The sequence below is a fragment of the Catharus ustulatus genome, chromosome 5 (assembly GCF_009819885.2).
Source record: "Catharus ustulatus isolate bCatUst1 chromosome 5, bCatUst1.pri.v2, whole genome shotgun sequence".
Classification (NCBI taxonomy): Eukaryota; Metazoa; Chordata; class Aves; order Passeriformes; family Turdidae; genus Catharus; species Catharus ustulatus.
Genome location: NC_046225.1, coordinates 13,400,934 through 13,473,022, shown reverse-complemented (window position 1 = coordinate 13,473,022; position 72,089 = coordinate 13,400,934). Strand labels below are relative to the sequence as shown.

The 72,089-nt window shown below is 40.2% G+C and overlaps 1 protein-coding gene across 1 annotated transcript; it reads left to right on the top strand.

Moving 5' to 3' along the window:
* The first annotated feature begins 23,392 nt into the window (after positions 1-23,392).
* EDNRA (endothelin receptor type A) lies at positions 23,393-56,112 on the top strand. The gene is made up of 8 exons (XM_033061221.2): positions 23,393-23,595; positions 26,369-26,870; positions 40,817-40,944; positions 46,281-46,479; positions 50,232-50,384; positions 52,165-52,298; positions 52,664-52,772; positions 54,084-56,112. Exons 2-8 carry the CDS (start codon positions 26,469-26,471, stop codon positions 54,222-54,224), a joined length of 1,266 nt encoding a protein of 421 aa, XP_032917112.1. The 5' UTR covers positions 23,393-23,595; positions 26,369-26,468; the 3' UTR covers positions 54,225-56,112.
* The last annotated feature ends 15,977 nt before the right edge of the window (positions 56,113-72,089 follow it).

The window sequence follows — 72,089 nt, the reverse complement described above, 5'->3', positions numbered from 1 at the left end:
GGATATAGCAGAGAGGGGAAAGAAATCGTTGATTGAAAATATAGAGAGAAGAAAAATCAGCATGGGAACAAGAACCTCCACAAATAAATCAGATCACAAAGTCCCTAAATTTAAAAAAAAAAAAAAAAAAGTATATATAGATATATATAACCTACTTGAGCTACTTTTTTTTGTACTGGGATGAGAAAAATCATAATTTGGGAGAAATGCACCCGACTCTGATCACTTAAATAGAGGGATCTGAAGTTGTTTTCTGTGTTTTCTCTTATCTTGTAGTGATTGTACAAAATGCATCCCTGCCTTAACATAGCAAATTGCAAAATGGAGCATGAGGGCTAAAGGGAGAAACCAGCAGATTTGAAAGTAACTGTGCACTTCAAAGCTTAATTCATTTCATATGTCCAGCCTCAGATGATTATAGACTGTTTCTATGTTTTTAATGTTTATTAGAAACAGGTAATGCAACTCTCTTTTCTGTGTTCTCCATATTTCCAGAACAAGGATAGCAAGGAATTTCAAAAGTCTGAGGAAATGTATGTGGGCTGCAGCCTGTGGATCCCACAGCCACTGTACAGATCCTTCCAGCCAGCTGGTGATTTGTGGTAGCATGAACTTTGATCATGAGTCAAAACAGTTTAATAACATGAAGTACAGCATGTCCAAGTAAGAGCAGAGAGCAAAGCATTAACTGGAGCTAACACTGACTGTCTCAGGGAAAATTCACAACTTACAATGTCCTTCCAGATGAATAAAAGAATAAAATCTGCTTTTTAATTTTCTGGTTTATCTCGAAACCTACACTATCTTATTTTTGATCTTTTAACCAGCCAAAAATTATAGAGGCTAAATCACAATCTGTTTGAAGGACTTTTCTTTTATTGTCATAAAAACAGGTAACTGAGCTAATACCACTGCATGAAATGGAAATAATATGAACTTACACTCATTTATTCTTTCAAGAGGCACAAAATCCAATATTGTGTCATGTTCTGTCTACGTGTATTGAGAGAGACAGTCTTCTTTGGGGAGAATCCCAGAAGCTAAACAGGAAAGAGGAGGAGCAATGAATGGGAAAGCACAAGAAAAGCTAGATGTTTCCCACACAGCTATAGGATTTCCCTGGGGCTTTACACAGTCTAGGCCAAATTCTCACTCAGTAACATTTGTAATACCTGACTGATTTCTGACAGCTGTGAATTCAGGGAGCGAAATTTGGCACCCTGATTTTATCACTAGGAAAATAAGAGAAAGGCACTTTAAAAAAGCAACCTAAAAGCTATATTCTTATTTTAAAAAGCAACAAGTGGCAACACACAAAAAAATGAACTGTAGCTTATGCAATTCTTCAGACATTTAAAACTTTCTTGATATAAAACCATGAGGAATCCATTTAAAAAAACTAAACCTCCCCCCCCCCAAAAAAAAAAATCCACCAAACTACTGAAATCAAGTCAAAACAAATCAGAATTCTGAAACACAAAATAGAAGTGGAAAGTACAGCTTAAAAAAAAAAAATCCACAAGGTCATGAGCATATAATGAATAAAATAAAATTCAAGCATGTGCTTCTAGGCTCACACACAGGGTATGAAATTATCCAGCCCTGACCACGCAAGACAGTTCCATCATCGTGGCTAAAGAGGGTCACATATTTCAGCAGGGTGTGCAAGTGTCACTTCTTCCACTATTCTGGATGATTCCCCCATTTCTGCATCCCTGCAGGATATGTGATACTTCTCATTCGTGATGATGAGACCATATAATGTGGTCAGACACTTCATCCACTTGAACAATATTAAATAATGTAGGACAAAGTTACTTGGCTGAAAACATGAGAAAGTCAGTTCTGCACGTATTTGGTTTTCCATTTTCCTGGGTTTCTGCTCTAAGTGAAACAAGAGGAAAAACTCCTTTGGTATGCTTGTTGTAAAAAGTAACCACCAACCCTTCACATTGAGCAGCAGTGCACAGTCCTGCCAGGACCTGCCGGCACTACAAGATGGACTGTAGGTGACAGTTCTTAATTTACCATCTTTGGAAAGGCGTAGGTGGTCTGCATACATATGGAGGAGCTTCCAGGAAATCAGAGATGGCTGAAGGCAGGGAGAAAGACCATGTTGGAGATGGGGGATTTCAATGCATTTAAAGTGCAGTTGCATTCACTTTGTTCTTTGTGTAATTCCGGGTTCATATTTCCCACTCATTAAAACTAATAAAGTTTTTTAATCACAGTCCCTCTGAACTGAACTGAACTTGGGAGCTGACATGGACCAGAAACTAAACTAGGTAGGAGCCTAAAAAGTTAATATAAGAGGCATATGATCTAAATCAAGTGTGCCTTCCCTTTGCCATCCTTCCAAGCTAATCTATCAGCCTTCCCATGCCTTGTGCCAATGCAAAAGCACAAATCTGATGACCTAAGATGTTCCTCCCACTTTGGTCACTGCTTCTCCTCCTTCCCTAACATGGAAAATGGGGGGACTTTTCTTAGTACCAACCTGCACATATAGCTTTGCTGCCAAATGATTTCCATGGCAACAGCACAAAGAAATGATCCAATTCAAAAATGGCCAATCTGTCCACAGAGACCAAGACCTAGTTTCTTTTTCAGTATCTTTAGTTATATGAACTGTTCAGACCTTCCTAACCACCCAGGACACCGCCAATTCTTACTCTTTTTCCCTAAAGAAACCCCATTCAGAAGTTGGGAACCCTGACATGATTTTATTTGTTCAAATACATCTCTGGAGAATGCAGGCAGAACATAGGTTCTCCTCTTTCCCATGCTTTTGGCCATGCACTGTACCATGTACACACAAGGGCAGGAACACACTGCTCAAAGGACTCTTGTGACCTGTGTATTTGCCAACCAGCCAAATCACTTTTCTACATGAGCAGCACCTCCAATAGGACTCCCTGAGGGCTAAGCATAGCACGTTGTTGGAGCAAAAAACTCCTGTGTGAGCAAGTCCAATGGAAAATTCACCCTTCCAGTACCTGACCTTCTGCATAACCACAGACTGGTCACCCTGCCTACATAGCACCCCTTTTACAACAGCATTGTACTTGGAATTCAACCACATCCCAGCTTCATAATGAGCAACATAAAACACAATGTCCCGACTTCTGTTTTCATCCAGAGTTCCTAATGACTTATTAGTGCTCTTATTTCAACAAAAGTTTCAACCCAGGTTTTCAGAGAACATTATGTGTGTTTAACACAGTACAAGCAAAAGTGATAGTTGGCAAATGCTGCTGAAAGCCTGTGATTTAATTTGCACTGCTGTTCTTTTTGCCATTAAATTCACAAGAAGCTGCATGGAAGAGGAAAATTCATCTTAACCTAGTTATTAAGTAAGAAAAGAAATAAAGTCTTTTCACTTCAATGCCTCCCAAACTGCAAAACCTGGGCCCAATGCTGGACACTGCTTTCCATGAAAACATTGAGAATAAATCAGCGAAGTCTCATGAGTCACTGATTCTCAAAAGCCCTTGCCAGGTATCCAGAAGAAAAGGAGATGACAGAGTTTCATTAGAAATATCCCAGTAGGTATGAAGATGTTTGTGCTGGCAAAATAATACTAAAAAAAAAAAGAGTAGCAATGTTTGGAAACTATCAGTAATCAGCCCAGTCAAATGCAGGCAGTTTTTTTCTTGAAAAAAATGTTGTTTTAAGACTAACATATATTGCCAAGGAACTAATTACTCATTCACCCTGTTCTACTTTTCCCAAAAGAGAAATTAGTTACTGCTCCTAAATGGATACTGACCATGAAGTTCCTTTTAAAGAATAAGGAATAGGGAAGAGAAAAAAAGTAGGACTGCAGAACGTCAGTTACGGAACACCAGTGAACCACAGGATTTTTGTTTTATAGATTGAGACATTACTCAATAATTCCTTTATATTATTGCCTAACAGCAATTTTATATAACATTCAAAGTTACTGTAATACAAGAGGATAAGCCTCATCTGAAAGCTGGGAAACATATTTCATGTTTTGTCATCAAAATGCAGACCCAGAATTACTATGAGTAACAGGAAGTTTAAAAAAAACAAACTTTGACTGAGGACTCAAACTTTTAACCACCAGGATGAATGGAGACTAGCAGCTCACAAGTCCAGACTGGCATTAATCCTTTATGAGTTGAGAATTCAGTGAATATATTCTGAACTGAAAGCAGTTATGAATGTTATTGTCCTTCATCCAGGCAGTATGAATATAAAGAGGCAGAAGAAGTGGCAACATAGCTGATATCAAAGTAGTAAAGGAATTTTATTCACTGGAAAAATACCAGTTAGAAAACCTCAAATATTCCAAAGATGCATTATTTCAATAATTTAAGGGATAGCAAATTTTACAAGAATATTGTTAAAAGCTGTTCTCTGTAGCCTCAGAAGAGCAATTAACTTTCGAATATGAAGTTTTATAAAAGTTATTCCTCTTTAATTTCCCTCATGTTCTTCAGCTCCATCCTTCACACCAGAAGTGTTCGTTGGCATCCAACTGCCTTAAAAGCAAACACCAAAGACCCATCTTCACATGCCCTTCAAGAATGTCTCTCTATCCCTTCTCCATTTTATCACCTCTCACTACCTGAAGCTGCTGTTTCAAGCTGTCCTTCTTCAACATGCCACATATCTTGTTCCTGCCTCTGGATCACCCCTGAGTTCAGCATTCTGAAAGACAAACAGGTAAGATACTCACATCTGGAATTCAGATACCTGAACTGAGTTTTTACCCAAGTCCAGACTGTAACAGAAGAATTTTATAAGCAGGAAAGCTACTTCATACCAGCTCTCCTTGAAAATTACAAACAAAAGCATATGTAACACACGTTTCAAAATAATATATTGTTCAGTCTGAACTGTCCCCTTTAAGAAATATGCAAAAGATGGAGTCAAAGAACCAAGAGGGGAAAAAAATGAGACAGAGATCATGAGAGAGGTTACTTTTATAGTACTTTTGATCTAGCTGACACAGAGACGTAATAAAAATTCATAAGGCAACAGTTCTTGCACAATTTCCAGGACAAAAGCATCGGGATATCTAGCCAAAGCTGACTCAGCCTTGACATCTTTTGTTCCCCAGTGCCCCATTTCTTTGTGACCAAAGGTATTTGTGAAGTTTTTACAAAAATGTACACATTTCCCAAAGGGTTTTGGTGTAGGCTGATCAGAGTAAGAATAGTAAGAACACAAAAAGCTAAAACAATCCTGGATACCAAAGCCAAACAAAAAATGCCATCCAAACCATCGCAGGAAGAATAAAACCCTTCCCATTTGTAATAAACACTTTTATACAGCTCTGCCTGCTCAATAAGCACAGCATTTGCTTTGCAGTTTCAGTATTAGAATTCTCTGATAATGTTATCAATATATAGGCAATTTTAGAAAGTGGAATTTTTGCTATACAAATGAAAGTGAGCAATGTGATATGTTTCAAACCAGACCAGCACTGTCTGGAGAAGAGGACACAGGAGGTGGGAATTTCAGAAGTGCACACATGGGACATTTGTAGTACACCTTAACTGACTGAATCTACTACACATGCCAAGCCTTTATATCTCCTGAGAAAATAAACATATGCTCCATACATACTTTATGGTCTAGAGGACACAGCTAAATAATGTCTTAAGAGCACCTGATGTAGGCACTTGTGTCACTGTAACACCCTTGGGCTGTTATTATGGAGAAAGCCCCCTTCTACTACCTGCTGTACTAATACAGTTAAAGAAATTAAATAATGACAACATCACTTTTGTAAAACAGTTACAGAAACTCTGGTGTATTTTTACAAATCAAAAGTGCTCAAAGTCCATGCTAGTGGTCAACAGTCATGTTTTGCACTGATCCATAGGGCAAAGTTTCATGGTAATTTTCTCATATGTTCTCCAAGCCAGTCTAAAAATCATAATACTATGTCCTAAGTTTTAGAGAGGTTGAGCACAGATCATTTTCACCTCCAATGTAATTCTGAGAAGTTCATCCCAGCTGAATGAGTTCATTTAATCAAGATGCCCAATATTAACTTTAAAGCTGAATTTTAACTGACCATTTCTGAAATTCTGACCTAATTCACACCAGCTTCAATTCAAATCTATTTGATATCACTGTAAATACAGAACTGCTGCTACTGACACAGTCTGCACCCATGGATTGCAACCAGAATCTGGCCTATGGATTGCTGTATATTTGGAGCTGCACTGCTCTGTTTCAGTTGCATTTCAGTTTCCACTCTTTAGCCACTGACATACATTCATACTCACTGTGTCTCATACAGCTATGGGTTCTCCTAATATTGGATTTACTCAATAAGGAAGGAAACTCAGAAAGCAATGATTTATACCAGCATTTTTAAATAGCACATCTCATAAATTCAGTGGTCATCTCATAAATTCAATGGAACTCCAAACACTACTACTGAAGTTAGAAAATGATACATCATCCAAAGTTTGTGTCGAGGACTAGAATCCATTTAATTCCAGAATTTGAATTAGGCTGTTGGACCAGCTTCCAACTAACTTGAAATCAATAATTACATGGGCAGAAGTGTGAAGCTTGCAAGCACACACATTCAGATTGGTACATTTACACTGAAGATTCCAACAGAGCTTTTACTCTTTAAAGTTGTTGTGGATGAACTAGAATACCTGTGATCATCTTGTAGAGATACACCTAAAGTGGCACTCTCCTCCAAGCACACTTAACAATATATAATCTGTGAACAGAGCATGGTGCTCAGACAAAGACAAACATTTTTACAAGTAAGCTCTGTTCACATTACCATGAAAAACCGTGGCAACGTGTGCCAATTTGAGCTCAAAGGTTGTTTTTTGTTGTGTATTTGCAATTTTTTCTCTGGAAAAATAAGCCACAAAGGGAATCTAATAAAATTCACAATATGCCTTTTAACTTTATTTTTACTGCTATGTACAGCAAGCCTGCAATTCAACTTCTTTCAAGTGTCCATATTTTCAGAGAATATTTGAAGTAGTTAACAGTTCTGTGAGGGCAAAAGGATGTCCTGGAACTGAAAAACTTCCATGGGACAACCAACTCTAGACTGATTCCTGAGGTGGATGCCAGGATCTATATCGCAGTTGTTTAAACTTGAGATGGAGGCATCTTACAGAAGCTATTACTGCCACCAGAAAGAAGGAAACAATTACATATTTCAAGCTGGTTTTTCTAGTTCTGTCAGCTTGCATTTGAGAGTTGAATACTTGAAACCCATTTTTTCAAGATCCAATAACTTAATATTTAGTAAATTACGAGAATAAGATATTTTTAATATTCCCAAGTGTGGTTATGTGGTTTTTACAGATTCAAAATACAAGATTTATGCAGTAATTAGCTGATGTTTAAAATTCCAAGCACTATTCACAACAAATTCAGTTTGAAATACAAATGCTAATGACTGTCAGAAAATACACCTGACTGTGATGTTGTCATAAGACCCTGAGCAACCAGCTCCAGGTGGCTCTGCATGAGCACAGGGTTGGACCAAATGACCTCCAGAGTTACCTTCCTACCTCAACCACTCTGTGGTTTGGCAATTCTGTGAATCTGTGTGCACAGAAGTGGATATAGATATATCATACAGATATATAGATATATTTAGTTTAAGAATTTAATATTTTGAGGAAGCCACTCTTTGAGAGTCCAAGTATTAAAGACACAAAGGGACTTCTCAGTAAATTAGAAACATTAAGATGACAGGCAGAATGTGAAAATCACACATCACTGAAATATTGCATGAGGAGTGGCAAAGTGGAAATCACTTTTTAGTACAGAGATGCAAATTATCGCAAATAAACTCTCTAATTCATATATATACACTGAAGTTTCTTTTCAAAAAAGCCCAAAGACAAAAAGAATGTATTATCAGTTAGATAAACGATCATTTCCTAGTTTCTTTATATTTAGCCTCCTCTCTCTAGAACTCTTTCAGTGTCTGATCAAGATACACTCCTATGAGGGTACTATGCAAAACATAATCTCATAAGTTAAAGCCTGGCAAACGTCCATCTATGCACATCATTTATTAACAGCTGCCTATGCCTAATTTCAGCTGCACAGTGACAAAAACTTCAAAGGTCATCTCCCTAACCATAGCAAGAGAGAGGCACTTTTAAATCTGACACTACTTCTAAGTAGGTAGCATCATATGTGTATCATTTGGTATCTCTTCCCCTTTCCTTAGAAGTTCCAAGTCTTTTGGAGCTAGGATCAGCACTCTTTATGAGTTAGTAGACACACCTAGCAAAGTCTTCTCACACCAAGTTGGCCACTGAACAAATACATTCTTAGACAAAGCAGGAATATGTTAATAAAGATGGCTGAAGGCGGAAAGGAGGGTATTCAAATCATCACACGTAGGTGCCTATGGGATTGGGTGCAGGGATTTGGGGTTTGCCTTTAGAGCAAAGAAAGATCTCTCTCCCCAGCGATTAGGAAAGATTATAGACAGATGACCCTGCTAGCTTAGGTGCTTCAATTCAGTGGGATGAGTACAGACACCTCTGTGTGTTCATTGCCAACATTTAAAGGTTGTGAAAACACTCCCTGATCATGCAAATCAGAACATTAGGTATATCATCATCATAGATATCATCTTTGAAGGAGAACAGATAACCTTTACGTACAGAGGCAAGCAAATGAAACTTAAATGCAATATGCACAGCAGGAACATGCATTCTCAAGCAGAACACATGGGATTTCACCAGAGCTTTGTAGAACTTCCCTGAATTCGTGGGAAATGCTCCTACCTGCCACTGGATCTAAATACTGCATTTTCTACACTGATCTTTAAAGTTCCATCCAACCCCAGCTATTCTGCAAGTCTGTGATCTGTTTAATATTGATGGTTTGTATTCAAATGTTGACTAGATACTGTAAATGTAAATGCAAGCTCTTTTATTTTTGTCCTGGATTACAAAAAAATTTCTAAATTCTTCAGAGGGAGGTAAGATTCTATGTGGAGAATCCAGCACCTGCTAAGAAATCCAAAAATTGTAGAAATGCAAGAACACAAATCACATACATTAGATAAACAGGGAACTACTGAAACTCTCTAATTTACAGGTAGAACAAGGTCCATGCTTTGGATTTATAAGTGTCCTCCTCAAGAAAACACTTTTTAAAAGTATTTGTGTGAATCAAACCAATTTCACTGACTCTTGACATCAGCCCTGTCTGAGATTTGCTAAGTTACATTTTTGAACGTTCAAGAAGTTTCTTTAGGCAAAGCCAAGTCTCACAGCACCAAACTGCTGTGGAGAAGACAGTCTGAAGGGTATTTCCATCAAAGAGAGAACAATTCCAAGAAACACTAATCTCCTGAGACTTCCAGACCAGTTCTGTTTACCTCGAAAGTGGGCAATACATTTTCAAGAAGCATCATCGAATCTTACAATTCTCTGGCTTTCTTGGAAGCACAGATGCTTCTCAAAAATGAAAGAAACTTCATTTTTAAACTACTTTTCAAGAATTCTCTTATTTCTGTCAAAATCTACAGCTAAACAATTAGTGTCAGTGTTGAGAGAATTGACAAAATACTCACAAAATCAGGCAATCAAATTAGTTGAAATATATGGAATTCACCAGGGTAAAAAAGAGGTTGTCTTCATATGAATGCGATCTGCAAGGCAGAGTTTTGTGACCTGAGGTCTTTACTACCAATTCTTCTGACAAGTCACACAGTATAATCTTATCTCTTCATTTAGGGCAATGCCACTACATCCTGGACCAACCTCAGATATGAATCTAGACCACTGAAAACTTTTTCATCATGGACTCAAACTGATCTTATATGACACTGGTTTTATGGCAGAGAGAAAAATTGGCTTTTTTTCTTTATCCAGTTACATTAACTTCATACACATGGGATATATGCAGTGACATAGTCATTATATGTACACATTTTAAAATTTTCAATTTAATTATCTGTTTCCTTCCTCCTAAAGGAAAGGGACAGGAGGCAAAATAAAATAGATAATGGCTGAGCCAAGAACCCAGGTATAGAGATAAAAAAACCTGTTCATCTCTATGGGGGGTTACATTTTTCCCATGCCCTATAAACATTCAACTATAAAGTTGTTCTCTGGATTACAAGCTATCATTTATTATTTAGCAGCTTTACTTACTCCAGCCATACTTATTTATGGACTATATTACTGGATACCCTCTACAGGATGTCGCTCATTGAAAGGAATTTGGACTGGGTTTATAGTAAAAAACATACTATGCTTCTTGTAGCTCTGGAAACACAAACAATTTTTCTTGGCAACACATATCCTTAGCTTTTCACCCTCTTTCTTGAGATGTCTACTATCATTTCCCTTACATCTGTGTTCTGCCCAATATTTTATCCCAGAAATGTTACAATTTACTTTCCTGGTAATAAAAAAAATATATATATATCATTTGTAACATTGACATGGTTTACATCTGTCCTGGACAAGCTACCAGTTCTGTATCCACAGAATATTCTATGCCAGACACAGAAAAGGGAAAGGGGTTTAGAACTAAAAGGCTCCAAAAGCTCCATAAAAATTGCTGAGATTTTTAAGTCCTACTGCTAGCAGGTCACTAAAGTCATCACTTTGACAGCTGTGACCTCACTAAGTGTCCCTTCCAACACGGAACTTATGTCTGCTGAATTAGTGTCAACCCCCAAAATCTTGAATGCTGTGGTGATAGTCATCAGAAAAGAAGCACAGTATTTCCAGACTATAAATGAACCAGTAGCAAATAAATGGAAGGAAAGTAATTCGCTGGAAATGCATAAATAAAGACTCATAATGTGCCCAACCCCTCCTCTGCAATAAATTTGTAAGCAGTGGTGAGAAACCCTAAATCTTCTAATGTAATGTCAGTGAAATAGGAACTCTCACTCTCCAGGAATCACAACTGTTGGACTTGCTGCTTTGTTGCAGAAAACACTCTTACTTCTCCAGAAGAAGTCTTTCTGTATAAAATCTCTGGTGCACAGTCAGAGGAGCATGAACACTCATGAGGCCTTCTGTTTCTCCGTATGCAAATGTCAAAAAAATCCATATTGCTTCTCAGACCTCTGTCACAAGGTAGAGAAGCTGAAAAGAATAATCTCTTCAATAATCTCTCAAGCAAGATACCAGTTGGAATTTATTTTAAAGTCTGAAACAGGGAAGTGGTATAAAATGGCAATCTAACCTCCTCCACAAAGCAATTTAGAATAATGTAATATTTGAGTCACTTGGGGTGAAATTCTAGCTTCAGTGAGAGACAAAAAGAATTTTCCAAGTGACTTCAAAGTGGTCAGGATTTCATTCCTTATATGCTTCAGATACTTTATTCAGAGGAGGAAGCAGCTGTTGAAATACAAAAAATAGGCTTGCTTAACTTTCAAATCCACCAAGATACTGGAAGTGTAACAAATCTTTAGTTATGAATGAAGAAGAAAACTTTGTAAAATGTCACTTAAAAGGGAAAATCCAGGCTTCTTATTAAAGGGTCTTATTTGGCAACAACAAATTGTAGCATGCATACTCCTCTTATAACTATTATTTATTGCCATTACTGAGATGTGTTCTATAATTGGATCCTGGCACAGATTAGTGGAAAGAGAAAAATCTTTCCAATCTGATTCAAAATAGGTTTTACTATGTAAAACACATATGCAAGAGTGAAATATTATCTCTTTGCTCAGCAATAGTTATTCTAATAATTTAGACATTTTAGTCTAGGCAGATGTTAAACCTTCAACTTATGAAGTTGTTTTCATAAACACCCTGTGTAATTTGGAGTTGGGGTAATTTTTTTCATATTTGTTGGTTAGCTTTCTCATCATAGATTCTTGCTGAGCAACTATTATGTTCTTTTCAAGAAATACACTTTGAATTAAATTTGCCTCCCACCAAAGAGTCACATACACCACAATCATAAACAAAACAAATACACTATTTTATAGACTGACTTAAAAGCTGAAAATCAGACATGTTGATTAGGCATGAATCTGTGGTTCTACTTCGGCACCTATTCAGAAAGCATACTGAAGGAATTAAGTAAATATAAACATAAGTGAACAGTAGTAAAATAAAAGAGAAACTACAAATAACAAGAAACAAAAAACAAAGTTAAAGCTTCTCCCTCTGTTTAGAAGTTCATCTTCCAAAGTTGAAGAACTTTTTCAACCAATTGACCACAACATAAAAGCAGCCAAGGTGAGAAGTGTCAGCACACTCATGTGGTATCAGTGAAGCAATCTGATTTGGGCTCATCAGAACAATACTCACAAGCTAATAAGAAATAAAAATATAAGGAAAAGTCAAACTGTGCAAAAGAGGAAGCAGAAAGCAGTTAATTAAAATGTCAGCTTGTGTAAACTTTTCTCTATAAAGTTTAAGCTTTAGCAACTGCCAGCACACACCAGCTAACCAGCTCTTTCCTAGAAGTACTCCACAGTCTTGGCATAAAAATAATTGAAAAATGTTCCTGCGTTTTAGAACAACCTCCAGACTCAGAGCCACAAACTGACATCCCTTTGCACAGTATTACCTGTTCTTCACTGCCCACTCTCCCAGACAGAGGGCCTCACCAAGGTTCTCTTTATTTGTTTCAGACCAACTCAGCTGTGGTGATATCATGCCTAAGTGAAAGCAGGGATTATCATCAGGAGGAGTTGGCATGAAGGTAATTAGAAATACTTATAACCTTTCTTCCTGTAAGAGAGCTTTAGGAGATGGATCTGTTCAGCTTCTGATTGATGACAAGCAACAGAGGGTAGCATCACATGAAATTTGGGTGACTACATTCAGAAGATGCCTGCTTGTGGCCTGCTTTGAACTGGGAGAGAGCAGCTATTTTACTTCAAAGTAGAGAGCACATTCTGTATACTGGTTCCTTCTACCAAAACCCCAGAAGAATACCACAGGCTTGCAGAAGTGTTCTAATTTCTCTGCAAAGATTTTTTTTCCCCTAGTGCCAACCATTTGTTTTCCTAGTACCAGCTTGTTTTCTTCAAGTGGTTGAAAACATTTGACTCAATCATTTTGAAATCATAAAATCCTAAAATCCTTTATTTCTTAAAAAAACCCACTGGACTGCCACAGAGAATTTCACATGCATCTACAGTGATATTACATACAAAGAGTGTGTTTTTAAAAAATATTGATAGTTTGATTTCCTTGGATGTTTGTGAGCACAGGGAGGAGACAATTAGATAGGTTTAATGAAGGGTCTGGTTAAACTGACAGTTCAGTCTTTTGAATGCTTTCCAGGATAAACACAGTCAATGAATGTTTCTCTGAGGTTTATTATGTATGCATAAATAAAGCAAATGGCAATGAACCCCCGGCCCTTCAGATAAATGCAATGCATATCATGATATGTGCTGCCTTCCAAATAGAACAGTGGTTTTTATTAGAGGCTTGGATGAATCTCTGCTCTACATTACTCAAAGTTAATCTCAAGAACTGCATTTTTGAAACAATGAAGCATAAAACCTTAACAATAAGTAAAGTGCTCTAGAAATTGGCAACTAAACAAGACATTGTCAATACATTCCAAGGAAAGTCTGTAATGAAGGCAATAACAGAACATTTTTATATTTTTTCAGAAGCACCTGGCCTCTAAGAAACACAGCTTAATCAAAGCATACACTGCAGTGGTACCTTTTGCAGTTGTGCTCCAGAAAACAGGGTAGAGTGATACAACCTTCAATATAAATCTTAAAATACGGTGCAGAATACTGTAGATCATGATAGGGACACAATCAAGTGAAGTAAGGAAAATATGATAAACATAAGAATGCTCAAGGAATCTAGAGAATACGAAAGCACAAGAAAGAGTTGCTTTCTGTGAAGAAGAACCTTCCTAAGATGGTGACTGAGTGATGCCATCCCTTGTTCAGCAAGGTCAGTGGTGTGAAGCTCAGCCAGGGAAAATATTAGAACACAATTGTACTCTGTGCCACTCCCTCTCTTTACCTGCATCTGCTCTGAGCACGTATTCCATGAAGGAACATTGTGATGCAAAACTGAAGTCCCCCACTGGGCCAATGTGTTTTCACATAAGTGGTTTGACAGTGGTTAAATAAGAGACCAAAACCTGCTGTAGGCTACCAGAACAAATACAATTTTTAAACAGTTGAGTCAGTATCATTACACATCCAAAGTGCTAAGTGGAGACTCTCTGTGTGCACTGACTACACTTTCAGGTGACAGTGGAAGGCAAGGGGTACTATAATGGGACAGACTTCTAGAAGGAGATAGCCTGACCCTGACAGAAATTGCCAAACACTTCTGCTCAAACTAGAATTTCTTTATATTGCAAATGATACCAACCTTCCAAGGTAGAAGGAATTAAACTATCTGTTCCTACTCACCACCAAGAAAACCCTTAAAATTTGTTTCATGTTGAGACACCTCATTAGGGGTGGGAACTTAAATCTAAAGACAGCATTGCAATCTGTAACGATTAATTAAAAAAGAAATAAAACACAACAATTGAGAATTTGAACTCTTTAGAAAATTGAAGAGATGAGGCATGTGACTATCTGGAGGCAACAATTATTGTTACTATCTCTGGAGAGTGCTTGGCCCAGACATGTCTATTAATACCAGACTTATTAGGTCTTGACAGCTTCTAGGACATCTGTTTGTTTCATTTCCCTTTAGTCTCGCCAAATGCTAGCAGCAAAAATCACACACTTTTTGTTCCTACTTCTGCATAACTTGAAAGACTTCTTTGCAGATATGAATTTTGACAATACATGGGATCCAGTGTTCTGCATCTGATATATATGTACAGGCATATGTATTTAAAGAACCACAAAGGTGGGTGAGTTTCTTTAATCTGAGGGCATTTATCAAGAAATAAAGGTGCTAACAAACACAAAGTGAAGCAAATATTCCTCAGAGGTGGGACAGTTTTCATAGATTTGTTTTTCAAGCTGAAGTAAAAATGGTTACAGACACCAAAATATCTCACCAGGAGTTTTTCACAAGCAACTCCCTCAGGTATTTCAGTATATTGCAAAATTCCAAGAAAACATTACAAAATTACAACAAATAATATTGAGCCTTTTGGTACGGCTTTCCCTATTTTTCCAGAAGTCATCACACAGCTCCTGATCCAAATAAAGTTCAGTCTAAGGTATGAAATAAAGGCTCTAAGTTAAGCTCTTGCATTTTGCTGGACTGTTATTGTATTCTAGACCTAAATCCAAAAGGCATTTCTGTCCTACATGGTTCACAATTCTGGTTCATAATTCTGTTCCTCTTGGCCATCACTTCAAAAGTAATAGTATAAATGAGATTTAAATATCACCTACTGGAAACAGAAAGAAAAGGAGATAGCTACTTGGATATATAAATCAACCACAGGCAGTTGCTGATGCTTTGATCCAGATATTTCACTATGACTATAAGCCAAACAGCTAAACTATTTTATTTACAATAATCCAGCCTTGCCCACTCATTTCATTTTCATATGGCTGTATAAATAATCAGTTTGCATTTTTAAAATAACTTTGCTTGTAAACTTTAGTGATCAATATAACCTCACACATATACATTATTTTTAATTAATTTCTAAAATGGCCTCACTCAAGCTGTAGGGCCCATTCAGAATGTCAGTATAAAGTGGTTTTATTTCAGTTTAAAGCCTGTTTGGATGAAGATTTCTTTAAATATTTTTATTCTCAGGGGAATGATTCAAATTAGAGATTATTTCAGAATCCAAATTTGATTTTCAACTTTTTTTCAACACATATTGAAAACTTGCCTATCTGGATTATTATAGCCACTAGCAAATTAAAAATCATTAAAAATTCAGGAAGTACTAAAAAATATTCAAATCAATCAAAATTCTTACAAAGCAGGATCAGCTTTTGCAGAAAATTGCAGCATCTGCTCCCTTTCCGGTATATTTTGAGAAACATGCACATGATGGCATGGTTCCCTCCAACGTCCACTAATGTGACTTGAAAATAATGATCTATGATCATTCCCTGAAAATACAAATAAATGTATTTTCATTTCCAACAAGAGATTTACACTTGATTATGCCAGCTGAGAATCCAATCCAACAGTGCTGTATGAGTCTCACAAGAAATCTTTGACTTCAGTGGGTCTGCAGGAAATAACACATGACCACAAGCTTGATCTGTATGCTTTCAGCACCTGTTTGACAACAGTATTCCTAGGAATTAGTATATTCATAATCCAATATTCTAAATAACTACAGACACTTCATGGGGAAAACAGAACATTACATTCCCACCATCTTAGATCTGATCGAGTTAATTTGAGCAGATACCATTTATTCATGGGTTAGAAAACATGAGTTTTACATCTGAAAGTAAGTGGAAAGCATTTTTCCAGGTGTTCTTCCCCAGGAAAGTATGATGCAAATAATAAACTTGCTAGTTCAAAGAGTACATAAACTTCTATTTGCATGCATTTATTGGCTGTATTTTTTAACCTCCTTCCTAAATAGTTTAATTGAATAGCACATTAAATAAATTGAGAGGAGATGAGAATTTATGACTAGGATAATTGTTAGTTAAAAATACAAAAACTGATCTTATGTTGCTTGATACCTTAAATACATGATTTTAATTATCGACAATAGTTTGCTTTTGGCTAAAGTCATAAGAATTATCATAGAAAACTACTATCTTTTTTGACCTCACTGTGCCCAGGAATTGCATAAGACTCAAATTTTATTTTTTTAGTCTATACAAGCAGAACAGTCTTGTGTTACAGCTTAATAAAAAGGACTTACTGTATACTCGCTTCTGTATGTTATTTATGACAAAAATCCAAAGTCATAAAATAAAAGTCCTTTTAACTGTAGTAGAATATCAGCCAGGAAAGGGAGACTGGCAACAATACATATTGCTCCTTCTCATTTCATATTCTGAACCATCTATAAGTAGTGACTGTTACAAGAATAAAAATAAAATTAAACAATATGAATGTATTGTTATGTGCTGGTATATTTTAGCAGAATCATTAGTTTACCTTTTCATAATTTGCCTTCATTTGAGAGGATATAGTGGGTTGACACAGGGAAATCGTCTCAGTTTCAAGCTATTTTATAAGACCAAATAAAATTGCTGTTACCAGAGAAAGAAATATTTTTGTCCAAAGATAGCACAAATGAGTTGGATCTTTTTTCTGGACTAAGACATAAAATTGCTCCCTCTTTTCTTCCCAGCACACCCTCCCTCTGCCAGAGAGCAGCAAGGGATGGCCAGCAGCCAAGGGGATGCCACAGTCCTCCCACTTTGCTTGTCTGTCTGTCCTCACCCCAGCAGGCCCCAGCACTGTGACTGGGATTAAGGGTAAAACAGCAACATCCAACCACTTACTGTTCAGGGTATGAAGAAATGGGCACATTCCCAGCTGCTGGAGAAACCACAGTGGGTCGTCAGAAGGACAAGGATCAGGAAGAGGAGGACAAGTGATGAACACTGGTGTCGGTGGCTGAGGCTGTGGTGAGGGGTTCTCACTAGACAGAGCACAGCAGAAGAGAAAAGCCTCTCTATGAAGAAGCTTAGGTGGAAGAGGAATGAAGGGAGCCAAGGTTAATTGCTTCCCAACTCTCTGAATCCTCAAGACAAAATTCAGATTTCTTGACAATTCTGAAATTTGGTATCACTGAACTGCATTAACACAGCCAAACACCATAAAAACACTTCTTCCACACACTAGGTACAAGTCATTGCAGTGCAAATCCAGGTCACAGTAAGGCCATGACCACATGAGACAGCACATCATACCAATCCTATAGCCAGGAACACAATCATATCCCAAACTTGAGATGGAGCCAGCTGTACTGTTAAAATAAACAGTCAGAATACTCTCATGCATGAACACAAAAATAGAAAGATCCTTTTTTAAAGGATTGAGAACCTTTATGACAAAAATCTGAAAAAATTTCAGCTCTTTCTCTCTCAAATATTACATATCTAGGTTTTTCTATTCACACTGTCTTAACTTAGTTACCTAAATGTGTGCTTTGGTTTCCAATAAACAATATTTTATAGACAGTAGAAAAGAATGATGAATCTTTTTCCAGAAACCTTGATCATTTATCTCAAAATGGAGTTGCAGGGAATGCCTTACATCCACAAAAACACTCAGAATTTTGTAATTAATCTATTAATAAGTCTACAAATAGGCCTACATATATGGCTTAGAGTAAGATGTTTTATGCTAACCGTATTGAATAAGAATGGGACTTAACTGAATCAAAGTAAATGTACAGGCAGCTTATTTCAACTCAGCTTTAGTTACACTAAAAAAAATTAGATAATGTAGAACCATTAGAAAGAAGTGAGATGAGTCAGGGTTTTCCATGAAAAACAGCTTCACTGCTGATTAGCCAATAGAAATAATTTTAACCTTATTTAGGTTAAGATAAAATGGCATTCTAATATCTCACTATCTTATCTAGATAATTTTATTAGTGCTTCAGATAATAAAAGATGTATCTGGCAGCAGAACAGCATTCCTCTACCGTAGAACTTGTGTTCTGCATAGGCTCACATCTACAACTGCAGATTGACACTTTTTTAAATTATGGAAGATTTTCTAATCTAAGACATTCTCTCCTCTTACTGTTCTTCAAATCAAATTTTAATTTATATCTGGTTTTCCTTCCTTCTGTTCTTCTATTTTGTTTTGGTTTTGTGTGCTTATAATCACGCATTACATAATTTAACTTATTGCATGATTACATAACTGCCATTTTCTGTGACATATTGCTATTTTATTCTTCTTTGTGTATATGTATTTTACAGTCTATTGATGGGTTTATGTAGAAATATTTTTACTTGCCACCATTGAAGACTGGTCTTTTTGGAGCAGGTTCCTTAGCTCCCAGTTACTTTCAGGGTTGCCTGAACGAAGGGGGGTGAAGATCCCTAAATGCTCCCTAAAGTCACTCATTTTGCTGTCTTGGCCTCCAAAGGGAAGAAGAAAATAATTTCTTAATTGTACAGAACTGATATTTTAAAAGTACACCCTTTGCTAAATATTTCAGTTACTGTCACCCATTATCCTTTAGGACAGTATCCAACTTGCCACAGGAAAATAACTTACAAGCACTCTTTTGTGTGTGTGTGTAGTTCATGCTCAATTCAACACCACATCAGTTCCTAATACAAGCAATATAACCTAAAGAATTTTGAACACCCTAATTCCAGAGCTCAAGTCAAAATTTTCTTGACATAATGGAAGTCTCACCTAAATCACAGAATCACAGATGTGCAGGCTCTTGAGATTGGAAGGGACCCTTAGGAATCGTGGTCCTGCTCAGAGCCCAGCTGCCTAGAGCAGGTGATTTGGGACTGTGTTCAGTTGGGGTTTGAATATCTTCAAGGATGGAGATTCCCCAGCCTCTCTGGTCTGTGCCACTCTGATGATCCTTACAGTGAAAGTGGTTTTTCCCATATTCAAATTTAATTTCTTGTATTTCAAGAACACATTTTTTGTGTCCTTTGCCCCCTCTTCTGTCACTGAGCATCAGGGAGAAGAGTCTGGTTGGCTCTTCTTTACTGCCTCCCACCAAATAGATTGATAAAATCCAGACCTTGAAATTTAGGGCTTCCATCTATGGAAATGAAGACCAATAGCATTACCTTTCCCAGTAAATCTTTTCTGTAATATTCTTAGGCCATCACATTTAACACAATAGATAAATGCTCCCCAGAGGAATCTGAAATGCTCAGCAACTGAAGGGAATTAACACATATTATTATTTCTCCAATCTGCACACTAAAGGCCCAGGAAGCTCACTTCTTACTCAAACTTTTCCATCAAGATTCTGCAAAATTTAGATATACCCAATCCCCAGTTCCTGACCAATATTCCCTTTTGGGGTTCAGTAGCTCCTGCAGCTATTCCTATATTAATTGTTTGGTTCCATGGCCAATTTCATAATTTAAACTTCAGTTGTTTATCCCTGTTGATTCTCTCATAGCTTCATGTTTCCATAGTCCAAGGGCAGGAATATTTCAGTGGTTCTAACACAAACACCTTTCCAGTTATAAGAATAAACTCATACAATAATAGTCTCACCATAATTCTCTTTTAAATATAAATTCCTACTGTAAATTGCCAAAATTTTCAATTAACAGGAAGGAAACAGATGAGAGAGATGGAGAAAGAGAGGAAAGATGGAGGGAGGAAAGGAGAGGGCAAGAAGAGAGGGAGGAGCAAGACAGTCTTGTCAGAAACAAGATTTATTTGTGCTAAGCACATAAATAGAGTTATAGATATGGCATTAGTAGAGACACAATTTAAATAAAGCAGCTGCTGGGAAACAGAAATGTTATGCAATAGAAATAAACAACTGGTTCAGTGATCACTGGAATTAATGACCCCTGAGTTTCAATTAATTTAGATTTTCTGGAGAGTTCCCTTTTTAACTGAATTCTGCTAAAGCAGCTGCGTAGGTACATCTCTTGTAGAAGAACGTATAATCTACACAAGATAGAAATACTCTTTATGATTTGAATGATTCTTGGTTTTGTTCAGTGAGATGCAACTTCTGACTGAACTGGGGTAATAGAAGCTGGGAAACCTGCCCAACAAGTGTTTTTGAAATTAGTATGATTCCATGAGAAGTTTTGTACTTGTTGATTTCTTGTTCACTAGATCTAGATATTGAATTCAAAGGGAAACAGTTATCCAGTATTGTAACCAAAGTATTTAGGTGCATTTTTCCAAATTCTTCAAGTGGCTCCTATTGTCTATTGTTTGTATTGGTTCTGATAAAAACTGTATCAGAAATCCAGTGAAAGAATTCAGGATAATTAGATATTTGCAATCTTTGCGATTAATAACTTCTGATTTTCTGAAAATACTACTGATTATAAACCTACCAACTGATGGCTTATGGAAATGCCAGTTATAGATAATGCCTGGTATTTATTTCAGTCTTTTGAATCTCAGCAATTCAATTTAGGATTCCATGACTTGATGATCATATATTCCTATTTCATACCAAATCTGGGGAGCTAAGTGTCTTTAAAGATAATACATTTGCTTAACACACCTTTCAATCCAAGAAAATGGAAGTATTTCTCTCTAATATCTGAAGGCTGCATGGAAATTAATAGCTTTACACAAGATGGTATTTGCTGATAGTCTTCTTGATTCCAGCTGCAAATCCAATTATTTCGGTTTTTTTAAATAAGATTGATACATTGTCCTTACTCTGAATCTCTGGAGTTATGCAAGAAAAGCTAAGCAGTTTGTTGAAGACACAAACAGGAAAGGTCAGAGGAAACACTTTCACTGTACTGAAACTGGTACAGAGAGTCCCCAGTCAGAACTCTTCCCTCCACAGGACAGCAGTCCTACAACAATGGTGAAAGTGTCTGTAAAAGCTGAAAGTATCTTGATGTAAAGAAGTGCATTTTATCACTTTTCTCAGTAGCTGAGGCCAGCTGCATCTGCAACTGCAGTTTTTGCATCATTCCTATGTGAAAACTTCCTTTTCCATGTTACTTTCCTGAACACCATAAAAGCAGGAACAATTAAATATAATTTTTGAATCTATCTTAGTTTAAGACAAGATATCAACTAAGCTTTAGACAGCTAGAGGATTAAAGACAAAACAAAGGTTCATTTAAAAAATCGGCAACAGTAAAAATAACAAAGACCATGGATCAGTAATTTCTTATAGCTACTACTACTTGTGTGGGTTACCAGTAAAAGAAGCACTTATAAAGACTGTCTAGAAATAGATCTTTAACAGCATAGTAAATTTGATAATTTCATTACATTTATTTCATGTAATAGTAAATATAGTTATGCATGAAATCCTGGTATGAATTGGAAGAACAAATGTGTGTTTGAGTGAGATCAGAAATATAGTTTTTGGCTTTGTTTTGTTTTGCTGCCTTTTTTTTTTTTTTTTTTTTTTTTTTTTTTTTTACAGCTCTAATTGTTTAGACTCAAAGGTCAAATGATCCTAGGAAAGGAATTGGGTCTTGAAAATGTTTAGAGAACACAGAAGAGATTTAAGAATTGCATCCCATAAAGCACTCCACAAAGTGCACATGGTCTGTAAGAACAGCCTTTCCAGCTCTTCAGTGGTTTTTCCAACAAGTTAGTATCAAGATGTTTCTTGACAAAGCAAATCATTAATACTAAGCATCTATGACCAAACTGTAAAGAATTTTTTTTTAGTAATATATGGGTAATTTAGTGGCTTATCAGCATTTATTCAACTTCACAGCAACCTGAGATTTTGAATTAAACTTTCTACCCAATTTTTAAACAGTAAGCTCCTTGTGATTCTGAGCCTGAACATGTTCCTTCAAAGATCCTGTGCTTTGACACTTCATTTAACTGAGATGACTTTCTGAAGTAACAAAGTACTGCTAATCCAGTTGATCCAGATGCTGGTTTTTCCTGTTCAAGATTTATCAGATGATTTCAAACATATTACAGAAGCATACTTTTAACTATGCAAAACTGAAGAAGTTTAAAAAAATCCCTATATGATTTAGTGCCAGATATTTTAATTCTTCAGGCCACTAGCATCACATTTTCTATTGTTCTTTTCAGTCTGCTTTTGTGGGTTTAAGATGACATAGTTTACATCTTACTTAGGAAGGTCTCCTTTTTTAATCAGAAGAAGCCCATATATGTTTAGAAAATAATTTCTGTGGTACAACCAGATGAAAGCTTGCCAGAAAATGACAAATCTGAAATGATTCAACGAAGGACTCAATTTCATAAACTTGCTAGCAGGAAGGAAGGGATTTTGACACTCTTCCCTGTACAAGCTGCTCCCTCTGATACACTGGCATTCTTTTCTCATTGTGAGAAAATGTTTTTAGGTATAAGTGAATTTTCCACTTTTTCTGCACAATTTTTTTGCACCTCTGTCTTGACAGAAGAATAGTAATAGGAAACACAGGGATGACAGAAAAAGCCACGCTCTTATCATCCTTGCAAATGCAACTAAAACGTATTAGCAAGGTGAGTCCTGGATGAATCAATGAAATTTTCATTCGGAAGCAGTTTCTCTTTACCAACATTTTTGAAACTCTCACACACAATTTTACTGATTGTCTCAGAAGCTGATCCCGGCCAGTCCCGGGGCAAATGCAAAGCCAAAGCGGTTTATTTAATGAGATTTCCCAGTTTGCTCACGGTTCTTCTGCCATCCGGTGGGATCAGGTAGAGACCCTGGCAGGGAATCCTGCGTGCCATCAGCAGGCAGCTGCAGCAGAGGGTTCCCGGGGCTGTGCTTTACACGAGTCCAGCAAAGCAGCTGCGCTCAGTTTCAGCGAGGAAAGAGTTAAAGAGCTCCGTGTTCCCCCGTGCCCGGGAGGCAGCCTTTGTGTTTAACATTGGCAGGGGCTCAGTTCGGGCTGGAGGTTTGTTTTAATTGGGGGAGGGGGCAGAGAAGAGGGGACGCTCCGACTTCTTCACTCTGTCTCTCTTCCAGTGATCTAGCGGAGGTGGAGATTTTCAATTCCACCCAGTCAGACGCAGCAGGAGGGTCTGGTAAGACTATCCCAGGAAAAGCCACTCCGAAGAAATTCTGCGAGGCGGCGGCGGCGGCGCCAGCAGCGCCAGCATGAGGGTGAGCCGGGCGGGGAGGCGCGGCGGGGGAAGTGCGCGGGATGCTGCGGGAGCCCATCCCGATCCCAGCCGGGAACTGCCCGGGCATCTTCCGCCCCGCACGGGGATTCGGGGCCGTGGGGTACCTCTGTGTGCGGCTGTGAGAGTGAGGGAGAGCAAGGGAGAGAGAACAAGAGCCGGGCACAAGGCAGCTCGGGGGAACTGTTATTCCATAAAGTTTAACGATGGATGGATCTCGCCAGAGGCTCTCCATATAGGCTGCAGGGCAGGCAGCACGGGTTTGCCAATGCATGCTGGAATTGACCCTTCGCTGGTGCTACAAGGAGCGTGTTTCCTCTCGCCTTGGAGAAGGAGCAGCGGGCGGCTTCCCCGGCAGGGCTGGCTGGGAGCAGCCAGGAGAATCCCCCTTGCCGGCGTTGTTCCCTGCAGTGCCTTCCTGCCCTGCTCCGCTCCCTTCACATCTCAGCTGCCTCACACTCACCAAGCTCTCCTAAGGTTTGAGCTGGTCTTTAATACTTGGAACAATTTCGTTTCCACTAGTACGGTCTCTTCTTGCGAACCTCGGCACGGGAATTTTTCTGATACTCCAGGCAAGTCTGGAATTTTGTCCCCCTGCATCCGAGCTGCTTCTGTAGCACCGCAGGAGCGCAGGCACAGCACAGGCGGGTGGCTCCCACATTCACAGAGCACCCTCACACCCTCCAGGCTACATGCATGAAGAAGGACAATCCTAGATTACCTTATCACACAAAGTTATCAGGGATGCCAGTGTGTTACTCATAGGAAGCAGGCTGCATGTTATATTCTGCAGCAAGATAAATACTTCAAAAATATGCACAGAGGAATGAAGGGCTGTCAGAAATCTATTAAAAGTACCCTTAGTAGTTAGCCTATTAAAAACTTTCTAGTTTTGCTTCTTAGGGAAAAGTTTCTTCCGGGACAGGGAAAAGATGGTAATTGGCAATTTTGTTCCCAGATTTGCATGCTGGTGGCATGACTGCCATGCTGCCACCATGTTTATATGACACATACATCAAATTTTCACAAAAAAGGTCACAAAGCAAGGAGGAAACTGATAGAACTATTAAAACATTGGGCTGTGGGTTCTGTTCACAGCTTCATCACATTCACTTGGGAAAGCCATTTAATAGTGATGCAGGTTTGCCATTTGTAAATTGAGGAACCGTAGTCATAGGGAATAATACAAGTAATGAATCCTTGCCTGAAAAGAATCACAGTCAAACCTGTCTGTTGTTTCTGGTAAGATTTAGAAACCTAAAGTGAACACACTTGCACCATGCTGCTGCTAAGTGCCCTGAGATACGGTCATAACCAGCATTTGATTTAATTGAACAAGGAAGGATTTACTATGTAATACATTAAACTTTGAAATTAAGTCCATGGGAACTTGCAGTTGGCCAGTTCCTGATCTCAAATACAGGATTGAAAGGTGGGTCCCTGCTCTGTGAGGGACAGCACTCTGCATTCCAGACAGGAATACTCGGGTTAGCATAGCATCTGCTGCTCTGCAGAGGTACACACACTCCCACAGACCACATACAACAGCATCCTGCAATACTAGTAAATATTTATACTGTGCCTGCTCCACAAGTACTATCAGTAAATTTTCTCCCTCCTTCTCTGGTAAATGTCTTGCTATAAACTCTGATTTAACTGCCCCACAGGGAATGAAATTAGGATTCGTTTATTTAAAAGGATCCTCCCAAATATTTCAGGCGAGTCCCTGGAAATCAGAAAGATATAAATACTTTATTTTCTACTCTTCTTTTGTCAACACTGCAGCACTTTGTCTTGTTTTGCAGATAAAACCATGTAAAAATAAAATCTTAAATTAAACCAAGGCTTCAGGAAAATGGACTGAAGTGGCATCCCTGGTTTCACTGGAGGTTTGGTATCTACAATCCCTGTGGCAGTGGTTACACACAGGCAGTCACACTTACCAGGGCAGGATTCTATGATGCTTTCTTCCCTACCTAGAAATGTCATTAGTTGTTGCTTAGAATACTAAACCAAGTAATTTTTTTATCCTTAAAGAGCTTAATTTTTTATTATTAACTTCACTGTGGCTAAGTACTGAGCATGAGTTGCAGTTACATTCAGGACCAAATGACAAAGTTTGAAGGTATTTTCCTGGCTAGCCTATCCTAGGATTATAAAATCTTCCTCCTAATATTTAGGGATTCTGGATTTAGTCCAGGTTTTGATTTGAAACACATGTCTTTTCAGTTTTAATTTGAAATCCAGGTAATAAGTCAGACAAACATAATATAAAGACTAATTGTTGCAGTACATCAAAAATACTCAGAAAATTGATGAATTTGCTACCTTTAATTCTTAATGTAGGGCTTTTACCTTTCTTTTTCAAAGAAAAAATAGTAAGTTCTTATTTTAGCTAAAATACCATTCAGCAGTCTCCAACCAAGACAGGTTGACTTTTCCTGCATGACTATATTTTAAAACAGAATTTCACTCACCTTACTTTTCCCATCCCTATACAAATTTTGTCTCAAGTTAACAGGGTTTTGTGGGATGTTATTTGCATAAACTATCACTTACTTAAGGAATTTTTTGTCAGACAGGTAATGGGGATAATCTAGATTTCAGAGCAGCACAGTGAGTATAGACAGGCGTTTATACACATGTGCTGCGGAGGCTGAACATTCAGATCCCCTCCCTAAGTGAGAAACAGGATGTGTTAGACTACCTGTTGTACTGATTATGTGCTCTTTTCCCTTTTCTTTTTTTGCTTACAGTTTCTCTCTGCGGGTGAAAATGTGAGGAGTATCTCACTGAAATACTGAAGAAAAAAGCGAAACCCTTGTCTCACTGAATTTGCTCATTGGGGACTTCAGGATGGAAGCCTTGTGTTTAAGAGTTTCCTTGTTGCTGCTTGTCCCGGGATTTGTCCTCAGTGACAGCTCTGACAGAGACGTTTCCAATCGGAGTGACTCGGGAAACCCCCTTTCCACCTTCTCAGGGGCTGAATCCAGCCTCCTCCTCACCACCCCACAGCCCCCGGTGTCCAACCAAACTGTCAAATGCTCCCAGCAGACTAAGATTGCTACAACTTTCAAATACATCAACACCGTGGTGTCCTGTGCTATTTTCATCATTGGGATGGTTGGGAATGCAACCCTGCTGAGGATCATTTACCAGAACAAGTGCATGAGGAACGGCCCGAACGCACTGATAGCCAGCCTGGCCCTGGGAGACCTCATCTACATCGTCATTGACATCCCCATCATCGTGTACAAGGTAGGACACCACATCCATTCCAACTGCACTTCCTTACAGCTCCCTGGCTGCTCTCTGCCTTCCTCCTCCATTTAGTGCTCTTTTGTCAATGAATAGTGCACTTAAGGAAGCAATACAACTCCTTTTTGTTCTGCAACAAACCCCTTGCTCTCAGGTCTCACCTCCATCAAGAAAAAGTGTATCTCCCGTTAAAGATGATGTAGCTCTTAACTCTCAACCAAAGTGTGGCCTTGGGCATTTCACAGGAGCTCTTCATTTCTCATAGCTGCTACAGCTAGCGAAAGAATTTATGAGGGAAGACTTTTTATAAACTGTTCTCCTCCTTGATGGACTAGTTGCTATTTTTATATTATCCAATCCTTACTCCATATTTTTTCAGAAAATACTCACTGTGATATGCAGGCTTCATATTATGACATTGCAAGGAGAGATTATGTCAGTTAAGCTGAGCCTTAAGGTTTTCATTTAATATTCGTTAATAGCAGAGTCTCAAAACTATTCCAATTACATCACAGACCATTTCTGAAATATTAAATTTCATCTGGATTTGTCAAAGTGTAAAAACGTTCCTCAGCAATCCTTTTATCTGGTATAAAGTTATCTTGTCCCAGTGTTTTGATTTTCCATTTTAGTTAAACAAAGCCATAAAGCAGTGCTTTTTCTGATGCAATTTATATTCACTAATACAATTCAAGCCAGAACATGCTTGAATGAACAGAACTGAGCCTTTTAAAAATATATTTAATTGATATTAACTTATCTTAGAAAAATCATCAAAGAATTATGTAAGCTTATATCTGTCTCTGTGGACCGTACACAGGTGCATAGCTGATAGGATATTTGACTTTCTCTTTTTTCAGTAGAAACATGAGGTGTTTCTGTTTGCAATTAAAACACTAAGTCATATAACATATATAAGTCATATAATTAAGAAAAAATGTTCTTCACCATTTCAGCCCTTAAAGATTCTAATGGCTTTTATTTACATGTACTTTAAATGTAACATTTTAATGCACGGTTTTATAACAACTAGTGCCTTGTGGTTTCAAACTGGATTTTAAAATTAAAGAGACAATGATTTTAAAACATGCATTTTGCATCTTTATAACATTAACATCATAACTGCATTTTTAACACAGGTATCCATAGGACAGGATGATAATTAATTTGAATTAATTAGTGGAAAAAAATTCTCACTATGTGCATTTGTACAGAGGCACTGGGAGTCTGTTATTGTCCACCACACCAGGAAGAGGAGGTGGACAATTTATTCTATAAGCAGCTGAAAAATGTTTCAGGATCACCAGCCCTTGTTCTTGTAGGTGACTTTAACCTACCACACATCTGCTGGGAACTTAGTACAGCAGAAAAAAGGCAGTCCAGGAACTTCTTAGAGTATGTAGAGGACAACTTTTTGTCGCAGCTGGTGGGTGAGCCCACCAGGGGAGGGACTATGTTAGATCTGTTGTTTGCAAACAGAGATGGGTGGTGGGAGATGTGGTGGTTGGAGGCTGCTTGGGGCACAGTGATCATGAAATGATAGAGTTCTCAAAATTTGGTGGAATCAGGAGGAGCATCAATAAGACTTTTACAGTGGGATGGCAGACTTGTTTATTTAGGAGACTTATTCAGAAAGTTCCTTGGGAAGCAGCCCTTAAAAACAAAGGAGTCCAGGAAAGGTGGATGTGCTTCAAGACAGAGATCTTGAGGGCACAGGAGCAGACTGTCCCTGTGCTGAAAGATGAGTCAACGAAGCAAATGTCCAGCCTGGATGGGCAAACTGTTGGTTTTGAAGGAACTTAGGAGTACAAAGAGGATGTATCATCTTTGGAAGGAGGTCAGGTCTCTCAGGAAGTATTTAAGGGGTTTGCTAGGGCATGTAGGAAAAAAAAAGTTAGGGAGGCCAAAGCTCAGTTTGAACTTAATTTGGCCATTTTTGTAAAGCATAATAAAAAATGGTTTTACAAATACATTAATGGCAAAAGGAAGGGTAAGACCAACCTTTCTTCACTACTGGATGTGGGAGGGATCTTAGTAACTGCAGATGAGCAGAAGGCAGAAGTGCTCAATGCCTTCTTTGTCTCAGTCTTTAGTGGGAAGACGGCTTGCCCTCAGGACAGCTGTCCTCCTGGGATGGTAGATGGTGTCAGGGAGCAGAATGGTCCCCCTGTTATCCAGGAAAAGGCAGTCAGAGAACTGCTGAGCTGATTGGATGTTCATAAATCTATGGGACCAGATGGGATCCATCCCAGGGTGATGAGGGAGCTGGCAGATGAGCTTGTAAAGCCTCTGTCCATCATTTACCAGCAGTCCTGGGACGCTGGTGAGGTTCCAGATGACTGGAAGCTGGCCAATGTGATACCCATTCATAAAAAGGGTGGCAAGAAGGATCCTGGTAACTATAGGCCAGTTAGCCTGACCTCAGTACCTGGTAAGGTTATGGAACAGTTTATACTGAGTGCCATCCCACAGCACTTAGAGGATGGCCAGGGTATCAGACCCAGCCAGCATGGGTTTAGGAGGAGTAGGTCGTGTTTGATCAACCTGATCTCCTTTTATGACCAAGTGACCAGGCTGGTGGATGCAGGAAAGGCTGTGGATGTTGTGTACCTGGACTTCAGCAAGGCCTTTGACACTGTCTCCCACAGCACACTCCTGGAAAAGCTGGCAGCTCAGTTCTTTGCTGGGTTAAGAACCGGCTGGATGGCCGGGCCCAGAGAGTGGTGGTGAATGGTGCTGCATCCAGCTGGGTGGGGATCAGTCACCAGTGCTGTCCCTCAGGGGTCTGTGCTGGGCCCTGTTCTGTTCAGTATTTTTACTGATGGCATGGATGAGGGTATTGAGTCTTTCATTAGTAAATTTGCAGACAGCACTGAACTGGGAGGATGTGTCGATCTGTTGGAAGGTAGGAGGGCTCTGCAGAGGAACTTGGAATGGTTGGATGGATGGACAGAGTCCAGTAAGATGAAGTTTAGTAAGTCCAAGTTTTGAGTCCTGCATTTTGGCCACAATAACCCCCTGAAGTGTTATAGGCTGAGGATGGTGTGGCTGCACAGTGCCCAGGCAGAAAGGGACGTGGGGGTGCTGGTCAACAGCAGGATGGACATGAGCCAGCAGTGTGTCCTGGTGGCCAAGAAGGCCAATGGCCCCTGGCCTGTGTCAGGAATGGTGTGGCCAGCAGGAGCAGGGAGGTCATTCTTCCCCTCTACTCAGCACTGGTGAGGCCACACCTTGAGTGCTATGTCCAGTTCTGGCCCCTCAGTTTAGGAAGGACCTTGAGACCCTTAAGCACATCCAGAGGAGGGCAGCAAGGCTGGTGAGGGGCTTGGAACACAAACCCTGTGAGGAACGGCTGAGGGAGCTGGGCTTGTTCAGCCTGGAGAAAAGGAGACTCAGGGGTGACCTTATCACTCTCTACAGCTCCCTGAAAGGTGGCTGTGGTCAGGTGGGGTTGGTCTCTTTCACCAGGTAGCACTGACAGAACCAGAGGACATAGACTTAAGCTGTGCCAAGGGAAATACAGGTTGGATATTAGGAAAAGGCTTTTTACAGAAAGGGTGGTAAAGTACTGGAATTGTCTGCCCAGGGAGGTGATGGAGTCACCATCCCTGGATGTGTTTAAGAAAAGACTGGATGTGGCACTCAGTGCCATGGTTTAGTTGAGGTGTTAGGGCATGGGTTCGACTCAATGATCTTGAAGGTCTCTTCCAACCGGGTGACTCTGTGATATAGGGTTTAATATAACAGAGATGACTGCAAATAATTATGGTTGTGATAATGGAAATTTTAGTCTACACTTTTCAATACTCCACCTGGTAAGTTAAACTGTCAATTGTCAATAATGTATCTGCAGAGTATTTTGGATTAACAGATTGATGAGAAAGATTAGCTTCAGCGTGATTTAAGATTCATCTGTCTTCCACAGCTGGGTGAATGCCTAATGGGACATTGGACTGGGGCTCTTATCTGAACTCAGAGCCTACAAAGGCCCCGTTGGATGGGGCTCTGAGCAACCTCAGCTAGTGGGAGGTGTCCCTGTCCATGGCTGGGGAGCTGGAACTGGATGATCCTTAAGGTCCCTTCCAACCCAAACCACTCAGTGAGTCTCTGACTGCACCTCCCATAATGTATTCCAGTTTCCTCCCTAGCAAATTACCCTGATGTCTTTACAGATAATTGCTAAGGCGGCATTATCACTTCTCACGGTATATCTGATAGTACACTTTGAGGAAAAATGGCATGAGTTCCTTCCAGACCAAAGTCTGAGAAAGAACAAGCATTTTTATTAGGCAATTTTTTCTAACCTTTCAAAAGTTCTGCTTCTTTTTTTGCAAAGAGGAATGGAAATCTGGAATTAATTATGTCTTAAATAATTGCCTTTTGATGGTCTTCTGAAAATTCTTTAGAAGTTTAGTTGAAAGTAACCAACAATATTTTAAATATTCTTTTTATTATTTTGGAATACAATTTTTTTCTATTATTTTTCTGTTGCTTCTCAGGAATTCCATAGGTGCATTTGTCTTGCTCTATCTTATATGATGAACTGAACTATGGTTCTTATTTGATAAATGAAATTTCCTTAGCCCACATGAGAAGTTATTTTTGTGCTGCAGAGAAGTAAAGGCTGTGAACAAAACTGCAGCCCCTTACCACCAATGTCTGTTAATTTCCCCATGTAAGAAGGCAGAATTAAAATAACGTTTAAAGCTTAATCCTAGGTTTTGGTTGTTTTTTAGTTACCCAGCTTTCAGAATGAATTACTTGTAAATTATCATATAGAACCACCTTGTTGTCTGAGGTTAGCTGCAAGAACTGTGATACAGGGAAGCATTTATGGCTTTATAAAGGAGCTCTGGTACTTCCCATAAGAATTGCAATTATCATTATTTTAGTCCATTTTTCATATGAACCATTCAGTATTGTGTATGCTTACATTAGAAGTTTGATTTAAAGTTCATTAAATGCCATTCCTGTTTGTACCACTAGGGATCCTAAAATCTGTGTCACCTTTTAGCTCCTCTTGCTGAGTGACAATGGGAAGGGTGGCCACTGGAAATATTATGACTGGATAATTGAAGTGACAGGCTTATAAGGAAAAAAATTAATATGTTTTTATTTTTGTTTTAAAGTAATTTATACCCTTCTGAACTTTATTTTAAAAGATTCTTTTAGATTCAAAGTTAGCCTCATGTTGAACCATATATTAGTGTCCTACATAATTAGTTGTGTCAAGCACTTAATATCTTTTAGGTCAGATCTTCATTTTTAGGACAAAACAGATCTGAAATCAGAGTAAACAAGCATTCAGCTGCATATTAAAATAACATAGAGTATAGTGTTAAGATGGCCACATTGTAAAGAACAAAATGTATAATACCTATAATTATAAGTGAATATCAGAAATAGTTATAATAATTTTCCTGAAGCATAATGTAGCCTTAACTATTTTGAAACTACTTTCAAAAGAGAAGTAAATAATCCTACTGGTACTCAAATCCATTTTACAAACCCTTAGAAAGAAGCAGCTCTAAAATTGTAGTAATTGCCAATGTAAGATCCCAGGAGAATTGACTCCTCCATTCTATTGTGTGTTTACACAATTTAAAAATATATGATGCTGAGAAAAAAATAATTATGTAATTTACATCGACTAAAAGTGGTCACAGGTGTTTGACATTTTTAACCTTTCTTTGTGGTACAGTAGGCTGAAAAACTCACTCCTTACTTTCTCCAGTTACTCCAGTTATATGGTGGATTCCCCTTATTGTTAAGTGGATTATGATGTGAGTAAGTCACTGTCCTTTGAAGATATTTGGGATGTATTAAAGCCCCATTACAATTAATTACCACAATATATCCACTTGAAGTATCAAATCAATATTAAAAATCTTAATAAACTGAGTTTTACAGGAAGAGTGACAGTTACAAATCCAACTTTAATAGACCAAACTAAGACAATTTAATTTTCAATCACATTTTTATACCATCAGGATCCAAACAGTCTCCTCTACCCAAAACATACCCATCTCAGACATTCAAGATGCGAGAGCCTAAAGCCCTGTATCATTAAGAACTATTTCTCTGCAGGGAAAAGGAGAGCAGAAAATGAAATTTTTATATTTTACACCACTGTAAAGGTAGGGTTAAGGCACTGAAGAAGAGATGGGCTCCTTTTCTTGTATCAGCTGGCATTAGTACGTAACTGAAAGCTGCTGATCACCTGCATTACCCATCACTGCCACGTGCATTTTTTAACAAATAAATTCAGATGCAATGCAAGGAAACTTCTTTAGAGGGCTGCTTTCCATAAAGGCTTTCCATTGTTTCCTAAGGCTGTACAAAGGCAGCAGCAGAATATCCATCCACAGCACCACTGCTGCCTTGGCTGCTCTGAGCTCTGGCAAACCTTTATGGCTGTTCCTGCTGCTGCTCTCACGGCTGAAGTTTAGCAGAGAATCAGGAACAGGTACTCACTGCAGCTATTGCTGTCCACTGTTCTTCCCTGAGCTCATGGAGCTCAAAACACTCTAGACCAAGGTTCTCACCTTTAGAATGGCAACATTTTATTGGGAAGTCCTGAGCTGTCTCTGCTTCCAGTTTTATGGACTTTAGAGAAAAACATAAAAATGAGCTCTATTTCTTGGAAACCAGCCTACATAAACTGCATTGCGTTAGATTAGAATATGCTTAACTCCTCAAGCCATTCGTTTATAAAGTGGATGAAGCAAATTAGGCATCTATACCTGTTTCTTTAATAACACTTTCCTAACGATTTCACTGGTATAAAGAGGAAGACATCTGCCCAGGAAAAAAGCAAGTGTTCATTGCTCAGACGGCTCAAGAAGATGTTTTCTTGAATAAAACAGGGGGATTTTTGGTTAGTTAATTGGCATTCATATTTACTTTAGTTGCAAGAATATCTAAATCTGAGTAGTTCACCTAGAACATTAAAAATCTAAATACAGAAGGTAGCTGACAGCAAGCAAACATATTTACCCATTTTGTCTTCAGTAAAGGAAGACTCAGCTAAGGCATTTCTAGTCACAGATATTTTTTAACATCAGAGCATATGCATAAGCATCAGAGCACAATTCTTTCTGACTAAAAAATTATTTGGCATATCTGAATATGTTTACCAACAGAATTAATAATTATACCTACATGAGGACAATAATTAACTACATTGGCACTGATCTTGTAGCTGATATAACAAGTGGCATCTTTTGTGCCAAAGAAATATAAAGCCAAGTCAACAGCACACAAAAAGTTAAGGGCACTTACAAAATAAACCATTCTTTAAAGACAGAATTTTTCATATGCTTATGTGTATTTCTCAATTAAGTACCAACACAAGCAGGAAATTCTGAGGCCTCAACTTAACAACCACATTCTGGCTTTCAATAAATTCTTATCAGGGATTCCAAGAAGCAATGATTGGGTAGCCCAGTGTAATGCAGAAATCCATTGAACCTGCTCCAAGCAGGACCTGTTATTTGGATGCATGTCTCCATGTAGTGACTAAACACAGCAGAAACCCAGAGGTACCACAGGAATTGATCACTGAATCCTGAAGGCAGAAATTCCCCAAAACGGAGCAGGGAATGAAAATCCATCAGGAATCTGTTATATTTGGAAACTGCACCTTCCCAGCAGAATGTGTTTAATGTGCATACCAGGGTAGCAGCTAAGGAAGAGATTTTATATTTTAGGTCTTAGTTCAAGATCCACTTTTCCTTTAACTCATGGGTGTTTTTTGAGGAGTGGGACATTTGTTCCTATCTGTGCACAGCCCCTCCCTCATCTTCAATTCCTCAGCCTGCCTTGCTGCTCTGTGGATTTGAAATAGTGTACAGTATTTAGAGACCCTAGGTTTAAGAGAATATTTTGGTGTGTTTTCTGTCTTTATTTCTCAAACAGCTGAACTCTACAGATAACAAAGAATTGTTTTGATTGCGCATACCCAGGGTTTACCGGTTCTGCAGTAACTTCTTAGAAATCCTGTCACCCTTTTTAGCAACACGTGAAAGAAAACACAGCTGGAAGAATAACAAAAGAAATAATATGCCCAGGGATTGAAAAAATTCCTTTCAACAAATCACCATGCACATAAGCACACCTTGCAGCTCATTTCCCTGAAGAAGAGCAGCCCAGCTTGAGAAACAGTTTACCTAACAGGATGGGAAAATAGCCAACACCGTGGAAAGTAATCCTGCTTTGTAAACAGCAAAAATACCACAGGAGAGATGCCTAGAGTTGTTAGGAATGCTTTACTGCTAAGTAGATTTTTGTAATAAATATAAGCATTTTAACAAGAATCTAAAACTTGGGATTTCTTTTTTTTCCCAGTTAGTTGAGACAGAATGCTCTGCTGCAAAACCAGGGTATTTGTTTCCTTACTTTTCAGGATCTCTTGAAGTATAATCTATTTTCCCTTGTGTAAAAACTATACATTCCCTTCCATAGCTGCCTAAGCAGGAGAAAAACACTCTAGGCATTCAGTGAATGGCATGAGACCTTTTGCTACCTTCACCTTTACTCAGCTGGGCTATGATAAGCAAAATAGCAGGAAAAACTGTGGCAGGGCAATTCAGAGTAAAAAATTCTTTGATGGTTCTCATGCATCCCCACATAACCTTTTTTCCTTCCAGGAAGAAAACTAGTTAGTCTTTTATCCACTCCAAGTGGAAAAAAGACAGTTCTTGGTTGTAGCAAAATCAGGAATGTATTTCCTGCAAAGAAGAGTTGATGAGATACAGCATGTTTTCTCTAGCATGCCAGGGTTGTGAATCTAAGTATAAGGAAATAAACACATGATCCCAAAGCTGGCAGAAGCTTGAGCAATCATCTTGCCATGTACTCAATACTGGTCTTATGCCCTGCATTATAAAGGCTGCCCTCATTCTTCTCTACTCTTTGTTTTCCTCCAGTCATTGTCCTTTAGATGTCTGAGGTTTATCACTTCAGCAGTGGGAAGGAATACTTAGAGACAGGCTGTGTTCTCCTCCATTCTTACAGCTCTCCCTCTTTTCTGCAAAGTTGAGTTGTGAAGGAAGAAATGGATGAGCTTTGTCCAGCAATGCAATTCTCTCCTGTATATATGGGCTTCAGGAAGAAGGGAAAGGCTTGAAAACATTCAATGAAATTTTACCCTGTGACATTTCATGAGGATAGAAAGGTGCTGTTTCAGTCACCACAACCAAAATACCATTATTGAGGACTCAATACATCTTTATTCCTAACTAAGCAATCTTACAGATCAGAGATAGGTGAGACACTTCAGTCAGAACCATCATCTTTTGTCACTTAATGCAGTCAGCTCAGTGGTATAGAACTTAGACACTTCTGTGCTGAGCCAGGTATCACCTGGATTCCACCCAAAACACCACATATCTTGTCTGGCCCATGCAGACAAGAGCATATATAATTGTAGAACACAATTTAAGAAGAGCTTTATCAAGACAGCTCAATACCTCCTAGAGGAAACTAGCTTAAAAAAGAAGAAAAGAAAAAAACAAAAACAAACAAACAAAAAACCAACAAAAAAACCCCAAAAAAACCCAACAAAAACCCCCAAAACAATCTAGCAAAACCAAACGTGCTGATATGACAAAACCAAAAGAATTTCCCTTATCTTTCATTCTGGGCTATGTGGCAGGGAAAGAAAATCACCCCAGATTACACTGTTTTTGTAACTCCTGCTCCCCAGTGAGGAGGTATTTGCCACTTGTACAACTGGATCATGTCTATACAGACAAAACCTGCTGGCTTGGTGCCTCTCTCCATTACTGCACAAGTGTAACTTCAGTTGCAGAATAAAGAAGGTATTTCTGTTTTTCCTGAAGACAGAATAGAAACTGACTTCCATGGTTGTCCCAGAGTTGTTCCAGCAGTATCATGGAACATTTAAACGTCATGAAAGTCAGGAGAGTGTCCTAGATGGCGGCAGCATGAGGGGCAAGCGCCGCGTGTAAGGAGCACAGTTCAGTTTCTGGGAAGAACATCTTGTGTGTCAGCACAGTGGTCCCAAGTGGATATAGGAAGAGGCAGTCTCTAGACCACTAGGATGAGATCAGAGCAGACAGGGCAGGTATGAAGCCTTTGCTGCCATCCTCAATGCCACATGGCAGAGAGGGGACCTCCTGACGTGCACTTGTTGAGCTGAAGGAGTTTTAATAGAGCAGCTCAGAGCCAGTTCATATCCAGCACCCAACCAAGTCCATGTATTTTGGGCTGAGCTCCAGGGCCATCTGCAAGCACACAGTATCAGGCTGGCATGAGATAAACACAGTGGCTGCACATGAGCATGCTCTGGCCACCACTCATGTGATGGGGTTACAACATTCTGTCTTTCAGACTATATATAAATTGCTTGGGATGCACAGTGGGACTTGATGTTTTGTACAACAGCTACCATACTGAGGGGGGTTAGAAAATAGCAGCAGCAGAATAAAATCAAGGGAGTGACATTTAAAAATCACTGCAAAGGAATGTTCTCAGTGCTGATGTCTTGTTTGTCTTCAGCCGCAGCTCAGGGCAGAGAGGCCATATAAAGCAGCAGAGAAGGGAGGATGCTCAAGGAAGCTGTGGCTGTCTGGTCACTTTGCTGAGTTTTTAAAGAGCAGTCTTGATTTCTGGTTTCAGTGCAAAAATACACGTTGACCACACTTTTCTCAGGAATTGCACCACAATTGCAACTCCTAAGCTGCAAACTGCACAAGGGAAAAGTGCGTTTCCTTTGCCACGTCTTATTTTGAAACCTCAGAGATTTTGTAAGTGGGTTTGCAAATGCACAATCCACAATCCACTTCCACAACTCATAGAGAACTGGGACACAAGTAGGAGCAATCAGTCTGATTTCTTCCATCCTAGAGCCTTGAGAGAAAATGTAATTTTCTAGAATTTCGTAATTATTTTGTTTGGATATTAAAATATGCAAAAGCACTCAAAGAGCAAAGCTAGTAGTTTCAGTTCTTATATTGTAACTAAATAAATCAGGATTAATTAAATTAAATTCCTGGGCTCATTTCTTAAATACAAAATAAATGTATTATTTCCTTCTGAAATTTCCATACCATGCTAGGGCAGAACAGAGGGAAATTGACTTGTTATGATGCAAAAATTAGCAAAACTGAAGACAGGATCAGATTTGCTGACTAAAAATATCCACAGAAGAAAAAAAAATTGGCATCTGATCCAAGGGGAAGTAACGAATACATAGTGATAATGGAGTACACCCCCAGAAATGACTGCAAAGTGAATCTTGAAATCAAAAAACCTTATTTCTGGTCCCAGGGATTTTGATTAAAATCCACTTGAAAAGAATGTCTAATGATTTGGTACTGATATTACTTCAATTAGTGGAAAGTGTAAGAAACAAAAGGAATAAAATACTTTTAATCTCAAAAAGGAGAGCTTCCTGGGGTGTGGGGTTGAAGTGAACATGCTGGAAGCATGATAAAGCTTCCCCGTGAGGAGTAATGAGTTAGTGAACCTTTTTCAAGTACAACACTTTTCTTTTTGAAGCTAATATTTGCCTTGTAGTAACAGAGTTTCACAGTCACTACAAAGTGCTTGCACATTTTTATTGCTGGTGTAGCTACAGCCACAGTCAGGGCACTGAAATGAATAGGTGGCTTCCAGTTGCCTTTTAAAGTGTGATCTGTAATGATAAATGGGTCTAGGGGCTCAGGCTGGCACAGGGGATTGACAGAAGTCTGCTAGAGTTGCTTTTCCGTGGCAATGCCATTTGTAATTTAGCTTTCCCAGCCTGAGAACTACTCTGAATTTACCCAAACCTAGCCAAGAGTTTGGAGCTGAATTCCATGTGACTACAACATGGCTGAATTACTATGGATCCTGATCATACCTTCCTTTTTCAACTTTTTTTTTTTTTTTTCTGATAAGAACTAAAATCTCATAAGAGAGTTCGAGGCAAGCAAAATGCAGAATATGCTCTGCAAACATTTGTTACACTATTGCAAACCTATCTGGAAAACAATCTGCTGGAGCTTTCCATGTGTTTCACTCAGTCTACAAACACAGATAGGATCAGAGGAACTAATCAAGAGTTTGCAGATATAAACTTACCACTTTTGCTGCTGAAGGTACTGACTACAGTTAAATCACCAATCCTAGCAATCCAATCCTTACCCTTTTGAGAAAAGGGGGATTTCCTTTCATCAAATGTGACTATCCTAAACTGGGATACCATAGCAAAGGTGCTTGTACACATAGGTTTGATCCACAGTTTCCACCCACTTAGTTGAAAGCTGTTAGTTGCTAAAATCTGCCCTGCAATACAGGTAATCAAATGACAACATTAATATCCTCCTAGAGTGACACAGACAACCTGGACTAAATAGCTGCTTCCAGCATTTGTAAGCTATCATTTGGGGGACAAAATCACAAGTAATTCAGCATTGTGGTGAATGACTATAAAACAGAGGGGGTGCAAAAAATCCACAGCAGGACTATGAGGAGAAGATTAATTTGTACTACTCTAGAATTTTGTGATAAGCATCTGTACTCTGCAGCAAAGTTCTCTGAAAAACTCATGCTATGAAAAACCAGAAAGCTAACACTTAACTGAGATAAAGACAGATGTGAATTTGAAACTCCCACAGTTAACATTCATATTGCTAAAGGCAGTGATTATTAGCATGCTTCAATTTAACACTAATTTAAATAGAAATAAAATGAATACTACAGTCCTGAGCTATGACCAGAATTTGTTTTTCTAATTCTATAGCTAGAATACACCCACTTTTACCAGATAAGTGTGTTCCAGGACCTAAGTTTCTTCTGAAAAATATTTCTAGTGCTTGTGTTTGCAAAGCTACCTCTCAAAACATGAACATCCTACTGCAGCAGAGACTTAGAGAAGATGATGAACAAAATGGTAGTGCAAGAGTGAGAAGGTTTAGTGACTTTGGTTTTCAAAAGTCTATTAATGAGGGCTGAAATATCCCTTACTTGAGTTAAAATAGCTCAGTATTTTGTATGGAATCAATAATTTTTCATTTATTACACTTACATTGAGTGTAATCTGCCATTTTACTGTCATTATAAGTAAAGAGTGATTTTCTGTGACTCTGCAGCCAGCAGTAGATTTGATTATCCTGAGTAATTTTGTGTCCTGTGTTTTGTGTGGATACTTGATATCAAAGCTCAGTTCAAAGACATGTTCAAAGCTTTAACACTTATAGCTAGAAATATTGCTATTTATATGCTAATTCTTCACAACTGTGCACATAAATCACTGCACTAATATTTATTATGTAAATGTCTCCTTGGAAATACTACTCTCAACCTCAGCCACTCACATCTCTCCAATGGATGCCTCTCTGTTGCCTTGAAGCACAGCCCACATGTTTGCACGGTTGTCCTTTAAAATGTAATATGGAAGCAATTATGTATGCAGAGTGTTTTCTTCACACTCCTCAGAGTCTGGCACTGAATGCTGCCATGAGTTACACAATGGTACATTTATGATGACAAGAATCTACTTGCGTGCAGCATCAGGACTTGGCTCTGAGGCACTTCATTATGAACCCTGAGTTATGTTTTGACTGCCTGGTTCTGGGACATGGCAATCACAACCATTTATGACAGGCTTGAGTTAGATTTTCATTTTTCAGTACTGCTGGCAGATACACAATAATTTAAAAAAAAAAAACAAAAAAACAAAAAAAAAACAAAACCAAAACTTTTAACAATGCGATTTACTATTGCAACAGCCCAAGGTCAACATTTAAGTGTAAACTTTCAACTTCCGTGCTTCCTCAGTAGCAGTTACTTCCCAGATTCACTCAGTGCTAAGGATATGTTTGAGGTATGGGGAATTCAAGGTTACAGTGGTTGTGTCTAAGACAAGAAATAACTACAATCGTGGCGTACTTTCTAGGTTACTGTTTAAATATTCTGATTATTTTGTATCTTCTCTTTAGCTCCTCGCTCAGAAGTGGCCTTTTGGAAATTCAGAATTTGGACAGTTTCTTTGCAAATTCCTTCCCTTTATCCAGAAGGCATCAGTGGGAATCACAGTCCTTAACCTGTGTGCCCTTAGTGTGGACAGGTACAGTATGTTTTATTCATTTGGCACTGTTCTTGCACCTGCAGATTTCCTAGATCTGGGAGCACTAAGCATGGTCCTCTTAGCAGGCAAATTACAATATAAATCTAACTTAGATTCTGGTCTTTTATATTCTGGCTAACGCCAAGCGCCACATTTGTGGCTCAGAGTATATTAAGTCCTTGGACTAATGAACTTCACACATTTTTTAAAGGTTTTAAAAGATCTGGTAAAGCATTATTTCAACTTCTTTTACCAAACAAAAATTCATTTGGGTTTGACTGAGTATTCAGATTTCTTTCTTTCATATGAGCTCATGTTTGTTTTGTATTCAAACAAGATCATAATATTTAGGCATTAAAAATTAGTTTTTTGACTCATGGCCTATGGACAATAAACAAGGGTTTATTCTGACAACTTTCAAAAGTAACAGAGCTCTACTGAAAAACACGTTGGAAACTTGCTTTGATAGTTTGACATTGATAATTTGAAAACTAATGCCTCTGCTATTTTTTCTTAATACACAAAATGCAATAGCAGATGAATGCTTGACTTCTGTAAAAGTTGTTTTTAGTCTTGAGTTACTTGATTGTGTTCTACTCCAAAATATCAGTACCTCTAAATACAGAAAATACTGTTAAATAAAGAGCAGTACGTGTATTAGTACAGAGATGCAAAGAAGATTTAAAATTAATCTTGGTTTGACTTTACAGAAAAAGTTAATATACAAGGTTTGCAGTGGATAAATCACTTAGTAGTATTCATACCTGAAATACAGTTCCTTACTGCATTCTATTTCTCAAACATCTGCCCACCATTAAATAAAATCCCATGGACCTCTCTAGGAAATAAATCATAGATCAAGAACATGAAACAGACAGTTTGTTAGACAAATTCTGACAAGTGCAGTTTCACTAGATGAAGTTCTACTGTTATGTACATTTTAATGAATTGGAACTAACTCAGCTGAAGCTACCTTTTTTGTAGATGCATACATATTTTTACAAGGACAGATTTGCTAATCCTCACAACAACCAAATGCTGTTTCCATTTGAGTATAAAGTCTGGTATGGGATCAGACTCAGACTATTTAATTTCCTCCCTTAGCTTAGACACTTTGCCAAGGACATATTCTTTATCATCTGTTGCTACTCTAGTAAGTGGTTGCAGAGGATGTGTGTTAGAAAACAGATGATTAGAGCCAGATTCTGATACTGGCTAGCAAGAACTGAATCTAGGTTCAATCACCGTGAAAGCTCAAAGCACCTTCAATAAATTAGGTTGGACACTGAATGTTGGGCACATTAACACAAAATTCCACATCAGCTGATGATTGCTTTCCAGAATGGAAAATTAGTAAATATGAAATTGTGTGCTGTCACAGCTGGACTGTTTCTGGTCCATAGACAAGTTAACTCTTGCTTTTAAAAAAGCTCCTGAAAGCTTTCTTGTTTGTAATTATGTTGGGTCTCTATATATTGCATTCTATGACACAGAAAAGATGGAGTCAATAGGTAGAGTGAATTCAGAGCTCCATATTTTTAGTCATTGTTGACTCTCTGCCCGTGTTGCAAACTACAGCCTTTAGCTAGAACAGGATTCTCTTTTTTTGCTGTCAGGAAAATCTCTGTGCTAACTACATCCTATTGTGAAACTCCCCTCATTACTAGTGCCCTGGAGTGACTTGCCCTGACAGTGCATTAAGGTTTAACTGTGCATGCCCAAGGGGAACAATGACCACTCACATGTGGAGAGGGTTTTTAAGAGGCTGACAGAAAGCCAGCCATTCACCCTTTGGAGGAGCTCACTTCGAAGTTGCCTCAGATGCCCCTCGGGCATTTTTAAACTCTAGGTCACGGTGGTGAGATAGTGTGACTCTTTTTCTAAACAGTGCCTGAGTGTGACTAAGAGGAATATTACTTCCCTGCCTGAGTTTTTACTATAGCTTATGTCTTGATAATGATTTTGGTGAAGAAATGGGTTGAAGAAGAAAAGTGAAGATATAGATCTCAATTCACGTGTATACACCCTCTTCTTGCCTCCTCTGCAAAACACAGTGCATAGAACAGCAATCCTAAGGTAGATATTTTTGTCAGGACCAACTCACAGTAAGTATATGTGACAAATCCAGATTTTGCCACTAAAATAAAGCTCTAAGAGTTTTATTGTATTAATATATTTGCATAAAACGAAGAACAGCTGTGGTTACCAATAACGAAACAGAACAGTTTGGCATCAGCTACAGTAGGGACATTTAGGAATTGTCCTGGCGCTTATCTTGACAGAGACTGCTTCATACTTGCTTGATCTTGTCCCTTATGTTTCCTGCATTGCTTTTCACTCTTAAAAGGGCTGATGATACTCGCACAACAGACACTTGTTATATTACAGGGCCATTTGAACACCTAATTTTCTAATTAACACCTAATTTCTAATCTAAGTTAAAAGGAATAGGGGAACAAAAGCACCCACTGATGTTCTCTGATCCAGACAAGATGTCCTTCTGAAATAAATGCTTTAAGCATGTTATAACTAGATAGGAGTGCAAAGTATTTAACTGTGTATATGTACACAAGTTGACGGCACATGCATGGACTGAAAATGAAAAAGGGAGGGAGGAATCACAGCATCAGAGAGAGAACAGGAAGTGACCTGGGAAAAAAAGTGACCATTTTAGACAAGATTGGAAGACAAGAGGCAAATAAACAGAAAAAAAGGAGTTAGACAAATCTCACACAGATTTTAAGTGAGGAATTAAATGTAACTCATTATGCATGTATTTTATGTTAGCTCCCTGGCAGACATCCTATGTTTTCCTAAGTATGAGGGAAATAAACCCTGCAGTACTTTCTCACTCTTAATTGTGGGAGGTTTGCGGCTAGACAAAGATCCTCTGTATTACATAACCCGCAGAACACCCACCTGAAAAATTATTACTACTAAAATTATAATTACTACCACTATTTTTCAAATCACTCCTACACCACTCAGTAAAGAGACCAAGTAATTGCAGGTTAATACATATTCAGAAAATTCTGATTGAATTACTGAGCTTCTTATGTTTTAGCTGAAAATATTCAAAAATTTATTCAGCTAACAATTCCTTATTTGAGAGTTATTTGAATTGTAAACTGAAAAAAAAATCAGTAAAATACATACAGGACCCAAATCCTTACTGCTGTGCATAGTGATCTCTTCATGTGCAAAACAGCTGTAGCTCAAAAGAACAGGTACAAAAATACAAGAAATGAAATAATTGGATTCACAGTTTGCAACCCATTGGTTGTCACTTATATTGTTGCAGAGGTAACACAAAACAAACTTTACATTTGCAACCTGAAAAGTATATACAGTGTACAAGTCAAGGACTGGGTAGTACCTTGTGCAGCCAATGGAAATGATTGTAAAAATGCCAGTCTGTTGAAAGTAAACTTTGAACTGATGGTTAAATTTCCAAAGTTCACAAATACTTGAGCATTTGTGTCAAAGGTAAAGTTTCTATGAATATTCCATTTGGCAATGAAAGCCAGAATTTGATATTTGGCAAAATGAAATATGAGAGGATGACAAATTATTTTAGATTAAATTTGGATTTTACATGAATATTCGTGAGAAGATATGATACTGGATATTTCTTTCTTAATTCTCCCAGTATACTTTTATTTGTTTTGATGGTCTCAGAATTCTAATCTCAGAGACCCCCTCCCCATCAGTGAACCATTGCCTCTCTGCTTTTTCACATTCTTGGAAGATAAGGATGCCTTTAGATGATATTTTTATTTTTAATGTGCAATTCCAAGTTGTAGTTTGTTTATTATGCTCAAAGTGTTTATACACACATTTCTGTAGAAATGATGCTCTGAGAGCATCTGTAGTGCAGTGCACCTGTGGCTGTGCTGGGTGACAGTGCTTGCTGAAGTTTCTGTGAGGGGCTTAAGCCTGGATTTGTATTCAGGCATTGTCATTCCCCTATCACTGAGACTACAGTGGATGGAATTTCCATGTCTTCCACCTAGTTAATAAGCACACTTCCAAAGTAAAAAGGGGATGTGATACAAGAAATGAGAAGAAATGCCTTGTGTGTGAATCCAGTGTTACTGTATTGGTTAAAGAAGGACTGAGAAAGCCTTCCAGTGACTAAATTTTCCTGATCTTTCTAGCCTAGGTCCTGTAACCCTCAAAAAACTTTCCCTCTGGAAGTTCTTCCTTCCTTCCATCCTGGTTGGACCTGATGATCTCAAAAGGTCTTTTCCAACCTAGTTAATTCTGTGATTCTGTGATCTCAAAAAATTCAAAATCCAGTATTTCCCTTCTTAATCTGATTTTTTTTAAGCACATGAACAACCTTTCTTCACTTTTTAAATCGTCAACTAAAGAATACTGTTTTGTCAGTGGATGCCACGATACATCCATATGGCACTGTCATTCCAAACAGGAAGGTGCTATTATTTTAGGGATGTAAAATAAACAGTTCAGAAGTTGTTACATCATTAATGACAGAGAGTTCTCTAGAATGAATTTCAGGTTATTACAAGATCAAAAATAATATTGGTTCTTTCCACTGATTGTCTTAGATAAATTGTTGGAAATGCTAAGTAAGTAGTTTACTGCAGTCATTGTAGCACAACAGTTAAATCTACTACTGAAAATTTAATTTATGGACTGGATTGTACTCTGTATTCTATGCCTATCAGTCTTCTCTGAATAATTTTACAACCTTCTGACCAAAGCTGACAGAGATATTGAGGTCTCAAAGCCGATAAATTTCTACAAGCTCATTGAAAACTGAGAGACAAGTAGAGGAGAAAGATCCTCTCAGTTCATTGAACTGTGTAAACAGAACAAATGCATTTTCACTTCATCGAGAGTATTTTCCTGGTCTTTCATTACCTGGAAGCTGACAGCTCCGCTTTGGATAGCGCTGCTGCTACAGCTGAGGCAGCCGAAGGAGATGGATGCTTTGTATCTGTTAGAATGGCTGTGTGCCCAGAAGTGTTTTTTCCTCTGTTATGTCAGTTATTTAGTGAAAGATATGGTCTGTCCTTACAAACTTTTCCTACTTTAATTAGAAATCATTAGTGCAGTCCACCTAGCAGAATTCCACACAATCCCACACCCAAGTAGAACAGGAGCAGCTGGCTCTCTGCTCTCCACCCCTTCATGTGCCCTGTAATGTCCTAGGTAAACTGACAGCTGGCAGAGGCCCTGGAATAGGCAGAAAAAACCAAGTAATACAAGTCTCAGATGTCAGCTTTAGGATTTTACTTGCCATATGACCCTGAACTGGGATCTTTTAGGAAGGAAACTGCGGGTTGGAAACTAACGCCTGTCTCTTTCAGGTACAGAGCAGTTGCGTCCTGGAGCCGTGTTCAGGGGATTGGAATCCCAATGATCACTGCTATTGAAATTTTCTCCATTTGGCTTCTGTCCTTCATACTGGCCATCCCAGAAGCAATTGGCTTTGCTGTGGTGTCTTTCAAGTACAAGGATGAAAGTTATGTTACCTGCATGCTCAATCCTACCAACAATTTCATGTTGGTAAGTATCATCCTGTCTTCTCTTTTTTTGGAACCCACAGCACACGGGCTAGACAGTTAAGGTACTGGATGATAATAAAGTTTATTCACGCATTAAATTATTCTAATGTGCATTGGTGCAAAGAGGATCCTATGTTCACAGTGACTTGTCTCTGCTTTCTGCCAGAGAGATCAAATGGGGCTTTATAACATTTTCATCTTTGCTACCGAGGATTCTTGCTAGAGACATTTGCAAATCACACCTGCTTAAAGTACAATCAAGAGATGTATCAGGGCAGCTAGAGCCTTGAACAGTTTTGAGTTTCAAGGTACAACACCTTGGAGCTTGTAAATGTCAAAACACATGTTTTATCATGATTAGTCATCCTTTTGTATGCAGTAGTCAGCTTTCTTGGCACACAAAGAAAAAGGTGGGGCCATGCTACATGCATTAAAGTCAAATAAAAAATAATCCTTCAGTTTACAAGAAATCTTGACAACAAAGCTGACATACCCACACCTCCAGCTAGGTGCTTGTGCAGTGTTAGCTGCCATTAGATGCAGCAGCTCAAGAGCAAGAGGAGTGCCTGAGACACACCAGGCAGCTTTGGCATGTTTCCTACCCTGCAGCCTCTGTGCTCCTGCACATTACCAGCTGTCAGTACCCACACCGACCTCTGCAAAGCAGCTCAGGTGAGAAGTCACTACAGAATCGATAGATTACTGCATAGGGGTACAGTGGTTTTCCACCTGGCCTTACAATGAGAAAATATCTTAATTTTAAAATTTCTGAATCCAGAGAAAGGCCAGGTACCATGCATCCAGTTATGAAAGAGTAATATTTTGATTTGTCACAGAGAAGGCAGATAGCACCATGTTTTAAGTCTTGAGAAAAACTCAGTATTTTTTTCTGGACTATAATTTTTCATAATAGAGTATAAGTTTCTCTTTTTTGAATGTCTAGTGCTTCTCCTTTTATTAGACCAGAAGATAACTTGGCCGAGAATTGGAGTAAAGAGAGTAAAGTGGAGCTAGGAATTTTAGAAAATAAAAAGTGTGGATGATTATTTTTTCAGAGGAACATCCCCAACTTTGGTAGACTTACAGAGACTATAGGGATGACAAAAAGAGCATAAGATTATTGAAAGAGAAGACAAAAGTAATTCCCTAATGGAAATAATGCAGGCAAAGATTGAGTGGAATTTCCCAGAGCTTATTATATTATTGTTTCTTTACTCCACAGCCTATATGACTGTAGATACTGTAGTTATAAGACTGTGATTTATGAATTACACACTGCAGCAAAACTTCCATTCTCTAATGGTTGTTTTTCTCCTCAAATGTGCCTGGACAATCTTCACTCCCTCTATCCCAAAGAAAAAGAATAGCTTTCCCTCTTCTCAAAAACATTATAGTTCAGGTCTTCCATAGACATGCTGACTTTAATGATTAGTGTTCTGCTCTTAATGTTCTAAGTAGAATAGCTTGGTTTGTTTTCCTAGCAGAAAGTAGTATCTCTTACTTGCTCAGTATAATTCAGAAGTGCCAATCTCCCCACAGCAGTTTGATTTTTAAGGAAACAAACCTGCAGTTATGTCCACGCTGAGAGTAAATGTTGGATGTGTCAGTCAAAATAGAGCTTCAGAATTTGTGCTTCAATGTGTTGCAAGCAAGCACAAACATGAGAATAAAGTGGAAATACCATTTAAACCTTAACTATAGTATTTACTACCACAAACACCACAATAAACAATCACTAAACTTCAGGAAGGATTTATTATTAGCTTTAGTTTTTAATAGGAGCTTTATTCATGTTTAAAACTATCTTTGAAAGATTTAAAAGATTCATGCTAGACCATGATTCCCAAGAGGCTGTGAGTGCACTAGGAAACTTGTTTAAAATGCACATTTCCTGTAGAAAACCAGTTCCATGTGGGCTTTCAAGACAAACAAAAGAACATCTACTTCTCCTCAATCAACCCATTTTTGTGCTTTGATGTGAGCTTTGTGAAACTCAGATTCCTCAATTAATCATTTACAGACATTTTAGAGTAGGTTTTATAACTCCACAAGGTCAACTCCTCATCCAGGAGTGATGTATTGGTCAGGGCTGTGACACAGACCTTTCGTGTGTTTTCTTGACCAACGGGCAAGGCTCAGGGAGGCTGGAACACTGATAGGATATAAAGTTTTCCTTGTAAACATGGCATGGATTCACACAGTACACATTTTGTTGTGCTGCCCAGCCAATGTGATTCCAGCCTGACTTGGAGGAATTTGCCATGGAAAAGATAATTGTCTCCATGTATTTGTAATCTTTTCTCTACAGAAGGAGCAGTAATTACATCTGCCCTCAGCACAAACTCCTCAAATACGAGGCATATTGTTTTCTGCTTTTTCTGCTGGCAAAGCTCTGCTCCCAGAGGGAGAAATTCTGCCTCCAAGGAAAGTGCAGCTATGCAGGAGACTGTAGCCCCTCCTCAGGGAGGAGGCTAATGAGGAGGAGGAGGAAACAAGTTAATCAACACAACAGTGTCCCAGACTGAGGTCAGATTGTGGCCTAGAAACCAGCAGCATAATCTAAACTAGCAAATTCTGTATGCAGCTGTGTTGGGGCTGAGGGAAAAAATCAAAAGCATTCAATTTTTCTTAGTGAATCAACTTTTTCATGTAACTGAAGTAGATTTTTAGAATAATATTATTAAACACCAGTATATTAATTGTATCAACTTTTTTTTTCAAGTCTAGCACTGTTTGGTTTTAAATGTAAACACAATGTCAAAAGTTTGACTTTTTCAAACAGGATTCATAAAATCCTCAGGCATAAGAATTCTGACATTTGGTGTGGGAACTGTGATGTTACAAAAGCACATCCTCTAGGAACAAACAAGCTGGGGGAAAGAGTGACACATCCCTTTTATACTAATAACCTAGACACAGGAAGTATTTGAAATGCCATATTTCAGTGCATACTTTTGGCTGAGCATGAAAGTTAAAAACTAAGACACAATATTTTCTGAAGTCTGAAAACATGATCCTCTACAGAAAAGAGCCATTTTAAATGTTTTCTCCAATGTAGTATTTCCCACAATACATAAATTACAAAACTGCTTACATCACAGCTAATACTTTAAATTACACAGAGCAAAGTGCTGCTATTCTATCCATACCTCAGTGTCCTGTCACAAAAGGCAAATGGTGGAAATGGTAGTCAAGGGGTTAAAATACCACTGGAAGCCATCCCTAAGCTTTGCACATATCAGACAAACACTTATGAAGTGGCTCCTATCTGCCCGGCACATAAGCAAACCAACTGCCAACCTTTTCACTGATAACAAAAGGTGATTAAACTTACAAGACATTTTGAATTTTCCTTTTTTGGCATCAGGACAGAAGCTGTAGAGGTAAATGGCATTTCCTGAGACAGGCTTTTAGCAAGATTCATTATCTCAGACTGACACTGTCTACATTTTGGCATGTCTTTTTCTTGCAGCTGTAGTTCAGTTCTCATGAATGAATATAAATGTTCAAAAAGTACAAACAAAAAAAATTAATTCCAACCCAAGACAGATTGCAACAAAGGTGTACCTTTACAATGTAAACATTTGTAAATGTTTACACTGTGACAATTCCTATTTCGATGTTGGTCAAAAAGAGGTTAATAATAAACAAAGATACTAGTGTACCAACTGTCATGCTTTTCCAAGACCTTTCTGTGGTATTTTGCATTGAATCATCAGAAAATATCTGCTCTTTTCTTTCCCTTCTCTACAGTTTTACAAAGATGCAAAGGATTGGTGGCTGTTTGGTTTCTATTTCTGCATGCCACTGGCATGTACTGCCATTTTTTATACGCTAATGACTTGTGAAATGTTAAACAGAAGAAACAGCAACTTGAGAATTGCTCTCAGTGAACACCTGAAGCAGGTAAATAAATTAGAAACACCAATGCTTGAAAATATTGTTCTTCCCTCCATGGGTTACATTAGAAATATTTCAAAGTGTACTTGAAAACAGTAACCTACAGAAATAGAAAGTGAGGGTGTGGGTTATTTATGATGTTAAGGCATTCATTTAAATCTGGAACAAAAATTTAAATCACAGTATAAGGAGGTACTGAAGACAGCATGCTCAGGAAACTAACCCTTTTCTTTCTTCTCTTATTTTGACAGTTGTGCCCTCCTTCTCTTTAACCTCAAATCACTACTGGCTAAATGCTTTGAAATTTAACTACAAAGATTTGTCAAAAAATGGTTCTTTTTCTGTATAAAGATATGACTCCATGGATCCTCCCTCCTTTTGGCACTCTTTGATATGTAACTGCAGTTTCATATAAAAAGCAATTGTAGAATAACCCAGTTTAGAAAAGAGTGGATTTTGTTTCTCAGGGTTATTGCACTGTTGCAGTACCAGTGCTGTAGCTGCTTTGAAAAGGGCAACAGGAGAACAGAACAAACAAACAATCACAGAACAAAGTCCATCAGGTCTCTTTGCTGGTTTGGCAGTGCTGGCTGATGTTTAATGCTTAACTGAAATTTTAAAAACAATTTGGAGCTTTTCCCCTGGGTTAACATCAGCCCTTCAAACTCCACTCTTTTAACTTCCGTCTTCACAGATATAAATCCCTAAAGCAGTCCCCTCTGCATCAGAGTGAGTTCTCACAGAGGTTCCTCCTCTGCTGGTTCATTCCAGATCAGGGCTGGCTGGAAAATCCTCCCTTTGTGCAGATTCTTCACCTTTTTCCCTCATCAGACCCTGGGGCTGCAACACAGTGTCCTAGGGCCACACACAGGCTACTCCACCCACTAGAACTAGAATGGTATGTACTAGGAGGTGGGGGAATTCACCCTTTCCCATCCTAAAATGCAGTGCCCACCAAGCTTCTCAGACTGGCTGCTGCAGGATGACTTTATGTCACAATTTACAAATGCTTGTCTTTTTAACTCTCACCTTTTGCCCCTCTTCCTTCTTTCCTTCCTTCCTTGGCCACATTCATGTCTAATAACAATTCTTTTCATATTCTGATAAAAACTGCTATTAAAAAAAGAGGAAACTATAACAGTCATATTCAAAGCCTAACAAGACTGTAATCACTCATTTTACTTCACGTTCTTTAATGACAGAGCAGTGCTTGTCACTGTTACATTACAGTGGAATCCTTATCCCTTCTTATGCTTCTCTTTATCAAACTCATGCCTATCAAACACCACTGTATGCATTGCCAAATATCCACTAAAACATCTGTAACTCTCCAGAGCCACATAAAATACCCATGAAAGTGCAATTATTTCCTAAGTATTACAAGATTAAGCTGTAATACTAACATTTCTAAAATGTTTGTAGAGGAACTGTTTACTTGAGAACATCAAGATCTCATAGAAAGGATCACATAGCAAAATCAAGATACTGGGTAGTATCCCTTTACAGAACAATATATCAGAGAGAAGCCTACAATATTCTAGCAATACCAATACCTGTGTGCCCAGCTGCTCCAGCCTCAGTGATGAGCAGGTTTTGTTGAGGATGGCCAGGATCAAGAACATGACCCATAAAAAAAGAGTAGTACAGCAGGTAGTCTGGAGGCTTCACTTTGGGAATCCTTTCATAATTTATCTACATTACTGACTTTGCTGCCAACATTGCTAACTACAATCACCTGCTAGTATGAATTGGGCACTCAGTATATACTCTTATCTCCTTTATTTAGCGCCGAGAAGTTGCCAAGACAGTTTTCTGTTTAGTCGTGATTTTTGCTCTTTGCTGGTTCCCTCTTCATCTGAGCCGGATTTTGAAGAAAATGGTATACAATGAAAAAGACCCCAGCAGATGTGAACTGCTCAGGTACTTGATTTTCTATGCCAACAGTTTGTACTGAAAAAATAGAATGCTGCATGCTTAGAATTTCTATGAGGAATGTCACTGTGCAATGCAACTGTGGTGTTTATTAAGCTGCACCCATTTGCAGAGGTTTCAATTTTAATGGAGTCGCATATCTCAACAAATGTTGCCTGTCATAATTTCCATCACTTTGCTCTGGAGTTTTTGAACATCTGTGAGACAGGTTATTATAGACCTGTACAAGATGAGGTTGAGGGAGTTAGGTAAGAGAGAATTAGTTTGTGTGACAGAAGAGGCCATAACCACAGGGAACACGGATGCCTCTGTAGCCTGTGAACTGTTTAAATGTTTTTCTTCCTTTTGCCTAGTTTCTTGCTGCCCTTGGATTACATCAGCATCAACCTGGCAACCATGAACTCTTGTATAAACCCCATAGCTCTGTATTTTGTGAGCAAGAAGTTTAAAAACTGTTTCCAGGTAAGCTTCTCTTGATAAGATTTTATGTCCAGTTAACTAACTGTATTGAACCACTTGGCTGTTATCTATTTTTAACAGCTGGGAGAAGAGGCATGTGAAGGAATGAAAGAATATAAATTGTCTGGTTTAGCAGCTAGCAGTCCACATAGCACATGTACCAAGCTGAAAGTGAAACTATCCACTTTATCCGAAATACTAAACCAATAAATAAGTTTGACATACTCCTCAGAAATGTAAACAGAGATAGACATGCTCTTGTAAATACTATTTATCTGCATGTGACATGCACATGAAACAGAATTTGGTTGATAACCATTTTCCACTCTTGATGACACCAAGCTGCCTGCATTCAACAATCCCATTAATGACCAAAATTTTCAGGCTTGAATACCAAATCAGGCACCTGAGTTGACTTTGGCAATCAAATATGCATTATGTCTTCAACCTGCATTTTCCAGTTCCTACACATGCAAACATATTTTATAATTTCCTTGTGACAATGGACCTCTGCAAGACCCTGTCCACCTATGCAAGGCAACACAGGAAGCAATAAAAAAAGAGAGTAAAGAAAGTAATGAAATGGAAGACTGAAATAGCTTTATCTGCAATGAAAAACAAAGGATGACAGGACTGTACCGCTAAACTTTGAGCCTGGGAATAGGCAGAATCCAAACTACTGAGAAAAATGCAAAGAATTATTCGACTTAGGGAATACCTGTTTGTGCTCAGATTAACAAACTATTTTAAGGGAGCATTTTCACATGATAAGTAAGAAGTCAGCTTCTATTCCTAACTGTGCAAGATGTTACACCTCAGTATGTTCACTGAACCTTTTCTGAAACAATTGTGTCTTTTTCTAAGATGTGAGAAGAGACCTAAGCCACGGGCTGTGGAATTTTTCTTCTTTTCCATGCTAAGCAGCATGCTGCTCCCTAAGCTTGTCAAGTACAATTATAAAGAGGGGGAAAAAACAATCAACCCAGCACCTAAAAATACGTATTGAATTCTGTCAGTTCTCAATCTATTTACCTTAGTCCAAAAAAAAAAAATCTCCCTTTTCATACTGTGAAAGTTTTTTGTACATAAGAGGCACAGGCTGGGCATAATTTGCTGCATTTGTGATGTTCAATCACAAGAATCATTTATGTCCTAGGATAAAAATTTCCCTGAATAGAGCTAGCATTCCCTTCAGCTAGAATTATCTGTCATTTCTGGATGAAAAATAAGGCTGGCAATCTGCATAGAACTGAGAGATTTGTCCTAACATTTATTTATTTGTTTGTTTATTTATTTATTTCTATTCATTTTCAGTCATGTCTTTGCTGTTGCTGCTCCCAGTCTAAGAGTTTGGTGACTTCAGTGCCCATGAATGGAACAAGCATCCAATGGAAAAACCAGGAACTAAACAATCACAATACAGACCGAAGCAGCCATAAAGACAGCATAAACTGAAAATTAAGGACTCTCATGCCGTTTCAGAATGAAAGAGGAAAAGTCACTACAAAGCTACTACAACAAGAAGCCCAGTGACTGTTCCACAATGAATTCAGACATTGCACCATTGTACCTAATTCTAGAGGTGACTGAGTAGATGGAGTGAGTGTAACTGTGATGTTCTGTGAACTGAGATCCCCTGGATGGTAATTCTGCCTCTGAAAAGGATATTGATGTGATTATGACACAAAAAAACTGGCTTGAACTACACAGGTGGTTTTGCTGTTCTGAAGCAGGCAGGAACTGTCCAGTGTCTGTGACTGGTAGAATGCAATCTTTTTACCTGATTGTCACCTAGAATTAATCACTCTGGAACTTTTGAGAAGATATCAAAATGGAATCTGTCTGTGACTATATTTTCTCTCTGCCCATTTGTCTTTTAAGTTCTATTTCTGTGGTGGATAAATTCCACGCACCAGTTTGTTTTGCATGTTGTTGTTGTTGTTGTTTTTCAGGTTTATGTTGGAAAACATTTTGGTCCACACCAGCATTTTACATACTTATATTATAATGGATTGAGACATTAGCTGGGCAGTTCAAGTTTGTAGCACTTCAGTATACAAATATAGGAACAGAATATTTAAACAGCATCAACATTTGGCACTTAAGCACAGATTAATACCAAAAAAAGAGGTATTAATAATACAGTAATATACTGTGTTATTTATTCTAATGCTCTGTAAAAAATAAACATTATCTGTATCAGCAAAAAGAATGGAAGATGCTCACAAATGGGCACCTTACAATGTGTTTTTATTAACCTGACATGTTAATTCTTAAACTATATGAACCTTTTAATCTATTTAGACTATAGCTGCATAAAATCTAAATTGAAATGAGGGTCAATGGAACACAGTGAAACATTATTATAGCTGTCCACAGCATTCTGAGAATATGGTTATTATCAGAGCAGTTATGCACTCTTTTCACATTGTGAACATGAGGTTATAGTCAGAGTGAATGTAGAAATGTGGAAGTCCATAACAGTTGGATGTGCAGAAGGATATTTGTGCCTTATTTCTTACAGAGTTCTCTGTCTTACACAACACTCAAAGATTTTAATGGGGTTTATTAGGTTATCAGCATTGTTAACCATACAAATGCTATTGATGATATATAGAAACTATTGCTTGCATATATGTAAACTTATGATTTCCTTATTAGTTCCATCCATTAAGGCTACATAGCAAGAGATTCCTGGTTTGCCTATAAAAATTTTTAATAGGTAGCCTTTCATTAACTAGTGAAACTCAATAGTGTGGTGTCATATATAACATGCCTCATGCACAAACCTGTTAGGCAATTTATAGCATCTTCTGTGCTAGGCTAAGAAGCAGTAATTAAAATTCCACAAATTTTCAAACATCTGTTTCATTTCCAGTGAAAGATGTAATCCTGCATAATTTTATTTAAGAGGTCAAAATGCTAATGCCTGCAATGACTTCTGCTGCACAAGTTTCCCCAATGTTTACATTCACACCACTCTTCTGAAGTATATTTTTAAAAAGGTTCTTCTAATTGGTTTGTGTAATTTTTGTGTGCTTTTGTCTCTGTGACATATATGTGTGTATAAATACATATAAATCTATGTTCATATGTTATAAACCTAAATACAGTCTTCTGACAGTGCTCTGTGCTAGTGCCTAAGAGCATGGTATGGAATGAGACTTGGCTGAATTTCACTTACAACATTTCATCCTCAAACTGTATCAGAAATCACAGTAAATGAGTGACAATGCTCTCCTTCAAGAAGATTGAGTTACTGAGTCTCTTTACATCCTGAAATCTTCCCTGCTGCTGTATCAAGGAGATGATAAAGGTAAACAGAAAAAAGACATGAGGAATGGATTTAAGTTGTACATTGCTCCTTCTTTATTTCAAGGTGGGAGAAAGCTTTGTATGCATTCCCTTTTTCTGCTGCTTACCTGATGGCTAGATGAACCAAAAAATTACATACACCTTATGGTCACTTTTATGCTTTACAAGCACTGATGCAAACCATGAGTCATGAAAATTTAAATTTTTTCCTTCCAGCACTGACATTTCCAATATCAATTGCCTTCAACCCAAGAGGTGGCAGAGATACATGAACCTGCACTCACAATGCATCCTTTAAATCAGTTCAACCAAGACAGAAAAACTATCTTCCTACTCCTCATAATGCTGACTGACCTTAGCAGCAGCATTAAAAAATACAAAACTTTTTAACTAACGAAAAGAAGAGGGTAAATTATCTAACAGAAGTGAGAGGTACTTTTTAGAATCATTCAGAATTGTATTTGTTAGCTTACTTAAGGATCAGAGCCTGCAAAAAACTAACTGGTGACCCTCATTCCATTTCTCCAGCCTGTGGAAGGACAGAGATCTTACATAACAGTGACAAGTGAGGTCCTAGGAGGTCTCACACAGTTTTTTGCCATGTTTTCTTTTTTGTATTTTTACTGGTGGCTGCTGTTCCCACTCACAAACCAGTTGTAAAAACAAAGGGTGTTGTGATGTAGCAGTTGCAATGAGGGGGGGAAATGCTTCTGAAAAACTTCCCAAGGTACTTTTTTAATTCTCTCCTTTTCTTCCCACCAAGAATGGTAAATATTCCTCCAGTACAGTATCTACCCTCAATTCTGAAAAAAGCTGCCCTTCAAACAGAACCAACAAAAGTATTCCACAATTCTGGTGTCACACTGAACCTGCTTTCTCTTTTACATCAGTACAACTTTCCACAAGTATCCTTCCATTCTCTCCTTATTTTATAGATGTTTTTAATCCTGCTGTTCACATTTATCTCAACTAAACCAAGCCTAGCTTTTCTCTCTACAGATAACAGTGTCTATTCCACAAGCTTTAGATTAACTTCATAAACTTTTTGTCTGTACACCATAACTAAAATCCATTTAACTGTCACATTCATCTTTTTTGTGGATTTCAGAATTCCCAGCTTTTGTCAGACCACCCAGTGTAAAATTTCATTGACAGTCCCACTTCTTAACTTAGTTTTAGAATACAGCTGTTCTCCTTGTTTGCATTATGCATTTTTTCAAACTACCTCACTAAACATTTCCTCATTGGTATATTTTATACTTATTTTCTTCAAGGAGACAGCATACATGGGTTTTCACTAATATCTATGTCTGTATTTATTTGTTTATATATGAAACTCTGCTTTTCAGACCTGACCTAGCCAGCTCCTGTGCATTAAAAAAAGTACTTACAGTAATTTCACGATTATAAGCCGCACCATTTTGACTAAAATTTTGGTCCGAACCCAAAGTGCGGCTTATAATCAGGTGTGGCTTATATATGGACAAAGAACAAAAAGTTGCTGTTTTAATTTGGAGGACAGGTGTCTGCTGAGAAAGGCAGGAACTTCTCTTTGAAATGGAGAATGTAAACCCCCTCCTTCCAAATTATTATAATTAACTCCTCTTACCCTTTTGCTTCACACACATCTCCTCCCTGTGGAGACTGAGAAACATCATCCCAGCAGGGCAGGGGAAGCATGAAATCACTCCCACATCTCTCTTCTCTTTCTTTCACAGGACCTACAAGACACTGTGAAACTTGAAAATGAATGTCAACCACACAAAAATCCCTGGCTTAAAATTTTGCAGGCATTTAAATTTTGCAGTATTAAAATTTTGCAGGGAGTATTATCTGATGAAGGTTGGCAATAGAGGAGGGGACCAAACTGGAGCCAGGTACCATCAGAATCTTCCTGGTGGCTAAAAGTTTTGGCCCTACCTGTCATTTCAGGTGCTATTTCCCTTTCTCCTTGCTTTATGCTGTCCATCAGCATTGTCTGACAGCATGATGTGGTTCATTAAAAAAGGGAGGGATCAGGTGCAAGATGAATTTTCCAAAAGATCTTCCAAACGACTGTGTGTAGAGGCACAGAACAGCTTTCTGAAACAGAGTTAATAATTCCAGTTGTTAATAATGCTCCACTCACAGCTGATGCTGTTCCCAGCACCCACAGCCAAGCTGTGCAGATCCCACTTGTTTGCAGGCAGGTTGGGAAGGAGAGAGAAGTGATTCTGAATAATATTTCATTTCATGTGACATTTGGCATTTAAGAATGTTATGGCATTGTTTTAAAACACTTCATGATTTCTAAGCAATCCTGCCAGAGATTGCATGTATGAAAATGTGCTTATTTGTTTCTATAGGTCGACTTTGCACATGTGATCTCAGCTTTTCAGAGCACTTTTTTTGAGCATTGGGACACACCACAGACTTCCCCAAATTAATTGTGCAAAGTGCACAATGTTTTGAAAACCAGTTCCTAAATAGATATTCGGTATCGAGCAAGAAAGGTAAGTGATTGGGAAAGCACATGAGTTGCTATTTATAGCAGCTGGATTTCAAAAAGTTTTAGCAAGTTACAAGCCCTCTTGAAAACAATCAGGAAATATTCCACAATATTCCTTCAATTCAATTGTCATTATTAAGTTGGGGTTTTTTAATGACACAGCTTTTAGCAGCTCAGACCACCTGAAGTGGACCTCCTGCTCACTACCCTGGCCAGCAGGGCTGCAGAAACATGGCATGAAGGATGATCAGGGCTCAGGGAGCTTCAGGGATGTGCTTCAAAGGGCTTTTTTATTACTCTGCTCATCATCTTCAGAGCTCTGGGCACTGTGTCAGGCTCTCAGCAAGTGTGGAATGGTGGGAAAAAAAAACAAACAAGGACAAGAAAGAGGGAAGATTGTGTCTGTAATTGCTCACCTGTAATTATCTGCCGTTGTGCATTCTGTTCCTGCTTCTCAGTAGCATAGAACCAGGAGAGTATTTAATTGCAACATGGCTCTGTCCATGGCATTATCTGCAAGCAGAGCAGATCAGCTCAGCCTTGTGGGGCTGAGGGAGAGATGAACTGCTCTGATGGAGATCAGGAGGGGCAGCAGGGCACAGCTGCTGGATCAAGAGGCAGAATACAAATCACAGGGCACCAGTCTGGGATTAAACAAGCGCTGTTCTCTCTTTTTTCTACTGATCACTTGGTGGTGGCAAAGTCCCACATCCCAGCTAGCATCCCAACATGTTCTGCACTGTGAGGCTGATTTTCCAAAGCATCCACAGCTGGCTGGGGGTACAGGGAGCTGCAGGAACCTGGATTTGGGATTGGATTTCCTGGCTGTGCCTCGCTATCCTGTCCTGTGCATGGGCATTGCACAGTGGCACTGCAATTCAGTCCTGGGGTTGCACAGGCGGCAGCAGCTGCGTGGAGAGGAGAGGAACAGAGCTGTGCTCTTGGGAGTTGTGTGAGGAGGAGTGAGGCTGAAGAATGCACTGAAATCAAGTCATGACTTGCAGCAAGAGAGGCTCTGTAGCAGTGAGATGTACCTGGCCACAACTCTGTGGATGCACATGATGGGGGATGATGTGAATTTGAGCTGCTCAAATTCAGAAGCGGAGGGAAAATTATCCAGACTTGACCTGCAGTGTAACCTGAGCACAGGGAGAGATGCTGAAGCTGTCCTCTCCTCAGTCCCTGCTCCTGTCCCCTGGCTGGAGACCAGCTCAGGCCCATTCCCAGGTGCAGGCTGCCCCCGGCACAGGCTGTGGGTGAGTGCAGTGCGAGCCTGCAGATCTGGCTCTGTGCTGTGGGCACTCACCTGGGTACCAAGGAATTTCAGAGCTCTCTGGCAGCACTTTTGTGCCACAAAGTGAGGAGTGGGGTTTCAAACCAATGCTCTCTGCTCTCAGCTCTCCTCTTCCCTGCAGGAAAAGGAGTTTTTATACACCCTGGCTGGATCTGTGCTCACGAGCTGATCTGACCAGTGAGGAGGATAAAATCAACACTCTTTGGTGTGTTAGCCAGAACATCCAAGTCACCACACAGCTCTGCAGCCACCTCATCTCCTGCTCCCACTCCCACAGCCTCGGTGCTGGTGCCCTGAAACACTGCCACCAGCATTAGACATAACAGCAGGCTTGATTAGAGCCTGGCAGCCTGCCAGCATCCAAGGGGCAGAGCTGAGCTGGCTGCACCGCTTTCAAAGGGGTATTAAAAACCCAAAAACAATACACTGGGAAATAGCAGGGCAAGCTTTGTCGCCCTGATGTTGCTGTGGGTCAAGCACCTGTTTTGCCTCAGGTTCATCCCCTGGGAAGAAGAGTTGAGCAGGGGCTCTGTGGTCCCTGACCCCACTCCCAGGATGCTCCCAGGGGTGCACAGTGTGGTGTTGAGCCACATCTCCACCCTGCCCTGCTGGAGAGGGAGATGGAAAAGTGGGATTCCCCCCCCACCATCCCTGCAGGCTGCGGTGGAGCTCAGGAATTTATTCCCTTCTGTGACAAAATGAGATGACACAATGTATTTCCATGGTTATCGCAGCAGCACATCAAGGCTCCTGGGGCAATGGATTGCCAGACAGTCTGGGGGTTTCAGTGATTTCTTTTTTTTTTTAGTGATGCTGTTTTAACTCAGAGAGTGTGAGCCTCCCAATGAATCACATCACAGTCAATTAGAAGTTTCCTGTCAGTCGTGACTTCTTGGATATTATTCCCAGTAGTGTAAATGCCATGCTTGGAGCCAAAATTTAGCTCAGCCAGAGAGAAACCCTCACTTGTGTAAATGAGGAGAGGCCCCCCCCTCCAGACCCCTCTGAACCTCCTCAGGACCCCTCAGGGCCCCCCCAAATCCTTCTGAACCCCCTCAGGACCCCCCCAGAGCTCCCCTGAACCCCGTCAGAGTCCCCTCAGGACCCCCCAGGATCCCTCTGAGCCCCCCAGACCCCTCAGGACCCCCCAGACCCCCCCTGAACCCCCTCAGGACACCTCCAGACACCCTCAGGACCCCCCCGACCCCCTCAGGACCCTCTAAACCCCCTCAGGACCCCCCAGAACCTTTAGCAATCTCGGTCGTGCATGTGAAGAGATATCAAACAGGAATACAATTCCGGATTAGAAGAAACAATTCAGCAGATAAAGAAACCAAAAATGCAGCACTACTAACGGTAAGCACCCCAGAACTCGGAGAAGGCGGGACTCAGGGATATCCCCCTTGTCCCTCCCAAAAAGAGATTGAAGGGAAAAAAAAAAAAAAAAAAAGATAGGAAGTACATTAGAAGAAGGTAAATAGAAATTACCAGATGAGAGGGAATTAATATCTAAGGATTGCACCAGAAAAATTCTAGATACTACATTTGCAAACACATTGGGGATCACAGGCTCTGGCAGAACAATTTCTGAAATTCTTCGGGTGTAAGGGGATTTATGAATTAGCTACACAGGAAGTGCAGGGGTGCCTGATATGCTAAAAGGTTAACAAAGCCAGGACACGACAGGTAATTTGGGGTAGTTGCCCTATAGTCTATCATCCATTTGAAAGAATCCAAGTGGATTTCACTAAGTTACCAAAGGTTGGGAGGCATAAATTCTTGCTGGTACTAGTAGACAAACTAACTTATTGGGTAGAAGCTTACCCAAGCTCGAGGGCTACAGCCCAGACAGTATCTAAATTCCTTCTGGAGGAAATCATCCCCCGGTATGGTATAATCAACTATATAGACTCAGACCAAGGAACACATTTCACCTCAAAGGTTATTAAACAACTGGCTGAAGCCCTAGGAATTCGGTGGGAATATCATACACCATGGCATCCCCAGAGTTCTGGACAAGTTAAGAAAATGAACCAGACCTTAAAAGTTCAACTATCAAAATTAATGACATAAACAAAAATGTCCTGGCCAAAATATCTCCCCTTAGCATTATCAAATATTGGGACGATGCCTCACTCTGAGACAGGGCTATCTCCTTTTAAAATGTTACATGAGATGCCTTATGACCATGGGATGCCAGTGGGACATCCAAAAATAGAAGATGGACAAATACAACCCTGCTTGATAACAATAAATAAAAATTTACAAAAATTGCGAAAACAAGAAAATGTCACACAAAATGCTCCTTTGGGGTTCGCCATACACAAAATACAGCCGGGAGATCGGGTCCTCATTAAAACCTGGAAAGAGGTTTCTCTCTCTCCTCACTGGGAAGGTCCTTTTCTTGTCCTTTAACCACAGACACAGCAGTCCCGACAGCAGAAAAAGGCTGGACACACGCCTCCAGAGTGAAAACCAGAAACACCCAAGTGCAAAGTGGCTTCCTCCCCTGGAGACCTCAAGATAAAATTGCCCCGAACAAGCCGGTGATCAACCTAGATCAGATAAGGTGAATAGCTTCTGGATGCAGATGTTTTCCTTTTGTTCGTTTCAAGTGCCAAATCTGTTGTGAAGTTTAGGTTACACATTGTGTAAGGGAGATCTGACCTAAAGGGCTCTGTACTGAGTGTTTTGAAAAGAGCTGTCTTTGACTGACGGAATTCTAGTACTTGCCGCTGAATTGAATATTGCTGAATTAGATTCTGTAGAGTGGGCTCTCTTATATCAACACGGGGTTAGTGGGAAACTAAATTGCAGGGCTGAAATTTTAAGAGTAGAGTGCCAGAGAACAAATAAAGTACCTTGTTGGACGGACACGATAAAATTATCGAGGTGGGATGTCTTTAAGAGACGATATGCAGCTCGGACTTTGCGTTGGTCCCCTAAAGAACACCTCTGCTGCCAAGAAGATGGTTTGCCTCCCCGCTAGCAGCAAACTAGTGGGCGTAGGCAGAGGCAGAGAGGTATGCATTAACCGATTAACCCATACCCAAGGAATTCTACGAGCTCTGCGGCACAAAGCCGTAACAGTGAGTGTGGGGGATGCCCACTAATTAGCACCCCGACTCGCTCTGTCCTGGCCAACTGCACCCGTAAAGAAAAGGAGGAGACTGAACATTTAACGGCACTCAGTATGTGAGGTGTAAATGGGGAAAGAAAATGATATGCTATGATCTGAAGGCAAGACATGAGAAAGGGCAGTCAGAGACATTTGCTCACAATATCCAGAAGAGAAATGCCAATCGCTCGGTGTGGGTAGGGGGAAAACAAAAGTCGGTATACGTAGCTTATTTTCAGGTGAATTTGTTATGTTATGACAATACCCGATTAAATATGTGTGTCATAGAAGGAAAAATATATTGGGTGGGCAAAAATCTTAAGTTTGAGAATGGACTAATCTCGGACGGTAAACCAATCATCATCGACCTACTTGAAGAAAATGACAAACGGGTTTGTGCCCAATTCAATAACACTTTTTGTTTCTCCAGAAACAAGGAAGGCATGGATCCTGAAAGCGAAATAGAACAAATAGCCTTAGAACAGAATGTTGTGCTGAAATTGATTATGGAGAAACTATAAGGGATCTTGCTACAGAAATAAAAAGGGTGGCACATGTCCCAATTCAAAAGTGAAATTCCATTCTCCAGGCATCTTGGTGAGAACAGTTATTCTCGGGAGCATAGTGGAAAAAAATTGTATTCTTTATCCTGTGCTCAGTAGCTGGAGTCGTCTTCCTACCATGCTTGATACCTTGTTTCATCAGATTAATACACTTAGTGATGCAGGGTATGCAAATAGCTGCTATGCCCATGGACCCAGAATTTAAATCTGGAAGAGATGCTTTTGGAGTCACCTTGCTCCGTGGTTTGTGTCCTCTTAGGGTACATTTGGTGTGGACATGGCCAGCTCTGCTGATGTGTTTTGGGATGGCACAGCTGGTAACGGGGGTGTGCAGAGCTGGCAGCTCAGCTGGGCTGCTCGTGCAGCTGGAGAAGGAATTTCTTCCTGTTTGCTGGGGTCTGACAGGTAACTCATCTCCCAGATTTGTGCAACAAAGTGCTGACAAAGGGAGCAGCAAGTCCAACTGGTCCCTGGGAAAGCCAGGAATTGCCATGGCCGTGTGGACATGACAAGTGTCTTCAGTGCTGGGGCTGTTGGTGAGGAAGTGGCTCCATGGATTTTTTGTAACTTTTTTTTTTTTTTTTCACATCTAGAGTATAGATTTTCTTTTTGTCCTATAGCAGCTTTCTACTGTCATTGTTTAGTAAATTGTCTAAAGGTGGGGAGTCACTTTTTCTTTCAGAATACTTGGAGAAATTGTTTGGTTGTGCCTGGAATAGCAGGTTTGGGTGGATAATAAGCCAGTGTACTGGTAGGGCAGAAATCAATGGCAGAAGTACACAGAACTTTTACCAGTTTAATTAGACTACCCACACTCTTTTTTAAACAGCCTGGTCAAAGCAGCAGAGACACAAAACTCCTCATTTAAAAGGATAGCGTTGTAGATCAAACTTTTCCACTGTTTGCAGTGAATCCTCTAAAAACAGAAGCTCACCGAACCCAGCTGAATAATTCTGCCAGAGAAAACCTGCAGAAGAGAAGGGGATGTTACAGCACCATCCAGCGCCTCTTCTCCCTGCAATATCGGAAAAATTTGGATTTTCCACTTCATTCGAGGATGTAGGTGGGGATGAGGGAGTGCATTGGCTGCTTAGGCATTGACAACTTCTTTTCTCAACCAGTGTGGAGAAAGAAGGGAGCTGAGGGATGGAAAGGAGCTTTGGAATTTCACACAGGGAAGATTTTGGCTTTCCCCCTGAGGACAGTCAGGAAGGGGATGCAGCAGCAGGAAAATGGGAAGAAAAGTTAAATAAGAAACTGGCCAAATGGCATATTTTGGGGTTGTATTTTTGGTAGAGCAATGATGTATTCAGTGAATGACGGATCAAGAGGAGGCTGGTGTTGGTTTTTGCAAACTTCTTGTGTTGAGGACTGTACCTGTAATCGGGGAACAGGCTACATTTTAATATGCTTTACATTCCTGTCCCTTTGTTTCATTTTCTGCTGGAGAGGTGATTTAACATCCTCTGATTCCAAACTACACCAAGAACAACTGTGCAATTATTCCCAATCACCCACAGGAGATGAATTTGGGGATGAAGCCCCTCTAGGAAACAATTTCCAGTGTTCTCAGTCTGAGTTTGGGAGCACAGCTTGTGCTGGGAGTGATTCAAGTGTGAGATTAATGACTCTTCAAAGCTTTTCGTGATAATAAATATCCATAGTTATAGATGAAATGTGTTTTCTAGCAAGTTGAATTTAAACCCCTCAAAATTAATTATACCTTAAAGCATTTAGTAAACGTTCTGATGGTGATGTGGAACTTAACAAAAGTCACTTATCTCAAAAAAATCTTCACCCAAAATTCTCAGTGTTTTCACTACAGCCCTGCAGAAAAAGCTGGTGGAGAGTGATGTCTGTAAATTATAGTCAGAGTCTAAATTAGAGTTAATGCCCAATCTGGAGCCTGAATTTATATTTGAAGCTCTCACTGGAGTTGCAGTGCTCATAGACAGAGCTGTTAGCAGGGTTAGGGTAAAAAGAGCTGCAACAGCATGTGAAATACTCCCAAGTCGCCACTACTTAGCATTTTATTATGATTATTATTGAATTTAGGGTTTCCTAAAAGAAACTCCAGCTCCTTGGGTAATGTGAATTTTTGGAGAATCCCAGAAGCCACTAAAAAATAAGATCTATGCTTTAAGAGTGCAGAAACAAGCTTAAAGGTGTGACTCAAATATATCCCCAGCAATTTAGTAAAAAAACAACAGAAATCAAAGTAGGTTAGCATATCAAAAGAATTAAAAATATTTAGCACAACATTTCTTAATAAGATCCCAGGGTTTGGAGAAGAATTGGAGAAGATTTTTTTTAATTCTTCAGTTGGCCAGCTTGGTAATAAAAATATCTTCTTTTTTTTTTTTAATAATGGTAAATTATCACATACAATATCCTGCAATTATGTCTATTACACCGAGACAATGCAGAAAAAGCTACGGAATCATAACTTAATCATTTAAGTGATTGTTGTATTTTATAAATGCTTAATGTAGCATCAGGGGGATGTTCCTGCTCGTTTAGTAAATGTGGCATTGATTGTTGCTCTAAAGGCCCATTCAGGCCAGAATTGATAATGATTGGAAATTTCCCACCCACGATGGTAGGGTAATTACAGCGCTTTTCTGCTGGGGTTTCTCATATTCAGATTAAACCTGGACAAAGTCCTTGCTGCGCGTCGATCAATCCTGATGATGTGTAATTTTCCTTGGGAGGGCTGATTCTCGCTTACGGGGAACCGAAGCTTTGGAATGTAATTTTTCCCAGTGGAAAGAATTTAGGGGAACTGGCATTGGTATGGGGGGAACTCCCGGCTGCCTGATCTCTGGTACTTGACAGTTCTTTAGCCATGATCGTTCCTGATCGGTTTGGAGTGGTTTCAGGATCGATCGTTGAGCTGGGTTTGTTGATATGCTAATTAAGACCTTTGTCTATGGCTCCGGGTGCTGGAGGTGGCTGAAAGATTCTCTTACTTTCTTTCTTTATTTTATACAACATTCTTATATATAAACACGAATTATAACAACATATATCACAGTTTCAAATAATCCTGCCCAAACACAGTGAACTTGAACCTCTCTTAGGCACTTTTGGACCCCTCTGTGCCACTGCTCTGCTCCTTTACCTGCGAGCTTTGGCATGGCAGGGGCTGGGTGCTGGGTGTGATTCTTTTGGAGCGCCTCCAGCCGCTCAGCACTCAGGCTCCTGGGCTGGGTGTCCTCTGCCATTCTCTGTGCAATGGTCCCCATTGTAATGTTTAGAAAGTCTTTGGCTACACCCTAGGACGGTGCTTAATGACACAAGGAGAGGCGGGGAGGACACCTGAGAGCAGGGGCGGGCTGGGGGCAGGACGGAGAAGCTCTGTGTGCCCGGGACACGCTCTCTGTCTCTCTCTCGCTCGGTGCTCGGGCAGGAAGGTGCGCGGGGCTCTGACCCCCGGGCATCCCCGAGCGGGGAGCCACGTTCGCCGCCGCCCTGCCGCTGTGCCCCGAGCAGCCTGACACCTCCGGACACCCCTTTGGGCCACAGGTAAGCAGGGGGTCCCTCCTCCATCCCTCTCCCACCTGGGCCATTGTCCTGCCCTCCGCAGCTGCGGGGGGACCGGCCCTGCTCCCCGCAACCGGGACCGAGAGCGCGGAGACGGCGCCTGGGGCCGAGGGGGGCTGGAACTCGTTCTGCTGCTCTGTTCTGTCGCTAATTGTCATAGCTGGTGGTGGTTTGGATGTCCTGTAGATATCTTAGTGAAGAACTGTTATTGCTTAACGCGTATCTTTGCCTGAGACCCCCTTAACCTGTCCTCCAAAGCAGGACACGGGGCAGGGCTGCGGGGAGGAGGGAGAGACTGCACAGCTGCAGCTGAGGGCAGTGCTGGCTCTCTCAAACTGCTCGGTGCAGAACTGGAAGAACAGTTTTCCCCCTTTCTCTCCATCCCTGGGCAGAACATGAAGATGAAGCCGCACTAAGCTCTCTGTTTTGTGGGCTGTTGTTTGGTTTGGGTTTTTTCTGGCTTGATTTCTGCGTGACCTATCACAGAAATGCGCATCGGCGTGTGCACGCTTCCTGGCAAATCCAGATGTGATGTGGAAATCCTAAGTGAGGATTTCCAGCCTTGGCAGAATAGGAGCCGTGAAGGGAAGCAGAACTGAAATACAGGTTAAGCAGAAAAACCCCGCTTCCCCTGCTCTTACCTTTGGGGTGCTGAGTTCCTGCATCTCCCTGGCTCTGCAGCTGGAGCTCACCCGGTCCTGGCTGTGGCTGATAAAATCGGGCCTGGGACGTTTTTAGCAGCAATCCATTTTTTAAAAGAACACAAAGAGCATCCAATGCAGTAGAGTCTTTAGGAAATACATTCAAATCGGGGACTCTGGTTTTCCTGTAGTTCTCCCTCCTGTTTTCACCTGGGCCGGAAGGATGGGCAGGGCCTGTGCTTAATATGAAAGTGATGCTACTAAATTTCTCCAGAAGTTCTGATTATTATTATTATTATTATTATAGTTACTAATTTTCTGACAGAAAACACTCTCACTTTCCCACATTGTTTTCAGGTGCTGCCCAGGATGGACATGTGTGGGTGGGTGAGAATTACTTCACAGAGAATTTACTCTTTTTCGTGGTTTTTTTTTTTTTTTTTAAACATAGATAGCCCTGAATAGAGGTCTCTGTGACACTTACACCATTCTTCTCGTTCCTGTTCTTGTCCATCCTAGTTAGTTACACGTGTAGTAAGTTTTTGCATTGACTAAGGACTAATTTTGCCACCTAACAAATGCTCTACATTATCTAGCTACGCTGCCGAAACACAAAGTTTTATTTCTGATGCAATTTTTACCCCTTTTTCTGAACGCACTTGTTGCAAAAAGGAAAGCACGTGCATTTCCTATAAAATTGTTTGCATTGAAAAATGACTCACCTTTCTCTTGTTGAATTTCCTCACCTCGAATTCAAGTCTGAGGAGCCAAACAGCTGCAGCTATTCTGAGGCCTTTTATACCTCGTGCAAACGAGAGGCGGTCCCATATATATATATATTTATATATATAGGGGTATATTAACCACAGCCTTTGCTAAGGGCCTCCCTTCCCTCTCTGGGAATCTGCTGGGATAAGGGTTCTCCTCTCATTTCAATGAAGAGGGTGTTTCACCTTATCTCAGTTTGTTTTTCAGTAGATGCTTTTGGGAATCTAAAGCAGAGGCTTTGACGATTGTGTGAAGAAAATGGCATTAAATACAGTGAGCATTTAAGTTCATAGTTTTGGGTTGCGTGTTCATAGGTGATAAGATGCTTTTGTAATTTTTAGTTGTTCTTGGGTTTTTTTTGTGTTTTTTCTTTTTTTTTTTTTTGGCGGAATACTGGTTCCTGAAATTTCAGGTTGAGTAAAGTATGACACCCGAGATTTTTTTCAGCACCTTTGTTGTATGACAAAAGGCATCTGACCTGTGTTAAATATGTCTGAGGTTGAAGCTTCAGGCGAGTAAAGGGAGGACTGTGACCAGGAGAGGGAGGGTGAGCAGGCTATCCAGTTAGGCGTTACCTTAGAGTGGGTGGGGGTGGTTCGAAGGCAGCACGGTGTAAAATGTCCATTTGTGAGCCTCTGAGACTTTTCCCAAGTGCGGCAGATGGATTTGCACATCTCACAGCACATGAGCACACCCACCTCACTCCCAGACACGCCGTGTAACTTTGTCTCTTCCTAACCCAGGTGCCCATCGGAACAGCCACAACCTCAGGCTCTGGCTGAAGCTGTGACCACTCAGGACCCCCAAATCCCACCCCAGGACCCTCCCAATGACCCCCATCTCCCCCCCCAGCCATGACCACCCCCCGGTGCTGCTGCTGCCTCCCCCCACTCTGCCGACATCCCTGCCCGTGTCCTGATCGCCGCCCGCTTCTCCCCGGACCGCCCCACACCTCCTGGCCTGGGACCCCCGCCCGGAGAGGGGGTTTGGGGGGGATTTGGGGGTCCCTGAGGGGTTTGGGGGGGTTGTTAGGGGGGGCAGAGGGGGATTATGGGGGGGGATTTGGGGGGGAGGGAGGGGTTTTGGGGGGGTTATGGGGGATTTGGGGAGGTTATAGGGGGTACAGAGGGGGGTTTTGGAGGGGAAAGAAGGGTTTCTGGGGGTTATGGAGGGGTAGAGACGGGTTTTGGGGGGGACAGAGGGGATTTGGGGGGGTAATGGGGGTTTGGGGGTTTCAGGACGGGTCTCTGACCCCCCCTGCCCCACCAGGTCTGGCCCAGGGCCCTGCAGGAGCTCCAGAGGGGTCTGGGGTCTCTGGGGAGCTCTATGGGGTCTGGGGAATTCAGGGGGGTTTTTGAGGGTCCCTGTGGAAGCTTTTTGAGTCTGGGGGGGTCTCTGGGGGTCTCTTACCCCCCATGTTCCCTCTCCCCAAATTCACAGGGACCCCTCCCCAAATTCAGAGGGACCCCCAGAACCCCCCCAAGCCCCACCCATGACCACCCCCCCAAAACCCCCTGGGACCCCCCGGAACCCCCTGAATCCCCCCGTGTCTCTCCCCAGCACCTGTGGGACGCTGCACTCAGTGGATCAGGTGAGTGGGGGCGTCCCAGGGTGGTCTGGGGGGGTCCTGGGGGGTTTTCAGACCCCTCTGACCTCTCCCTTGCCCCCTCCCCAATACCTGAACATCAAACTGGCGCACATCAGCGTCACGGACCCCGAGAAGTACCCGCACATGGTGAGGGGTGGGGGGCTCAGGGGGGTTTTGGGGGGTCTCCGGGGGTCTCAGTGAGTTTTTGGGGGCTGCTCAGGGGTCTCAGTGTGTTTTTGGGCATTGCAGCGGTTTTTTGGGGGTCTCACCGGGTTTTCTGGGGTCTCACTGAGTTTTTGGGGCCCTTCTGGGGTCTCAGAAGTTTTTGGGTTCTCACTCACTTTTGGGGCCTGCTCGGGGGTCTCATTGAGTTTTTGAAGGACCCCTTGGGGGGTCTCAGGGGAATTTTGGGGGTCTCAGGAGGTTTTTGAGGATCTCAGGGGGGGTTTTGGGGGACAGTTCTAGGGTCTCACTGGATTTTTTCGGGCCTCACTGAATTTTGTGGGTTCCTTCAAGGGTCTCATTGATATTTTTGGAGCCCTATGGGGGTCTCAGGGGGGTTTGGGGAGCAGTTTGGGGGTCTCACTGGTATTTTTGGGGCCTCACCAGGTTTTTTGGGGGCCGTTCTGGGGTCTCAGAGGTTTTTGGGCTCTCACCGAATTTTGGGATCCCTTCAGGGGTCTCATTGAGTTTTTTGGGGGCCCCTTGGCGGGTCTCAGTGGGATTTTAGGGGGAATTCAGGGGTCTCTATGTGTTTTTGGGGTCCCATCTGGTTTTTTAGGGGTCTCACTGGGTTTTTTTGGGGGCCGTTCAGGGGTCCCACTGGGCTTTTGTGGATCCCAGCAGGTTTTGGGGGCCTCATTGAGTTTTTGGGGGCTGCTCAGGGGTCTCAGTGTGTTTTTGGGTATTGCCGCAGATTTTCGGGGGTCTCAGTGGATTTTTTGGGGGTCTCACCAGGTTTTTGGATGCTCTCACCAGGATTTTTGGGGTCTCACCAGGCTTTTTGGGGGCCACTTGGGGGTGTCTGAGTTTTTGGGGCCCTTCTGGGATGTCGGAGGTTTTTGGGCTCAAACCGAAATTTGGGGCTTGCTCTGGGGTCTCATTGAGTTTTTTGGGGTCCCCTTGGGGGGGTCTCAGGGGAATTTTGGGGGTCTCAGGAGGTTTTTGAGGATCTCAGGGGGTTTTTGGGGGGCCATTCTGGGGTCTCACTTGGTTTTTTGGGACCTCACTGAATTTTGGGGCCCCTTCAGGGGTGTCATTGAGTTTTTTGAGGGCCCCTTGGGGGAGTCTCAGTGGGATTTTGGGGGGAATTCGGGAGTCTCAGTGTGTTTTTTGGGGTCCCACCTGGTTTCTTAGGGGTCTCACTGGGTTTTTTGGGGGCCGTTCAGGGGTCCCACTGGGCTTTTGTGGATCCCAGCAGGTTTTGGGGGCCTCATTGAGTTTTTGGGGGCTGCTCAGGGGTCTCAGTGTGTTTTTGGGTATTGCAGCATTTTTTCAGGGGTCTCAGTGGATTTTTTGGGGTTCTCACCAGGTTTTTTGATGCTCTCACCAGGATTTTTGGGGTCTCACCAGGTTTTTGGGGGGCTGCTTGGGGGTGTCTGAGTTTTTGGGGCCCTTCTGGGGTCTCAGAGGTTTTTGGGGTCCCCTTGGGGGGGTCTCAGGGGAATTTTGAGAGTCTCAGGAGGTTTTTGAGGGTCTCGGAGGTTTTTGGGGGGCCGTTCTGGGGTCTCACTGGATTTTTTCGGGCCTCACCGAATTTTGGGGGTTCCTTCAAGGGTCTCATTGAGTTTTTGGGGGCCCTTTGTGGATCTCAGGGGGGTTTTGGGAGCAGTTTGGGGGTCTCACTGGGTTTTTTGGGGCTCTCACCCGGTTTTTTAGGGACTGTTCAGGGGTCCCACTGGGATTTTGGGGTCTCAGAGGTTTTCGGGCTCTCACCGAATTTTGGGATCCCTTTAGGGATCTCATTGAGTTTCTGGGATCTCATTGAGATTTTTGGGACCCC

Coding starts and splice junctions, on each gene's coding strand:
- EDNRA (XM_033061221.2), top strand. CDS start 26,469: ATGGAAGCCTTGTGTTTAAGAGTTTCCTTGTTGCTGCTTGTCCCGGGA. Junction 46,480..50,231: donor CTACCAACAATTTCATGTTG/GTAAGTATCATC, acceptor CCTTCTCTACAG/TTTTACAAAGATGCAAAGGA. Junction 52,773..54,083: donor AGTTTAAAAACTGTTTCCAG/GTAAGCTTCTCT, acceptor ATTCATTTTCAG/TCATGTCTTTGCTGTTGCTG.